This window comes from Ochlerotatus camptorhynchus, unplaced genomic scaffold, assembly GCF_037179485.1.
Source record: "Ochlerotatus camptorhynchus isolate MF236.1 unplaced genomic scaffold, CSIRO-AGI_Acam_v1.1 ptg000256l, whole genome shotgun sequence".
Taxonomy (NCBI): domain Eukaryota; kingdom Metazoa; phylum Arthropoda; class Insecta; order Diptera; family Culicidae; genus Ochlerotatus; species Ochlerotatus camptorhynchus.
This window is the reverse complement of record NW_027040746.1, coordinates 607,798-679,886: the sequence shown is the minus strand read 5'-3', so window position 1 is coordinate 679,886 and position 72,089 is coordinate 607,798. Positions and strand designations below refer to the sequence as shown.

At 42.5% G+C, this 72,089-nt stretch overlaps 2 protein-coding genes across 2 annotated transcripts; one reads left to right on the top strand and one right to left on the bottom strand.

Moving 5' to 3' along the window:
• Positions 1–13,579: 13,579 nt before the first annotated feature.
• On the bottom strand, positions 13,580–64,788 carry LOC135705010 (dopamine D2-like receptor). The gene is made up of 3 exons (XM_065226560.1): positions 63,900–64,788; positions 13,698–13,888; positions 13,580–13,633 (listed from the first exon to the last, which is right to left on the bottom strand). The coding sequence occupies exons 1-3, from the start codon at positions 64,363–64,365 to the stop codon at positions 13,580–13,582; spliced, it is 711 nt and encodes a 236-aa protein (XP_065082632.1). The 5' UTR covers positions 64,366–64,788.
• LOC135705006 (uncharacterized) lies at positions 49,271–49,991 on the top strand. Its single transcript, XM_065226556.1, has 2 exons — positions 49,271–49,515; positions 49,602–49,991. Exons 1-2 carry the CDS (start codon positions 49,315–49,317, stop codon positions 49,989–49,991), a joined length of 591 nt encoding a protein of 196 aa, XP_065082628.1. The 5' UTR covers positions 49,271–49,314.
• Positions 64,789–72,089: the final 7,301 nt, after the last annotated feature.

Here is a 72,089-nt window from a genome sequence, read left to right as displayed (position 1 = left end):
TATTACTTCTGCGTGAAGTCAACGATTTACATAGTTGAAGATGCTAATTTCGAATAACTGACTGAAGTGGTGATTTTTATACGATAGATGAGGAGGAGATGAAAGCATAGAGTTGATAGTTCCGTTAAGATTACGGCAGTGTGAAAATTGGATATAGAAGAGTAGATAGTGAGCTAGGACCACTTTTAAGGAAGGTACAAATCGGTTTTATCATCTCTCTATACCAAACTCCTCCTGGTCTTGCTTTGAAGCTGCGCCTTAACCGACTGAGCTAAGGGAGGCCCCAAAAAAATAAATAGGCAGAATTCTTAAAATCAAAAAAAAACCAACACTAGAAGATGGTGAAGTCGTTGTTATTTGTGACTTTTCTGAAAACTACACATTTGTCCTGCAAGATGAGGTTCAAAGCTATTATTATTGGAATAACTCTCAATGTACAATTCATACATTTGTAATTTATTTTCATGCTAATGGTACATTGAACCATTTAAGTTTTGTGGTTATTTTTTTTTAATTTGTTTTATTAGTCGTATTGTAATAAAAAAAATAGTTATACAGTTATTTTACTTCACAATTCAAATTGAATTCAAGAGCATTTAAATCCATTCTATCGTTAACGTTATTTACAAAACTGACGTAATGAATGAACAATTTCAAAAATTTTATTCGTTGGTTTTTCCCGATTCGGTCTAATTATGGTCCAAGTAGCTCGTTTAAATGTAGCCTTCTCCAGCCACCAACGGTTGACCTTATTTTACGTTGAACAAAGTTCCACGCAGCTTGTACCCGTGGGCATTCGTTGTATTTGTGCTGTATAGTTTCAATCGCTGTGTTGCAATGTAAACATGAAGCATTGTCCGCTCGGCCGATGGTATGCAGTAAATTCCGGTAGTTTCCTTTTTCGTTAACCAGCAAGTATAGGTTGCTTTTTTCAATTGGAGAGAAAGAATTCCATTGAAGAGACAGCCAAACTCTATTCCAGTTAACTTCAGGATGTAGCCGTTCAATCCTCGGTGTTTCGGTTCGCTCTCGATAGTGTCGGTGTATGAGATCAGAAGATGGATGTTGTTGGATTTGCGGGGGAAACTGTCGGTATTGTTGAATAATTATTTTTAGGTCAGGCAAATCAACAGGAATGACAATTCTATCGGTATTGGCGGGGAAAAGCAGAGACCTATAGAATGGTAGGGAAGCTATCTCATTTATGTGGCGACTTATAAGCAGAGCTTTGCATTTTAAAGCCGGTAGCTGAAGTTTGAGGCCTCCGCTTGCACGATCACGAGTCAGCTGATTCATGGATATCCGAGTTGGTATGCCGCTCCAGAGGAATCTCCCCATCTTTGTTGTAATTTTCGCAGTGTGTATGCTGTACGGAGAGAGAATGTATGCCAAATACCATACCTTGGATGTTACGAAAGTGTTGAGGAGAATAACTTTTTGATGTATTGTCAGCGAACGCATCGAGTTAAGCCAGATTCTGTGAGAAAACTTTGCTACCATACTATCCCAGTTCAGTTTTGTCATCAGGCGAACTGAGTTTACGAAGATTATTCCAAGCACTTTAATCGTATTTTCCGTTTGTAACCATGGAACATTCAACGGATTCCCCTCGATATGACCGACGTCTATAGATTTTGTTTTCGTCCAGTTCAACTTCGCACCGGAGACACGTTCGAAGCGAGAGAAAATTTCCCTGATAGATTCTATTTTTCGTACCGAAGAGCACAAAACAGTAATATCGTCGGCATATGCAACGACGAGATCGTCCCCACAGAGTCGTTCGAGTCTGCTTACCAACGGGTGTAGATATAGGACGAACAAATGCATAGTCAGGGGTGAACCCTGACGAACGGAGCGTTGGATCGAAAATGACATCGATAGATGCCCGTTGAAGAGCAGTCGAGACGAGGAGAGATTATCAATCCGAGCGAGCAAATCGACTAGCCCACGATGAATTCCGAGCGAACACATGGTTCTGTGTAGGTATGATTGTCGCACTCGATCAAACGCGTGGTCCAGATCAAAAGAGATCATTTTCGCTCTCTGTTTCCTTTGGATGAACTGTGCCAAACGGTCTTTCAGCGAAAGCGTGGCTTGAAAAATGTTGTGAGGAGAGTTTGCACATTTTTGTGCTGGGTTGAGCAGGCGGTGGACTCTCATCACAGTCTCCAGGCGTAGCTTTAAAATACGGGATAGTATTTTGAAATCAACATTTAACAAAGAGATAGGTCTGTATGAGCGAGCGGTTTCATCTCCACCTTTCTTTTTGACCAGCACTATCACTTCATCGACGAATGCAGAAGGAAATTCTCCTGCCAGCGCCTCGTTTAAGATTAAGTTGAGTTCTCTATGGATGATATCGAAAGTCCGGTAGTAGAATTCATTCGGGATGCCGTCGGATCCCGGAGATTTTCTAGGTGCGCTCGTTCGGATTGCTGTCAGAATTTCAGTGGTGGTAATTTCTCTCATGCAGGCTTCGTTGGTTTCATCGTTTTCGGGAATAATTCTATCGCACCCGAATTGGTCATCGCCGTCCACGTCTGTGATTTCTTCTTCTGCGTAAAGTTCCGTGAAGTACTGCAGCAGGTGTTGTTCGATTTCTTCGGACTGGTTTATTATTTCGTCATCACCATTCCGCAACTCCGTAATTGTTGTTCTTTTCCTCTTTCTCTCACCAAGCTGGAAAGTAGATGTCTCTTCACCTGCGACGAATGTTTCGTTAATCCGCATGAACATGTGTGTGAATTGACGCTGTAGTGAAAGCATTTTTCCTTTGATGTAGTTGATGGTGGTGATTGTATTGGGGTGTCCAGGAAGGTTGTCATAAGCTTGCCGCAGCAGCGTGTAGAGTCGCTGATATTCTCGGTGGAAACTATCAAAAGCGATTTTTGATTTCCATCGAAAAAATGTTTTTATTTTCGTTTTTGCAAATGATATCCACCACATCATCCAGGAAGGATAATATCGTCTTTGCCGAGTCCAGTATTGCCAGCGGTAACGAAACTCCTCGATGTTTTCCAAGGTGAGAAGATGAGGACGAATTGACCAGTAACCACGGCCTGGTGCTCTGCCAAGAAGAGGTAGGCATATCCGCATTGTAACCATTTTGTGATCCGAAAAGGAACAAACTTGGGTGTCTATAGATCGCAACTGATCACAGAGGCTGGAACTGACATAGAAGCGGTCCAACCTGGAGGTGGAATTAGCAGTGATGAATGTATGGCCTGAGGTGGTTGGGCAAAGTTTAATCCAGGCATCAAAGAGTTGTAGTTGCTGGGTAGTTGTTCGAAGAGAAGGGCTATCGTTGTTGCCAGTAGCGTCACACTGCCGTAATACGCAGTTGAAGTCCCCGGCCAGTATGGTATGCGCGGTATCATGTCTCAGGTAGTATGCCAGAGTGTGGTTAAAAAAACGTTCTCTTTCAGCTCTCATCGAATGACCGCTGTGTACCTACATAGATACAAACGAGGGTTGTGTTGTTTACTCGGAGCGCAGTCAAACGACCATCCAAACTTTTTTCCACGTGTGAAAACTTGATATGATCTTTGAGTGCGATCGCTGTTCCTCTTCTTGCGTGATCCACATTAGCGATTACGTTGTATCCGGGCAATGTCAGCTGTTCATTCTCGACTTCTTGTAGAAAAATGATGTCCACTTCCATTATTCGCACTAGCGTGCGGAGAGCTTCGAGTTTAGTTGGGTTGGTGATATTGTTTATATTAATCGTAGCGAGGTTATAGCTGGTGTAATCCATTAGTAAATTATATCTTCATCCTGTGAAATATCTCGAACTTCGTACCGTGGTTTTTTTTTTCGTGTGGACGGCGAGAGCGTCTACTGTTGTTCGAGGATATTGAGTCGTCGGTTTCACCACCATCGTTGTTTTTGCTAGTTTTGGAGTGTCTGAGGCGCTGTTGCTGCTGCTGATCTTGTTGCTGTTGCTGCTCCTGCTGAGGTTGTTCTAGCTGTCAATGATGTTGCTGCTGCTGCTGTTGTTGTTGTTCTTGTTGTTGCTGTTGTTGTTGGTGTTGTTTTTGTTGTTGTATTGAGAGCGGTCCATGTGGTTTTTTGAAAACTGCCGTGTGGTTTTGGGGTTTCGGTGTTTGGTTGGGTTTTTTTGGAGCCAACGTATTTTGTTCGTTTCCAGTGGCAGCTGGAAGTTTGCTTTTATACAATGCACTTGATTTCGGTGGTTGTTTGGTGACATTTGCGTATGTTATAACCGAGTTGTTATCGGCAGACATCTTCTGGATCAGAAGTTTTTTGTTCTGAACACAGGAGGCTCCATTGTGGACAGATTCCCCACAGTGGCGGCATGTTTGGTGCTGGCCGTAGTACGACAAGTATGTCGTCTCGCCATCAATGTTGACAAATGATGGAATGTTATGCTTTACTACCATTCGAGCAATCCAAACCCCTGTCGGTAGTTTCTTGAAGCGGTATTTGTCTTCCCACATCTGCTCTCTTACAGAGAGCACATCTCCGTAGGCACACAGAAAGTCGCTTATTTGTTGCTCAGTGATATCTTCGGAGAGATCATAGAGTTTAACCTCTACAGCTCCATCCTCCATAAGAATTCTCACTGTATACGGCTTTCCGTCGATTTCGAGTATGTGTTTTTCGTCGTGTTCTGCACACACTTTTTGGGCTAGCTCGAGATCAGCAACTTTAACGAACGCACAACCCGAAGTTCTACTGCACTGAATTCTCTTCACTTCATGATATTGAAGACCAAGCTCGTCTGCTACAAATAAGTGTAACTCTTCGTAGCTTGGTTTTTTTGGCGCATTCGCAAAATCAATTCTAAAAGTATTTTGGCGTCGCGCCATCTTGTCTTTTTCGCGCGCGACTACAGGGTTTCGCAACACGGGTAGGCCCGACACTGCCTTCACTTGAATTTTATATAGACGCTAAAAAAAAGGCTCGTGACTTCTATTAACCGGGGACAGTAAATAAATCAACTGTTCGGCATGACACAGTAGCAGTGCAGTTGTTTACAGGGTTGCTTCCACTCACTTGCTATAATAAAATATTTTTCGGAATTATGCAATCATTAGATGTTATAATGATATGTTGTACTAGTAAGTAACAAGAAGAGGGTGTAAAGTTTGTTTTTGACTCATAAAACCTGTCAATTTTGCTTTCAGAACGTCACAATCAGCGATCTTATGATTCGTGAGCGTTCACTCAGAGTGAATCATTTATCTCAGTATATTCAAACAAAAATGTCATTTTGTTTTCTGGATAAGGGGCTGGCAGAACCCTTTGATATTTGGAATGCAGGTCCCAGTCAAGTAGTACATTTCATTCGCAATGTAATACTTGGCTGGGAAAATGCTTTTGGTTAGTCTATGTCGGTCACTTCACAAAATAGTGATACGACATAACTGATAAAGCAATATAAAAACGCGGAATATCACAATTGATCAAAGTAATGGTCCCATTGAAATTATCTCTGGTGCTAAAAGTTGCTTTAGGATTCTAGCCAACATTGTCAATCTTTGAAGTCCCAGACTATTGAAAAACAAGCTTATTATAAGAACTTTGAAAATATTTCAGCATGTCAGATTCTTGGAAAAGTTTTAATGATAATGATTCGGAAACTCAAACAAATGTGAAAGTTATACATTAAAAAATTGACAAAGGCTATTTAAACTTAAAACTTTTCTTTAGATACTTGAACTCTAAACAAATATGTTTTGCGGCTGAGTTAGGGAGGGAGGGGGAGCAGTCGCCCCTCTGCCCATGCCCCCCTTTGGGTACGCCTTTGCGTCTCATTGTAATCATTTTGGTTGCCTAGGGCTACTTTATGTTCTTCCAGAGAACGCCATCTTGCTCTACAACGACGTCAGTAAATGGTTGCACGTTATCTCAAACTGGTTGACTAGCGGTAATTTGAAAGAACCAAAAGTGTTAGAATCATAGACCTTTTTAATTAAAATCGAACGGACAGGATCGCCAATGGGAATTTCTGCTTGAATCGAAGGGAAATCCCCCAGCGCCGTAGCTTGAAGCTAAACTATGGCTTACCTATTGGGGACGAAAGCTATGAGTGCAGGTTTTTCAAATACACGAACCATAGGCTACATTGATCAAGTCGACATAGAGTGTATGTCGACTTGAGTTCCGTATAAATTTATACTGGCGTCAACCACCGATTTCCGGCCTCTACACGTGCATTGCATGCATTCCGGGAGGTGAGCGAACCTGAAGAAGAAGAAGATGGCTATACATTATGGTTGGTACCACAGGGCCCCTTTTCGGAATGAGTGTATTGTTAATGGACCTGGCCTACGATTCAAAGTTGGTTTCTGTGATAATAAGTATCGCATAAAAGGTAAAATAGGTAGCACCATCTTCATCGATATGTAAGTATTATTGACAATAATCATAACAATCAACTCGTATAGACATTTAAATTCATATACAAAAGGGAAGAGACGGTCCAACAGGGCACCCGATTGAAGCGATTTGGACGGGGAGAGTGGGAATGCCAACTCCCTGTTGATAACATTTCGTGGATAATGGGCTCGTGGGCGGGCTCTTGTCCCCACTCATTGGGGCATCTTCCTGTTTGGGGGCTCGCCTTTTTGACCAATTGGCTGATCAAGTTGCTGTTTTTGGCTGATCATTCGTTTTTGGCCCTTCATACAGCGACACGATGAGGACAATCAGAGGTTATTAAGCTTGATCAAGAAAAACAGCCCAAGTAACAATTCTGCAGCTACTTGGTATCTTGGTATCTGGAACTCTGATTTATGATGGTTTTATAACGGAAATAAACAATCCATTTTGTTTAAATACAGCATTTCAAAGTGTAAAACATTCCTGGTAGTAAAAGTTGTTTAAAAAATAAATTTAAAGCAGCTCTTAATACCTTCATAAAACTGTTCTGTAAATCAATCATAAACTTCATTAGCTATTGTTTATTAATGCCTTGATAAAATACTCTTTAAAGCTGTTCTGTCATTATAAGTCAATTTCAGCAACGACTGAGCATCTGGCGTTTGCATAACGTTCTGACCGGTTCTCCTTTAAGAAACAGTCTAAAATCAGACCAGCCTTCTGCAGATCGGACGAACGACATAATTTGCATTTGGACCAACAGCAATCCGTTGGAACTGTCAGCAAGTGGAGATTGGCTGGTTTCCGATTCATAGCAGTAATTTTATTCAGCGAAAGCTTCGAAATTTCATTCAAACGTACTTAATTTCAACTGCATCGTTTGATGGTGCACTTCGGGAGTCAGCCGGAAGAAGGGGATATTTTACGGAAAAGATTATGCTTCCAGTTGTTGCGATATATGCGAAATTTTGCAAAACAGTTCCACACACTTCCTTAGCAACTGCTTCCAATTCAGCGTGAGAAAATCCCCTGGAAGAACGCTGGAGTAAAACCTCGTTTCAATGATCGAACAACGCAACTATCGAAAGATAAAAAAAAACTTTGACGTGTACCTCTTTGCAGGCGACTTTGCCTCCATAAATGCTGCCATAAATCTGAACGGGATAGGATCAAGCAAAATGGCTTTAGATAAATACAATTCAGTCAGGAAGTTTAAATGAATTTGTTAGGGATTTCATTAAAGCAAAACAACTTTTTCACAAATGGCCCATGCCATCCACCTTTTAAGCCACCGCCATATTACAATTATTTAGTTTGATTTTTACAAACTTCGTTTTCAATGTGTACTTCCATGGATATAAATTTATTTTGGTCAATTTAGGAATGAGCAGATATTTGAAATACGATAATCATCAAACATATCTCGGCTGAGCTTAATGATCAATCTGAAGAATAATTAATTTTTCTTCTCGATTAAAAATAATAAGTGCGATCAACGTTTTCCGAGGGCGGACTTATTTTTTCGATGTTTTCAAGTACATTTCACATAAGATTTAATATGGTACCTACAACTTGGCCACTTTATGAGAAATATTCCTAAAATTTTGTAAATTGAATAGCCTTTTTATATGATCAGTTTATATTTCAATTACATTGGTAAGATCGGATGGTGTTTTTTTTCCTTTGGTTTGTTTTTTCCGTCGATCTTGTTTTCCGTGCTGAGCACCAATGCTACCGACGTGCCAGGAAGGCAGCTCCCACACCTGGACCCTACCTATCGACCCATCAACTCATGAACCGGGGACCAACGGCTTTACTTCCCATCCGAAGGAAGGCGTGATCAGAGATGTTATGCCTCAGAACATCCCGGCGGCGCCGACTGAGATTGAACCCAGGCCTGCTGTGGTGAGAGGTAATCACGCTTACCACTACACCACCGGCGCCGTTAAGATCGGATGGTATTTTTGAATCCTTTTCTATCTTGATTGATGATTTTTCTAGTGGATTCAGCAAGTGGCTAGGGAAAATGGTTTTTATTGTTGCCAAATATCAGTCCGCATCGTGCTCTCTTGCCGTTCGGATCTATTTGCTTTTTGGTGAAGGAAGTGTTACTACTACCTAAAGCTACAACAAATTTAAACAGCACTTTTCAGTTCTCAACCTGTAAAAAATTTCTACCTTGTTCAACTCTTATTCCTCTTCGATCCTTGTTTGGACCCTACCCGAGGTAATCCTTCTGGGATATCGATTTGGAAAATTCCTCTTCGATCCTTCAGATTCTTATAGTAATCTGCTTGGAAGTCGATTTGGATAAAAATTTACTGCCGCCATGGCGCCTAAACGCAAAAGAAAGGGGCAAACTCTTGACCCCCCTTCTGATGAAATTAATTTGAGTAATCAATTTGATTTGCTCACGGATGATGAGAATGATCCATCATCCAAGAAAAATTCTAGTAAACTTTCCCGGCTTAATGCCAAGAAGGAAAAGATTCCCCCTATTGTGATAACCACTTCCGATTTCCATTCCTTCGCATGGAACTTTTGAACTTTGTGAAAGTTAAGTTTTCTCTACAAATTGGACGTCGGGGTGAATGCCGTGTATTGGCTGAAACCTTGGACGGATTTAAATGTCTTCTCAAGTATCTTACTGAGAAGCATCACAATTTTTTTACTTACGACACCAAAACTGAACGTGTGTTCAAGGTTGTCATGAAAAGCCTGCCCAGTGGTGAATCCCTGGATCAGATCAAAGATGAACTGGCAAAATTACTTGGAGTTGTGCCACTCCAAGTAATCAAAATGAAAATTAAATCCCGTCCTGGCGATTCGCGTAACGGGATTTCTAATGATTTTTATTTAGTTCACTTCAAGTCTAGTGAACTAAACAACCTTAAGGCCTTGGAAAAAGCTAACCTTATGCTCCATGTCCGACTGAAGTGGGAATACTTCAGGAAGACTGGAGGAAATTTCCAAAACCTCACTCAGTGCCGTAAGTGCCAGGGATGGGGTCACGGAACTAAAAATTGCTACATGCCAGCTAAATGCATGAATTGTGGTGATTCCTCTCGCGCAAAGGACGACTGTCCTGTGAAGGAAGATCCTAAGAAATTTAAATGTTTAAATTGTGGTGAAAACCACAAATCCAATTTTTGGGAATGTAAGACTCGCAAAGCGATCCTACAATCTCGTTCTAGACGACGGTAGGAAACGCTCCACGTTTCCGACCAGGTACAAATTACTCTGCTGTTAACAACGGTCAGCGAGGAACAAATTCTACATTCGTACCCGTAGGTACAAATATTACCCCTGCTTCAAATGTTTCATCTGTACCTACTTCTCTCGCTGCTAACAATGTTCAGCGAGTTAATGGAGGTACCTATGCTGCTATTGCAACGGGTAGAAATCAAAATACTAACCAAAGTAATTCTAACGGAAATTTTGACAATTTTGACTTAGGAAGCATTACTGCCCCTAAAATGGAATTTTACAGAAATCATTAATTGACATGATTTCTGATATGCTTATTTCTAATTCCATGTTTGATGCTATTCAAACTGGAGTAAAATTTGCAAATAATATTGTCATGACTTTAAAATTCAGTAATGGATTTTAAAGCATTAAATATTTTAAATTGGAATCCTCGATCTCTTAAAGAAAATGAAGACGAGCTATTTAACTTTTTGAGAGTTCATAACGTGCATATTGCCGTTATAACTGAAACGTTCCTTAAACCTGACCATAAGGTTAAGAAGGACGCAAATTATTTGATATATAGAAATGATCGTCTTGATGGACCCTGTGGTGGCGTTGCCATCATTGTTTATAGACGAATCAAACATAAAATTCTTTCTTCATTTGAAACCAAAGTTTTTTGAAACTTTGGGAGTTTCTGTTGAAACAAAATTTTGACAACTTACGTTTATAGCTGCCTATTTGCCATTCCAATGCGTACACAGCAAAATAATTTGCTCAAGGGTGACCTTCATAGACCCGTCATAGGTCTAAATTCTTCATTATTTGTGATGTTAATGCAAAACACCGCTCATGGAATAATGCTCAAAGCAATTCCAATGGTAATATTCTGTTTGATGATTGTTCTGCAGGTTATTACACTATTCAATATCGAAACAGCCCAACATGCTTTTCTTCTGCAAGAAATATCTCCATTATTGATTTGGTCTTAACTGATTCATGTCAACTTTGTAGCCAACTGGTTACCCACGCTGACTTCGGCTCTGATCACCTTCCAGTAACTTTTGAAATATCCCAAGAAATAATTTGTAATCCCAACAACTCTACTTTCAATTACCATAGAGCTGATTGGGAGCAGTATCGAACATTTATGGAATATAACTTCGATCCAAACATTCCTTTGCAAACCAAAGATGAAATTAATTATGCTCTTGAATCTCTGACTACTTCTATAGTTGAAGCAAGAGCTGCCTCAATACCAAAATGCGAGGTTAAATTCGATGCAATTATAATAGACGATGATCTTCAGCTCTTGATCCGTCTTAAAAATGTCCGTAGGAGACAATGTCGAAGAACAAGCGATCCTGCCATGAAATTTATATGGCGGGATTTGCAAAAACAAATTAAAAAGCGATTATCTGCCCTGAGGAACAAAACTTTTGAAAATAATGTTTCTCATTTAGACTGGGGTTCCAAACCCTTTTGGAAACTCACAAAAATTTTGAAAAAACCTCAAAAGCCTATTCCAGCGCTTAAAGAAGGTGGTAAAATTTTGATCACAAATTTGGAAAAAGCTCAGAAACTTGCTAAGCAATTCGAGAGTTCCCATAATTTCAGTTTGGGTCTTACTAGTCCTATTGAGAATCAGGTTGCTCGGGATTTTCTGAATATTTTCTCTCGGGAAAATATTTTTGATGATTCCTGGGGGACTGATTTGGACGAAGTAAGGTCTATAACTAAAAAGTTTCAAAATATGAAAGTTCCAGGTGATGATGGAATTTTCTATATCCTCATAAAAAAACTCCCAGAGAGTACCTTGTCTTTCTTGGTAAAATTATTTAACAGATGTTTCCATTCGGCATACTTTCCTGATAAATGGAAAAATGCAAAAGTTGTTCCAATTTTGAAGCCGGATAAAAATCCAGCTGAAGCTTCTAGCTACCGCCCAATAAGTTTGCTTTCTTCAATAAGTAAACTTTTTGAAAAGATAATTTTGAATAGAATGATGCTTCACATCAATACGAACTCAATTTTTGCAGATGAGCAGTTTGGATTTCGCCATGGGCATTCAACTACTCATCAACTCTTGAGAGTTACCAATTTAATTCGTTCAAACAAATCGGAAGGCCACTCAACTGGAGTTGCTCTTCTAGACATAGAAAAAGCATTCGACAGTGTTTGGCATGAAGGTTTGATTGCTAAATTGAAAAAGTTTAATTTTCCACATTATATCATGAAATTAGTTCAGAATTAATTAATTCTGCAGGTAAATTATCAAAATTCCAAATCTGATCGACTACTTGTTAGAGCAGGAGTTCCTCAGGGTAGCATTCTTGGGCCTATATTGTATAACATTTTCATTTCGGACCTCCCTGATTTGCCTCAGGGTTGCCACAAATCTTTGTTCGCTTATGACACAGGCATTTCCGCTGAAGGAAGAAGTCTTCGTGTTATTTGCAGCAGACTGCAGAAAAGTTTAGATATTTTCTCTTCTTATTTACAAAAATGGAAGATTTCTCCCAACGCTCCCAAAACTAAACTTATAATAGAGCTTCATTTTTGAAACCTAGTAGTAGTCACATAGTCACTATGAACGGAGTTCCAATTTCCTGGTCAAACCAAGTGAAATATCTTGACCAAAAATTAACATTTAAAGATCACATTGAGGGCATTCAAGCCAAATATAACAAGCATATAAAATGTTTGTATCCTCTTATAAACAGGAAATCCAAACTTTGCCTGACGAATAAACTTCTAATATTTAAACAAGTTTTTAGACCGGCCATGCTTTACGCTGTGCCAATATGGTCTTGTTGCTGCACTACCAGGAAAAAAGCACTTCAAAGGATTCATAACAAAGTTCTGAAAATGATTTTGAAGTTGCCTTCCTGGTACAGTACTACCGAAGTACATAGAATTTCGAATGTTGAGACTTTAGAACAAATGTCCAACAAAATAATTAATAATTTCATGCAAAAATCGTTGCAATCCTCAATTGCAATGATTAATTCCCTTTATACTTAGATAAGATTTAGTTTTAGTTTTAAGTTTTAAGATATCAATTGTTATACTAACATGCAGGTTAAAAAACCTGTTTAAAATACTGAATTGCCAAGACATGAACAATGTAAAAACACTTAGATATATCATAACAATTAAGGCTGGTACGTTACTGCAGTAACTGGAGCACCTAGGTTAAAATGAAGTGTAATTTATTTTGAATTTGCAACAATTAAAGAGTTAAAAAAAAAATTGTTGCCAAATAGCTTTTAGTGCAGCTTAAATACGGGTTTCAAATGGTTCTCAATACGTTCGTAATACAACCTTTTTGCAGCAATTCAATCTTGAAGAGGTTCGAAAATATACCCTACAGAACCTTCTCCAGGATGGGCCAACTAGACAGATTCTATTCTTAATGAGGTTTTGGTGGATGTATCAATGGCAAAGTAGCCTTGACCAGGGTTTTATGAATGTTGTTATATAGTTGCTTTGTATTACTTCAAAAAACTTAAAATGTTACTTGGGAGAGAAGAGAGCCAACTGTTATCGGACTTAGTTTCCGTACTACAATAGCTGGTAAACCACTATCATCTATCCCTGCAAGGAACTCAGTATCAGCTTGATTTTTAAGTCGCAATTAATGTTGCATACAAGACAAAGAGATAGTAGTATCCGATGGTAGGTAATTTGGGAAAATAATTATATTTAAATTGAACATTAACTTCGAGAACGATGACCCAGAATAAAGTTGAACGTGTTAGAATCATGATTCTAGCTTGTATATTTGTAAGTCATATTTAAAATAAAACTTTCCTCAATAACAAAACCCCATATGACATACGGCTGGTACACTTTCGAACTCAAAATCCCACGCTTAAAACCATACATTCCTAAAATCCATACGGTACCACATTCTTTTTCTACCTCTTTATCCCAACATTTTTTTATTCCATTCCCAGAAAGTCACAATATTTTCAGTGAAGCACCATCCCTTAAGCGGCCACAACTTTTTCGTCAGCGTCTTTTCTAGTTAGGTTACTACCTACAAGAAGCGCTCGTAGCACCATTCTTTCCGGCTGTTTTGCTGCTCTTTTGGCTGTAACGGAAATACCTACATCGGGTTCAGACCCCCCCACCTAGAAACTGGATAAGGTACTTACCAGTACATAGACGGCGAACGGCATCACCACCACCGCCACGAGCAGGTCGGCCAACGCGAGCGACACTATGAAATAGTTGGTCACCGTCTGTAAAGTCCGCTCCCGGCACACGGCCAGTATCACGAGCACATTGCCGAAGAGCGTCAGGATCGGAAACAGCACCAGGATCAGGCCCCAGTAGTTGTAGTGGTCTGCAAAATGAGAATGGGGGGTGGAAAACAGGAAAGAGTAGAATTTAGTGAGGTTATGAATGTTCGTTCGTTGTTTAGGATTTGAACTTATAGCTGCCCTTCGTTAACAATGGCTGGTTTGTGGGGGTTGTTTTTTTCGAGTGAGGATTCTGGGCTGGTGGGCACTAACAATGGAGCAAACATTTGAGCAATAAACCCCTTTTACAGTGATGCTAATCTGGGAGATAAAAACTGCACAAACCGAACCGTGGATTCACTATTTGTTAGCCTTACCCACTGAATAGATGGTCAAACGCAAATTAATGCAAGTCAAATTTTCAATCAATGTTTAGAGCTGAAACAATTCTTAAAACATTTCACTAGTCATACATATTTTCCTCGTGAACCAAAACTTCACATCCATGAATGTGTACTCTTTCGCAGTTAAATATTTGTGCAGCTTTCCGTAGATTTCATCCGCAACAAAACTCCAAACCGAAAAGGCATACCATTTATCCTGTATCATGTTGCTAGACTGTTTACCATCGGTGCCTGATACAGACATTTCTATTCGAAAAAACGTTGCGACTGCTACATCAATTGAGAAACTGTTGAATGTAAAAAATAGTCTATTCTTGGACGGTATCTGAAAAGAGCATGTTTATTAAAATTAATAGGGGGGTCTCAACTTTTTAACGACTATAAACTTCTGTATCTGGCACCGATGCTGTTTACACACCAACCTGCAGCATCAATCTCCACTGACTGTGATGGTGCTTACCACATAGTCCTACGAACGCAACCGGTGAACGAGACGACGGCTGACAACTGAACACAATCAAAAAACCTCATATCTGCGCTGTAATTGCGCCTTCTCCATCCTGACTGACTGACTGAGAGATCCAGCCAGCAGGCAGGTAAATAGCAGCAAAACAAATATCCTGAACTAGGTCTTTCGTCCCGGCAGTTTCAAAAGTGGTACAAAGCCTCTACAGCCTCGCTATATAAAGCATGGAGTGGCACCCGGCAGTAGGTTAGAAACGATACCATTAACAGAGTACAGCAGACCATGGGTATAAATTTGATTTCTTTCTGGATCGTAATATAAAATTATGACATCTCAATATTAATAAATTTTAATTTTGAACCAGACTATGAAATCCCGTGCTGGAAGTTCGCAAACGAAGCAGGGGGTGGCCGGCTGAAAAGGCAGAATTGCTGCAGAAAAGTCGGAAAGCCAGACGACAAGTTTATTGCATGGACCACGAGGATGACAAGGACGACGACGATGAAGTTGGTGTTACTGCCGGCTTTTTCATGGATTTTAGTAGCTCAGTGGAGTAGGTGTAGCCAGCCAGTTTGTGTGTGTGTGTGTCAGATGAGGATCGAGACTTTATACAGGAAGTCATCCGAGGCAAAAGTGTGCAATGGTTGTATGCGTCGGTCTGTATGTACCTACAGAGACTGAGTTCACTGGAATGTATGCAAAGGCAATAAAGTATGGAAACTGTAAGACATTATAATTTGTGGCGAAAGTGACACTCATGATGTCCCCTTCCCTGCGGTAATGGCTGTCGAGAGACGTAGGGCGAAGAGTAAACGAGTGCCTGGTCTGCCGGAAGTGAATTGTGTTTGCGAGGGGTTTAAAGCCGGAAATTTATTGGAAATAAACTGGTTTCGAGCGATAAGCGTCGTCAGAGGGTGAGAGTCAATATTTTACTGGTCGTAAATTTTGCTAATAATTTCGGAACGGAAATGGACTGGGTAGTTTGGTGATTGCAGATATTTGTTAGTTATCCAAAATGCCTGGTGGTGTTATGAGCGAATCGATTTGATGGGAAATATGTACTAAAGGTTGAACACGAAAAAATCCTGACGCTTGAAGAACGCTGCCTTTAAGGGCAAAGGAAGTCGACCACCCGCATAACAACGTCCGATTTGAATTTTTTGGATGAACCGTTCGCAAGAATGAACCAATTACATACACATATCCAAAACAGCAGAATGAACACAAGCGTTTGACTGTTCTTATCCGAAAAAGTATTGTTATCTAAGGACTGATCTCATTCGGTAATAAGTTCCAGAAATAGAGCAAGACCATGTTGGTTCGATTCCCAATGCAGTCTTAGAATTTGATGTATTTCAAAATAGCTTGTCTTTCCTGATCATAAGATATCATTGTAAATGCCATAAAATATGAAACTAGCTGAGTGTGCCCGGCCTTGCTCGGAATTGCATATAAGATTGAGTTGCTTTATTGTAAGTAGCCCCCCCCCTCTTATCTAAGGCGCTACCCCCTATGACCATCTCCTTATACCTTCACATGCCAAATTTGGTTCCATTTGCTTGATTAGTTCTCGAGTTATGCAGAATAGAGAATTATTTTCCATCATATTCTTGTTTTCGTAAGGGGTCATTCAAAAGTTACGTAGTATTTAGAGGCGAGGGGTGGTTTGGTCTTTTTTTCGCGCCTTATCAACCGAGACAATTTTATAGCTTTTTTATAGGGTTTTTCTCCAAGTATAATAAGATATGGGTATTTCCGGAGCCTGCATGACATCTAGAAGCCGGAAATGCATGTTTGGCGTCATTTTGACTTCCAATATGGTGACTTCCAGTTTGCTGAAAAGCTGCGAAAACTCGTCAAATACCATTCAATATGGGAGTTTCCGGAACGGTATGACATATAGAAGCCGGAAATGCATGTTTCGCCCCATGTTGAAATCCAAGATGGCAACTTCCGGTTTGCTTTAAAACTGCAAAAAATCGTAAAGAAATAGGCCTGGATAATATAATTATCCGGATAGACCTATCCAGTGGATAGAAATAAACGGAGTCTATCCCTATCCACATTTATTTCCCTCCGGATAATATCCAAGTTAAAATTATCTGGATAATTTAACTTGGATATTATCCATTATTTTTCCCTCCGGATAGTATCCGGAGTACTCCGAGCAGTTTATGTTTAGAATAGGGATGTTTGATATCAAATATGAACTCCTAAAAATGGGTATTTTTAGAATCGGGATGATGTCCAAAGGCCGGAAAATGACATCCAACGCTTACAGTTTCATAGAAAGTGGGAAATACTGTCAAATACCCACCAATATGGGTATTTTTGGAATTGGGGTGATGTCCAGAGTCCAAAAATTGGTATTTGACGCCATTTTGAAATCCAAAATGGCTGCTTCCGGTTTGATAGAAGATGTAAAATACTGTCAACTACCCATCAATATTGGTATTTTAGGAGTCGGGGTGATGTCCAGAGGCCGGATATTGATATCTGACACCATTGTGATGATGTATGATACTATCTTAGAATCCAAGATGGCGGCCATTAGGTTAAGAAAAAGTGGCAAATACCTTACAATATGGATATTTTCAGAACGGGGATGACGTGTAGATGCCGAAGATCGATACCCGATGCCATTTTGAAATCCAACATGGCGGAACTCGGATTAAGAAAAAGTGTCAAATACCTCACAATATGGATACTTTTATAATCGGGGTGATATCTAGATGCCGGAAATCGATGTCCGATGTCATATTGAAATCTAATATGGTGGCTTCCGGTTACAGAAGAAGTGTCAAATACCTTACAATATGGGTATTTTCGGAACTGGGATGACGTGTAAGTGCCGAAAATTAATGTTCGACGCCTTTTTGGAATCCAATACGGTGGCCAATGGGTTCAGAATAAGTGTCAAATACTCTACAATATCGCTATTTTCAGAACGGGGACGGCCGGTAAAAGCCGAAAATCGATGCCGTACACCATTTTGGAATCCAACGTGGCAACCATCGGGTTCAGAAAAAGTGGCAAATACCCTGCAATATGAGTATTTTTGGAACGGGGACGACATGTAGATGCCGAAAATCAATGTCTGACACCATTTTGAATTCCAAGAAAGCCATTAGTTTCAAACAGAGTTTCAAATACCCTACAATATGGCTACTTTCGGATAGAAGACGACGTGTTGAGGCTGAAAATCAATGTCCGACACCTAACTGGAATCCAAGATGGTGGCCATTGGTTTTAAAAACCAGTGAAATACCTTAAAATATGGGTTTTAGTGGCAATCGGGTAAGGCATGAAGACCTAAAATCGATTTCCAACGCCATTTTGAAATGTAATATGGTGGCCACCTTTTTTATAAAATATGTTAAATATTATACGATATAGTCACCATATTGGATTCCTAAATGACATGAGACATCAGTTTTCGGCAGCTATACGTCATCCTCGTTCCGAAATAACCAATATTTAAGGGAATTGGCTACTTATTTTAAACCCAATGGCCATCATCTTGAATACCAAAACGGCATAGGATATCATTTTCCGGCCTTTGAACATCACCCAGATTCCTAAAATGTCCATATTGATGGGTATTGACAGTATTTTCAATTTTATATAAAACCGGAAGCAGCCATTTTGGATTTCAAAATGGCGTCGGATATCAATTTTGGGCCTCTGGACATAACACCGATTTCAAAAATACCCATATAGATGAGTATTTGACAGTATTATCCACTTTTCATGAAACCAGAAGCCGCCATTTTTTATTTAAAAATGGTGTCGGATATCAATTTTCGGCCTCTGGACATCACCCCGATTTCAAAAATACCCATATTGATGGGATTTGTCAGTATTTCCAACTTTTTATGAAACCGGAAGCCGCCATTTTGGATTTCAAAATGGCGTCGGATATCAATTTTCGGCCTCTGGACATCACCTTGATTCCAAAAATACCCATATTGATGGGTATTTGCAAGTATTTCCCACTTTTTAAATAAACCGGAGGCCACCATTTTGGATTTCAAAATGGCGTCGGATATCAATTTTCGGCCTCTGGACATCACCCCGATTCCAAAAATACCCATATTGATGGGTATTTGACAGAATTTTCCAATTTCTATGAAACCGGAAGCCGCCATTTTGCTCAATTTCTTGAAATTAGTAAAACAGTTCTCCCGGGCGCCCCGCTTCCTTTGCCCTTAAGGCATTTTTTGAGCAACATTTTTCAAAATTTCACTGAATCAAGCTAAGAGTGTATAGAATCACAGAAGGCATAAGTTCATTTAATTACATCATAGCTTAATCGGAGCAATCACGTCGCGATTCGATCCTGCACGATCCTGGTAGTTTTTTTTTTTTATCCAGTTCGATTATTTGAAAGGTTCAATCGCGTTAGCTTTACGGAGCCGATAATTCATTGTTCACTGTTTGCAACAAAATTCACTTATATCTACGTCTAGTAGCCGAATACTCGCGGCTTACTCGAGGTTAGAGAGGTACATTGTCGAAGGATAGGATCAGGGGAGGAGTTTGGGGGTAAGGTTTCGTTGTCTCATCAGAGCGTTGTCGCCAGTATGAATAGTAGTGCGGTTCTAGTTTCGTCTGGAGTTCGACCGGCTATGGTGACCAGTGGGCGACGATGAGACTCATCGAGACGGGGGGACAAGACAAACAAAAACTATTAAAGAGAGACAAAAGACAAAGGAATTAAATTCTTATACTAGACATTTGAAGAAACACATAAACCGACTGCATATAGCAGATATCACGAGTTCCCAACACGTTTCTGATGGGAACGTAGGGTTGTCTTTCTTGGGCCTCGAGGGTATTCAAAAGTCGCTCCCTGGCGGCGTCATTATCCGTACATTGCCAAACTGCGTGATCGATGTCATCGTAACCGTTCCCACACCGACAGATGTTGCTGTCCACGAGGTTTATTCTATTGAGATGAGCATCTAGCGACTAGTGGTTGGACATAAGCCTACTCATCACACGAATGAAGTCACGACTTAAGCCCAAGCCTTTAAACCACGCTCTCGAAGAAACATTAGGAATGATTGAATGTAACCACCGTTAAAGATTTTCAGTGTCCCAATTGGTTTGCCAAATCGGAAGGGTACTCTGAACACAAAGTCACTTTCAATCGAAAATCGTCAAGCGACGATGAAGCTGTCAACCATCACTTTCAATTGAAAGTCATTCTGTCTTCTCTTCGAGCAGATCCCCGTCAACATCAACAGAACCACTTTCGATCAGTTTTCATGCTGCTTGTTTTGGCTTGACTTGAGTTAATTTCTTCTTTCATTGTCATTTTTTGCATTGAAACGAAGCTGTTCGATCCAAATTCATGCAGTTTTTATGACTTGTGTTGCTTGTTCACTCGGTTCATTTTAGCGTATGCGCATAAATCTGTGCACGTGGATGTCAAATGTATCACTGTCGGGTGGTTTGTTTACCCATCAATATGGGTATTTTTTTTTAATCGGGATGACGTCTAGAGATCGAAAATTGATATGCGACGCCATTTTGAAATCTCAGATGGCGGCTTCCAGTTAAAAAAAAGAGGGAAATGCTGTCAAATACTTATCAATAAAGGTATTTTTGGAATCAGGATGATGTCTAGAGGATGAAAATCGATATCCGACGCCTTTTAGAAATCCATGATGGCGGCTTCAGATTTCAGATTAAGTGGAAAAAATACTGTCAAATACCCATAAATATAGGCATTTTTGGAATCGGGATGGCGTCTAGAGGCCGGAAATCAATATCTGACGCCATTTTGAAATCCAATATGATGGCTTCCTATTCCAGAAAAATGGGAAATGCTTATGCCGTCCCATCAATATGGATATTTTTGGAATCGGGGTCACGTCTGGAGATTGAAAATCAATATCCTACGCCATTTTGAAATCCATTCCGGTTTAGGGATATTTTTTTTTAATTCTATCAAATACCAATACAAATCGAAATCCGACGCCATTTTGTAATCCAAGACGGTGGCTTCAGATTTGCGGAAAAGTGTCAAATATCCTAAAATATGGTTATTTTCAGAATGAGGATGAGACGTAGATGCCGAAAATTGATGTCAATCCGTCTTTAAATCTAAGATGGCGGCTTTGGTTCAGAAAAAAAAAACTGTGAAATACTGCCAAATACCGATCAAAGTGGTTTTTTTTTGGAATCGGCCTGACATGTAGAAGAAAGAAATCGATGTCCGACGCCATCTTGAAATTCAAGATGTTGGCTTCCGATTTCAGAAGAAGTATCAAATAGCTTACAAATGGCATCGAATATCGATTTACAGCATCTACGCGTCGTCCTCGTTCCGAAAATATCCAGATCTTATTGGATATTAGATTCCAAAATGGTATCGGATATCGATTTTCGGCATTCACACGTTGTCGCCATTCCGAAAATACTCATATTGTAGGGTATTTGACACTTTCTGAACCCAGATGGCCACCATATTGGATTTCAAAGTGGTATCTGATATCCATTTTTGGCATCTACGCGTTGTCCATGTTCCGAAAATAATAATATTGTAGGGTATTTAACACTTTTTCTGAAACCCTATAGCAGCCATATTGGAGTTCAACATAGCATCGGATATCGATTTTCGGCAGCCACGCGTTGTCTCCGTTCCGAGAATACCCATATCTTAGGGTATTTGACACATTTTATGAAACTTGATGACCACCATCTTGGATTCCAAAATGGCATCGAATATCGATTGTCGGCATCCCCGTTCCGAAAATACCCATATTGTAGGATAGTTGACGCTTTCTGAATCCTGATGACCGCCATATTGGATTCCAACATATGGCGTCGGATATCGATTTTTGGCATCTACGCGTTGTTCCCGTTCCGAAAATAACCATATCTTAGGGCACTTCATAAAACCAATGGCCACTATCTTGAATTCCAAAATGGCGTCGGATATCGATTTTCAGCATCTACGCGGCATCCCCGTTCCGAAAATACCCTATTGTAGGGTATTTGACACTTATTCTGAAACCCGATGGCCGCCATTTTGGATTCCAAAATAACGACGAATATCGATTTTCAGAACGGCGCTGGTGGTGTAGTGGTAAGCGTGATTACCTCTCACCCCAGCAGGCTGGGTTCAATCCCAGTCGACGCCGCCGGGATGTTCTGAGGCATAACATCTCTGATCACGCCTTCCTTCGGATGGGAAGTAAAGCCGTTGGTCCCCGGTTCATGAGTTGATGGGTCGATAGGTAGGGTCCAGGTGTGGGAGCTGCCTTCCTGGCACGTCGATTTTCGGCACCTTCGCGTCGTCCCCGTTCTGAAAATACTCGTACTGTAGGGTATTTGAGACTTTCTCTGAAACGATGGCTGCCATCTTGGACTCCAGAATGGCCACGTTAATTTAATTTTAGTTTAATATAAAATAATATATCATTACTACACACAATCCGGATGCCATCCCTATCGGTAACCGATATTGTGCGGATACTATCCGGATACTATATTTTGATGCCTGCGTCGTCAGGTCGTGACCAGTCGAATGAGCCCCGAATTGAAGTGAAAGTGGAAAAAACTAAGGAAGCAGTTTTCGAGTCATTAATTGCGTCAATTGAAACAAGTCTTTGCTTCAAATGAAATGAACTGAAGCACTTGACGAACAAAACAAGTGATAGTCCAGTCATGTTTGAAAAGAGGAAATATTGCTCGAAATGAAGCCATGAATTTTAATTGTGATGTAAACATTCATTCACGTAAACTTGTATTTCATTTCACGCAACCGAGCAACTTGTAAACAATGTTATTTACAATGATGGGCTTTTGTATACAATATTTGCTACGTTGCATGAAATGTATCAGAACTTAACATGATATATAATGTAAACTTATATGATATGTGACGCTCCATTTATGTGCATCACATTGAACAGAAATTTACACTACTTTATCTAGTACCATTCCTCTTTACTACCACCGCTCGGCATACACATATAAAAAAATACGTCGAGGATGGGCACTTTCCTGTGGAGTGGGATTCCAAGTCGGATTTCACTGAAAATCGTAAATGTAGTGAATAGAGGATTTGCCGAAATTTGCACAGCCTCAGCTCGGCAAACAAATATTACTAATGTCTCAACAAAAGTGACAAGATACCATTTATTTATTTAAAAAATATGTTTATGTAATACTTCTTCAAATTAGTGTTTAAGCATTTTTGCGTTCAATAAACTTTCTGTCAGTTAAAAAATTAAAATTAATAGGACCTAATTTTTTATAATTATCATTGTGAAATGCTTGATCTTAATATGCCCTCCAAAGAATAAAAAATATATTTCAGAACCCTGCGAAGTCATAGAACATAAGTCCTAATGTTAATAAAGGGTGATACGGTCAAAATTTGGTCAAGGGAAAACGCGTGTAAATCGGTGAAATCGTTTATTTAAAAAATCAAATTAAATTTCTTTTTCAAGTTCAATTAGTATAAAATTCAGGAAAAATATTCAGTTAGGCTTCCGCTTTTTCAAATTCGAATTGCCGGGCCTTACGCTTGACCCCTGCCATCAGATTTTGTACAGCCACCTTGTCCACCTTCTTCGCCGCAGAAAGCCAGTTTGCCTTGAACTGCTGCTCGCCCTTAGCAGTTTTTTGGTCTTCTTTAGGTTCCGCTTGACAATAGCCCAGTATTTCTCAATTGGGCGGAGCTCTGGCGTGTTGGGAGGGTTCTTGTCCTTGGGAACCACCTGCACGTTGTTGGCGGCGTACCACTCCATGGCCTTTTTACCGTAATGGCAACATGCCAAATCCGGCCAAAACAGTTCAAAACAACCGTGTTTCTTCAGGAAAGGCAGCAGACGTTTATTCAAACACTCTTTCACGTAAATTTCTTGGTTGACAGTCCCGGAAGCTATGAAAATGCTGCTTTTCAAGCCACAGGTACAGATGGCTTGCCAAACCAGATATTTCTTTGCGAACTTTGACAGTTTCATGTGCTTGAAAGCATCTGCTACCTTTCCCCTTCCTTTTGCCGTATAAAACTCCTGTCCCGGAAGCTGCTTGTAGTCGGCTTTGACGTAGGTTTCGTCGTCCATTACCACGCAGTCAAACTTCATCAGCATCGTCGTGTACAGCCTCCGGGATCGCGCTTTGGCCGTCGTATTTTGTTTATCATCGCGATTTGGAGTCACTACCTTCTTGTAAGTCGATAGTCCGGCTCGTTTTTTGGCTCGATGCACGGTTGTAGACGATACACCCAGCTTATTTGCGGCATCTCGGAGAGAGAGGTTAGGGTTTCGCTTGAAACTACCGGCAACTCTCTTTGTCGTCTCAGCGGCTTCCGGTTTTCGATTTCCCCCCGATCCAGACTTCCTGGCTGTCGACAAACGTTCCCCAAACACTTTAATTACATTTGTAACGGTTGATTTGGCAAATTTTAGCGATTTTGCCAACTTTGCGTGCGAGTAGCTTGGATTTTCGCGATGCGCGAGCAAAATTTTGATACGCTGCTCTTCTTGCTTGGACGGCATTTTGACAACTGAAGAGTGAATTCCAAAATCAAAATAGGAGCAACATTCTACACACACACACCTTCAAAATGAGGGGTGTTCAGGTTTTTTAAATGCAAAATTGAAAGAAATACGTCAAGTTGATATTGACCAAATTTTGACCGTATCACCCTTTATGTAGTCTACGATTTGATTGATTGACGAATAAATAAATAAATAAATATTGGTACTGCATAAAAAACGCTGATTTATTATAAAAAAGCTATTCATTTATTAGCCCTTGATTGATTGTTACTTGTAAAGTATTTATTTTAAATTAACTATGCTGATTAGAATTTAGGTTTGCGGCTACGGGTCGGACACTTCATGAAATAGGGGTCTGGTAGGAGTGTTTTAGTTGCCCACTGATGTGACGGAGTTTGGCATCTACCAGCTTGTCAGAATATCTTGTCGGTGATTGGCTCAGAACAGAACGCTGCCTTGCCTTAGAGAGCCGAAAAAGTACCTGTGTACATTATGTAGAGTAACCACTGACCATCCCATTGATTATTACTTTTTTTAAACATAATTTCGAGTTTTAAGAACTCATCATCATGCTAATTTAATTCGGTTAGAATGAAATCAAAAACTAATCACATTCGCAAACACAACCGCACATACACATAAATATGGTTGTACTGAACATGTTGATCCGCAATGTACACAATTAGAATGCTGTTGGTAAGACTGGCAGCCATATGTAATCCACCAGAAAGAAACATTATAAACTTATTTTTCAATTTATTCATGTTTCACACCCTATTAACATAAAAACATGAAATACTTATTACAGCTGTAATGTTTTCCAATAGTTTGAATATAAACATTTAATTTTAGAGATCAATTTTTTATTTCAACATATTTTTAAGCTGCAAATTTGTGGCATAAATTTGTAAGTTTTTGAAGGCGTATATATTTAATCGAAGCAAAATGTGTAATTTCACCATAAAACTAGATGCGTTTGAAAAAAACAGACTAGTTATCAATATTTTAAAGTAATTAATTTCATACTTTTATTCAAATGACTTTTTCTACGATTGTCACCTCTGATTTTGCAGTGTAAATAAAAACATCAGTATGCTTTTTCCTCATCACCTCACAAAAATATCCAATATGTGATTAACTTGAATGTCATTTACATGTATTCGAAAACATCACAGAACTGTTTTAAATATTTCAGTGAAACATTGCAGTTAAGTCAGTTAAAACCTCATTTACAACTTGTGTCATTCATATATCATGTTACATGCACCATATTTGCAACACCTTATGCCACAAACATAAGTTGCAAAGAGACTCCACCTACTGCGCTTATTAAGGTACAATGAAGTTTTATATACGGTGCGTTGTCCATAATTTAGACCGTGGATCATTAGCTGCTTGAACGTCAAGCAGTACAGTTCGGTCTTTGCTCGCTCTGTCGAGTTGTTCGATTAACCTATAGTTTGTTACAAACGTTCGCAGATATACTGCACGTCGCGTCGTCAGTAGTGTCGGTCGCATAGCGTGATGGGAAGACAGCGCTCTCGGAGCAGACTTCGTGACCAAGCGGAGAAGAAGAACAGTGGTGAGGGTAGCTCGGTACCTACCTCAAATAGGTACGCTACTCTGCCCACCGATGTTGGAAATACCAACCCAGTCCCGGTGAAGCGGACGAAAAAGAGGAAGAAGAACCAAGGTCAGTCCGATGGTACGAGCGGACGCGACGATGTTACCGCGACGAACGCCAGCGACATCGGTGATTTCGGCGACGCCGTCGAAACCGAGAATTCTGCCGGCCCGAGTGCGGTGAAAATCAAGCTTCCTCCACTGGTGGTGAAGCAAGTACCACTCAACACGCTGATTGGCGATCTCTCATCGCTGGGCGTTGCCGCTGAGTTTAAGCTCGGCAGGATCGGCACCAAGGTGATGCTGCGAACAAAAGCGGAGTACGAAGTGGCCGTGAAATATCTGAAGGATTCCAAGGCGGAATTCTTCACGCATGACATCCCCGGTGAGAAGCCCTTCAAGGTAGTCATCAGGGGTCTACCAAATTTCGACCCCAAGATGGTCGAAGCTGAAATCAACCGGTACAAGCTAGCCCCAATCGCTGTCTTCCGAATGACAAGGAGAGACGAAAACGTGAAGACGTACCCGGATTGCCTCTTCCTGGTGCACTTCCAGAAAGGGACGGTGACTCTCAATGCGCTGCAAGCCATCCGATCGATCTACTCCATCATCGTACGATGGGAGCCATACCGTGGCGGCCATCGTGACGTAACGCAGTGCCAGCGGTGCCTCAATTTTGGTCACGGTACCCGCAACTGCAACATCAAGCCACGCTGCAGCAACTGCGCTCAAGAACACGCCACTTCCAACTGCCCTGCGGATGGAGCCGTGGCGTTAAAATGCGCCAACTGTGGTGGTGCACATCAAGGTTCCGACAGACAGTGCTCCAAACGCGAGGACTTCAAACGCATCCGAAAACAGGCGGCAGTTAACAACCAACCAGGACGCAAGAAGGACAAAACCCCAGCATTCAGGACGGAGGACTTTCCGCCTCTTCGTGCTCCCCAGCAAAGGCAAGCGAATTCGCGGGTGCAACCCGCCCCTCCTCAAGAAGCTTCCGGTGATTCTGCTGGCCAAAGCTCTCCATCCCCCCCTGGATTCTGGAGACAACCAACAACGCAAAACAACAACCCCGATCTGTTCTCAGCGGATGAACTGATGGAAATTTTCGTCAACATGTCCGGTGCTCTTCGTAAGTGCCGCAATAAGCCCGAACAGATCCAAGTGCTCGGTAAGTTCATCATCCAGTATGGCGTCTAAACCGCTAACTATCGTCACCTGGAATGCTTGCTCCGTAAGAGCAAAAAGGATTGAGCTTGCCGACTTCCTCCGCAAGCACAGCATCGACGTGGGCCTTCTAACCGAGACCCATCTAAAGTCCGGCGACAGCTTCTGGTTGCCTGACCACAACATTATCCGGCTTGATCGCACCAGCTCCAGGGGGGGTGGTGTTGCGGTCGTCGTCAAGAACGGAATAAAATACCACACTCTGTCCCATATCCGCACCTCTATCATCGAGGCCCTTGGTGTGGAGGTGGAGTCGTCGACTGGATACGTCCAGTTCATCGCCGTCTACTGCCCTCGACAGTGTGCCGCCAGCAGTGGACTAGCGGCTAAATTTAAGAAGGACCTGTCCACCATCACCCGTACCGGTTCCCGCTTCGTAGTTGGAGGAGATCTGAATGCTCGCCATGAGGCCTGGCGGAACTACCAGCAGAACCAGAACGGTCGTCTCCTGTTCGACCACTCACAGCATGGGCTGTACTCCGTTTGGTTTTCGGATGAACCAACATTCATCTCACCGGCGGGCAACCCATCGACGTTAGACCTGTTCCTGACAAATATCGGCTTGTCCAAGCCGGTAGTCTTGAACGAACTCAGCTCCGACCACCAACCGGTGGTGTCTGAGCTGGGCTGCAACGTGGCTCCTGCTTCAAGCCTGCGTAAGGACTATCATCACGTAAACTGGGCCCAGTTTGGACGCGTGGTAGACAGGCACATCATCGACAACCCGCCGCTTGACACCGTGGAGGACATCGACCGAGCGTTGGAGGGACTCCACCAAGCCATAACCGTGGCTGATGAGACGTGCGTCCGACGAGTTCCTGTGAGGGGTAAGTTTATTGCTATTGATTCCCACACCCAACTCTTAATTCGCCTGAGAAATGTTCGTAGACGCCAGTTTCAGAGGACTGGAGATCAAGCGAGGAAACGTGAAATGGCCGATCTGAACAAGGAGATTGCTTCCAGAATGGTCTCACTCCGGAACGAAAGTTTCGGGCGGCTTGTCCAGAATCTGGACGACCGCTCCAGACCATTCTGGAAAGTTGCCAAGGTCTTAAAGACGCACCCTAAACCCATTCCGCCACTAAAAGATGAAAATGATGACGATCGGCTCATAATCACCCCTCAGGAGAAAGCAAATGCGATTGGTGAGCATATTGCCAAATCGCACATGCTTGGCTCCAACATCCAAAGTCCGCTCGAAGTTCAGGTTGAGCAATGCGTACTCAACCTTGATTCCTCCCCTTGTGCCATCCCTCCGGAGGATAGAATCACAGTGGAACAGATTTGCTCAGCGCTGAAATGCACCAAAAACATGAAGGCCCCCGGGTTTGACGGAATATTCAACCTAGTGTTGAAAAATCTCAGCATGAAGGTTCACTCTCTGCTGGCTGCTGTCTTCAACAGATGCTTGGAACTGCACTACTTTCCAAGTATCTGGAAGACAGCGAAAATCATACCTATCCGCAAACCCGGGAAGGACCCAACGCTAGCTTCAAGCTACAGACCAATCAGCCTCCTTTCAGCGCTGAGCAAATTGTTCGAGAAACTCATTCTCAATCGTTTGCTCAAGTTTGTCGAGGAAAATAACATTCTCCTTCCGGAACAGTTTGGGTTCAGAAAGGGGCACTCCACCAATCACCAGCTAGTGCGGGTGATGAATAACATCCGAAGTAACAAAGCTGTATCCAAGTCCACAGCCATGGCCTTGTTAGACGTTGAGAAAGCGTTTGATAATGTCTGGCACAATGGGCTTGTATACAAGCTTTGTAACTTCAACTTTCCATTACATCTGGTTAAAATCACCCGTAGCTACCTCCAGCAAAGGTCGTTTAAGGTATCGTTGAATGGTTGTCTTTCAGACACGTTTTCCATCCCAGCAGGAGTCCCGCAAGGCAGTCTGCTGGGCCCCTTGCTTTACAGCATTTACACTTCCGACATTCCTCCCCTTGGAGACGGTTGCGTGTTTTTCCTGTTCGCAGATGATACCGCAATAGCCGTCAAAGAAAGGATGCCTCGCGAAATAACGAACAAACTTCAACGATGCCTTAACGCCTTTGCTGATTATGCCACCACGTGGAAAATTAAAATCAATCCCTCCAAAACACAAGCGATCATGTTCCTCCATCGGCAATCGCCCAAACTGAAACCGGCTCCATCTTGTACTGTAGTCATGGATGGCACAAGGGTTGAGTGGTCCGCCGAAGTAACCTATCTCGGGATGTTGTTCGATGAAAAGCTCCTCTTCCGTTCGCATGTAGAGAAAACAGTAGTCAAGTGTTCTGCCTTGGTTAGGTGTCTGTTTCCGCTGATTTGCCGCAGATCCCGCCTCTCAAGGGTGAACAAACTGGCCGTCTACAAACAAATCATAGCACCTGCGATCCTCTACGCAGCTCCGGTGTGGGAATCATGTGCACAGACTCACAGGAACAAAATCCAGGTCGCTCAGAATAGAGTGCTGAGGATGGTACTTGATCGTCCTTTTGACACTAGAATAACAAATTTACACGAAGAGGCAGGCATTGTCAAAATAGATTCCAGAATTAACGAAATTAAAACTAAATTTGCACAAAAATGTAATTTATCAGAACATGCTTTGATAAGCAATTTGTATATAGTAGATTAGGTGTATATAGTAGTTGTAGGTTAGTTGTAGTTGTAAATAGTAGTTATAAGTAGTCTTCTTTTTTCAAATTTTCAAGCAAACCAATCCCACCAAGGTGGTCATTCTCTAAAACAGGCCTGATAGGACTAGGAACTGTAATTAATAATAATTGAAATTTCACAGGAACTAAAGTTGAAAAGACGCATCTGTGTCACTTGATAAGTTATACATGTAAACCACACAAATTCAAGAAATATAGATCATTTAAGTCAGTAAGTCAGTAAAAAATTTAGACCGTCTATTAGTGACACTAAGGTTGTTGATACTCGCTGAGAAACAAATGGTGTTGCTTGGGAAGCCCGCTAATTCGCCTTTTTGCAATATAAGGGTAATATGCGGCTAATATAAAGCTTAGCGTGCCCTATGTTAGCCATGTATCAGTCTTATATTGCAAAAAGGCGAATTAGTGGACTTGTTGGTTACTTGGGAAGCTGGGTTTAGACAAGGCAAGTTTCCTTTGGTTTGTTTTTTCCGTCGATCTTGTTTTCCGTGCTGAGCACCAATGCGTGCCAGGAAGGCAGCTCCCACACCTGGACCCTACCTATCGACCCATCAACTCATGAACCGGGGACCAACGGCTTTACTTCCCATCCGAAGGAAGGCGTGATCAGAGATGTTATGCCTCAGAACATCCCGGCGGCGCCGACTGGGATTGAACCCAGGCCTGCTGGGGTGAGAGGTAATGACGCTTACCACTACATCACCGACGCCGTTAACAGGGACTGTCATATGACATTTGATAGATTGATACTGTAATTTGATAGCTTGCTTAGCAAGTGTCGGAAGCAAAGGCAGCCGATTATCACATAAAATGTATCGACTACGGTGACCACTTACAACACTGGTCTCAGCAAAAGGTCCGACTCTGCAAATCATAGAAAAACATTCCCGAGCAAGGGAAAACAGAACCAATAACGAATTCGTTTATTATTCGGTTCCACCGTGGATCGGGTATTGAGATTTGGATTGCTTGTTTTCTGCCATATGTCAGTTTGATTTCAAAACCTACCTCAATTTGAGGTTCACACTAACAAAATGTTCAGTTTCGTGCGAATGTGCCATTTTATTCGAACATATCTACATTTAGAAGCTCTTCCCAGTTATGAATCGTAAATGTTAAAGAATGACAGTTATCTTCAACCAAAGGATCAAATGATTCTCTTAACTCATTATCTAATAATTTCTAACCTAGTTTCCCAGAAGTTATTCAGTGCTGAAGTGATTCTCGAAACTTTTCCTTTTGCCAAGAATCATGCCTAATTGCATTAAACACGAAACCGGATTTGCATTTCACGCGCTCAGCAAATCACCGCCGTCTCCCCCCGCAGACCAACGCTGCGTTGTTTTCCAGTCTCGGAGACTATCGCTGTCAGAAGCCTAAAAATGAATTAACCTTCTCATCGAGCAAACGATGAACGAACGGACGACCGGTTAAATATTGTTAGAATCAACAACTTTCATCAAACTGGGCCGCCCAACAATGAAACCTTACCCCGTCCGGTGTCATCGGCGGTGGTGGTGATGGTGGTGGTGGTGGTGGTGGTGCACGGTAAACATTAGGTATCCCTCCGGTGCTTCCATCAACCAGCCGTCCATCCATCCGACACGCAAGATTTGCTTTCGCTTCAAGGTGGAAAACTGACTCGACAAAAATGGTGTGTCAGACGCCGACGACCGCCCACCCACTCACTCACTCACTCAGCCGGTCGATGGGGACAACACGGAGTTGATAAACGAGAAAGCCGCTTACGGACGTTAAACTTGGCTGAGTGCGCTTACTCACTGTGAGCGGGAGCCAGCTTAATTCAATTATTAATTAGCCAGACGATGCGATGGAACGAAAGGATGGTGCTCGCTGTTCGAATCACGATCCTGAGTTGGAGAGTCCGTGTCAGTTTTTGGTCGTTTTCTTCCATGAAAATATAATCCGACTTTGATGGTCATTCGCTTATTTTTGGGGAGCTAGTGTTGAACGTTACTTTGCTTCGAGTGCTATCAAACTCACCGCCAAGCGTTTGGTCTTGTTGGAACAGACGAGAGAGTGAGAGAGAAAGAGGTCCTTTCGTGGTTCTATCGTGAAACCGAACAAGTGTTGATTTGACATTTAAATTCTTTCGAGAGGAATTTGCTTAACGTGGGACGCTTCCACTTGGGTGTTACGATTCAGCGGGCTGGAGTGAAGGACTAGAGCTGGGACTTCTATCCGGATACTTCAGGTTTTTCAATGAAATCATTTTCAGGCATAAGAATTATCGTTGAATTCATATTCAGTTACAGAAAATCATGCGTTCCCGTGCGCAATATTGAATGAATAAAAATTGAGAAATTTGAATTGTTTTCCCTCTAACAGTTTTATTTCTACTGCTCCAAATATTTTTCAAATAGTTGGATTTTAGGTGTCCATGTGACCTGATACGGAATGGCTGATCTGTTAATGGCTAAAATTTAATAAAATTAAGCAATCAAAATATGCGGACAATCCTAGTCCTAGATAACCACGCTTTAATTCATTACTTGAAGGATACAACCACTCGTGAACTGTTCTCAATCAACGAGATTGATGTTTCATTATATTGCTTCTAGAATGTTGGTACATCACAATCAAAGCATGAAGATTGTCAGCTCATTTTATCCCAGCCACCATCCAAACATCGTCGCTCCAAATAAAGTGAGGGGAAAATTTTCCAGGACTCGTGTAAACTGCCTTGTTTCACAACGGTAAACAATCTCCCGAAATGGAACACGCAAAAAGTCTGCAAACTTTGCAGGTGTTACACCTGCCCGGCACCGATTGTCGTCGTCGTCCGTTCACAGCCAAGTAGGTGTTCACACAGTCTTTCTTCACTCACTTTGAAGAATCACCCACCTGGGTCTCGTAAAATGTACTGTTTTCCTTCGGCTTTGCCTCCCAGATCCCGTCTTTTCCGTGTTTAGATGACGTGTCTATGGAGCACTGGCGGGCGCCGCACACAGAGTCATAAATAAAGGTAAATTGTCTCATCGTGTAAGCACGTCAAGCTCTATGGGAAACTGTACCTCTCTATCTCTACATTCGCTTTCTTGGGCTTGTGAGATGCGATAAATTTTAATTACGACATATATCTTCATTGGTTGGTGGGAAGGGGCGAGTGGAACGACTGAAAGACGAGTCATTTTCGGGGCTGGATTCGAGCAAGTGATAATCAGGCAGCTTTGAATGGATTCACTGAAATCGGAAGAAACCGTGTCATATATGCTTTTCTCAGTTTAAGGAATGTTTTGGTAAGGGAAATCTATAGCAGGACTTGGAGGGGAAAGCCTGTAAACGAAGGTGCAGAGAGGTCGTCAAACGTTAAGTAAACAAGCAATTTGTTCTCGAGTGGCCATGGTTGAAATGAGATCGATACAAATTGGTCGATAATTTTACCATGTAGGCAGAACACCTGTATACATTTATCGATTAGGAGGAGAAAGGCCAAGCGAGTTTGTGTAGTTGCCAAAAGATTTTTATGAATTTTACTAATTATCGAATGGCTGAATTTCACTAAGTAACGGATTTACATATTTTTTCAATATCCTCTGAAAACCGGCTGAATAAAGGCTGACTAAAAGTAAATTGGTACGCCTCTCGCACACCGCTAGCACGCCTCTAGTGTTGGGAATCGAAAATCTTTGACAGTGGTTTGTTTACACTTCTATAGAGAACAACTGCTGCAAGTTTGATAAAGTAGTCGATCGCGTTCAGAAATAACGTCAAATGGAACTCGAAAGAAGAAAAGATACTGTGCACAAACACCTGGAAAATCCGGAGCGGTCCGGTTCCAAGCTGGCTAAAGTGCTGAAGATGCCAAACACAACAATTTGTCGAGTGCTCAAAACCTACAAGGAAACCCTGAGTGTGGAAAGTAATCAGCGGACCTACGAAATAACCAGGGTGTTGAGGTGCGTTAAAGCCAACCCCGGTCTTTCGATCCGAGATGTGGCCAGAAGGTACAACGCCCACTTTCAAACGGTGCGAAACGTTCTTGCCAGGAAGGATAAAAGTCGTACAAAGCCAGTAAACATCTGAACCGGCACATGAAGCAGAAGAAGCGTGCAAAGCTCTTGTACGACCGTGCTTTGACGAAACACAAGGGCTGTACTTTGATCGATGACGAAACATACGTCAAACTCGATTTCAAGCAGCTTCCCGGTCAGAAGTTTTACATCGCGACTGGACGTGGGGATGTGTCGGGAAGATTCATGTTCGTGTTTGCCGACGCCATGTTCGCGAAGAAGGCCATGATTTTGCAAGCGATTGTGGCCTGAAAACGGAACCATTTGTCACATCCTCGACGATGACATTCCAAGTTTACATCGAAGCATGCATAGGGGCAAAGTCACCTTTTGGTTCGATTTGGCCAGCTGCCACTACTCCAAGGTCGTTCTGGAGTGGTATTCCGGCAACAAGATCGATTTTGTCCCCAAGCTAATGAATCCTCCGAATTGCCCGGAATTTCGGCCATTCGAAAAATACTGGACAATTTCAAAGCAGCGACATTCAGCAAATGTGGGCAAAATGGAAGAAATGCGCTGATTCCGTGTCCGTTTCCACTGTGCGCGCGTTGCTGGGCTCCACCAAGAGGAAGTTTCTAGATTTCGTTCGAACTGGAGAAATGTAATCATCTAATGCTGTAACTTTGAAGTTATAATAAAAGTACTGTAAAGCAAACATTCTAATCTTTTTAAACTTATTGAATCACGAATTACTGGTCTTTTTGTGCGTACCAATTTACTTTTAATCAGCCTATAAACAGAGACTGGCAGCAGCAATTGTATCTCTCGATACTGATCTCGCGATCGTGTGCATATTTGTTTATTGTTTATTGTTTATCAGTCAACAGGTAAAATGTTTACCCCAATGACACTTGTTTAAAACTACGCTTGTTTGTTTCTCGTAACACGTTGAAATCGTACACATTATAACACCGGTTGAATACACGGGACATGCTTCGCAAAGGTTCGTGAAAGCCATAATTAGTTCTTCCCGGAGGGATGGTGATAAACGAGTGCGACCGAAGATTGCGACGACGTGTGTTGATGTCCAAGAAACTAAGAAGCGTAGGACTGTCAATGTTGCCTTGCAAAAGATCCCCAACAAAGCACGCTTTTGCCACGTTGCGTCTTGCTTCTAGTAATTCCAGATTTATAAGTAGACAACGGCTTTCATAACTGGGCAGGTTGAATGGATCTCTCCACCTAAGATGACGTAGAGCGAACCGGACGAATTTTCGCTGAACAGCTTCGATGCGTTGAGTTTCATTCTGGTAATAAGGAGACCAGACGATAGACGAATACTCCAAGATAGGGCGCACAATTGAGCAGTATTAAGCTTTTAGGCAGTAAACGTCCTTGAACTTTTTTGCAAAGCGAAATAAAAATCCTAGTTGGGATGAGGCTTTAGACACAACGTACGCGACGTGATCCTTGAAGGTTAATTTTGTATCAACCAGAATCCCCAGGTCCTTGACTGTCGAATCACGTTGTAGATTCACGCCTCCCAAAGCATAGCTAAAATGGAAGAGTGATTGCTTGCGGCCAAATGAAATAACCGAACATTTGGACACGTTCAGCGACATTCGACTAATATGACACCATTCAGCGAAGTCTTCCAGTTGTTGTTGCAGAAAAAACGCGTCTTGTGGTTGCTTAATCATGTAGTAAAGCTTCAGGTCATCGGCATACGAGAGTTTTAGGCATTTCAAGATGAAATTGACATCGTTCATATACAGCAAGAATAGAAACGGCCCCAAGTGACTTCCTTGGGGAACACCGGACCAAACCGGAAAGGAGGGCGAAACGTGGTCTCCAATTTTGACGGACATACTTCGACCGGTTAGGTAGGATCGAAGCCAGGAAAGCAAGTTACTGTTCATTCCCAGCTTGTCGAATTTAGCAACTGCGATTTGATGATTCATTTTATCAAACGCCGCGGATAAGTCTGTGTAAATAGCGTCTACTTGTTGACCATTTTCTATTTGGCGGATCACGAACGAAGTGAAACAAGTCAAATTAGTTGTCGTCGAACGGTTAGGCATAAATCCGTGCTGATCAATCGAAATGTAGTGTGCGTATTTCTGAACCAGCTTATGCAGAACGATCACCTCAAACAGCTTAGAAGTGGCGCTCAACGCAGCTATGCCCCGATAGTTCGAAACAATCCGCTTGCAGCCTTTCTTGAAAACTGGGAAAACATACGACTGCTTCCAGCAGTTTGGGAATACACCAGTAGCCAAAGATAGGTTGAATACTCTTGCTAGTGGTGTTGCAAGTGTATCCGCGCAGCATTTGAGGACAAGCAATGGAATCCCATCAGGACCACATCCCATGGAGGTTTTTAAATCCTTTCCGGCTGATATAACCATATCGTTCGTGATCACGAACTGTAGCCCAGAGGCCGAAAGTCGAGGAACATTTCTGGTGGCGACGGCTACATCCTGCGGGTCGATGTGTTCATTAGTGAAAACATTGCTGAATTGAGAACGGAACAGGTCGGCGATGTCAGTGGTGGAATCAGCTTCGAACAATCCGTTGGTCATCGTAGAGGGCAGTCCGGATTCCATCCGTTGGTCATGGACGTAACGCCAAAAACTTCTGGGATTTGTCTTGAAGCGCCTTTGCAAATGGTCCTGATATGCGTTGTACAAACGATTATTAAGTTGGTTGTATTCAGTGCTCGCCGCCATATATCTCATTCTCGTGGAGTCCGTGCGATACTTGCTATGTCGTCTGAGAGCTGCCCGCTTCACAGTCCTAAGATGCTTGAGGTCAGCATATGACCAGGCTGGCTTAGCGGGTTCGTGTCTAGACTTCACGGGAACGAACTGATCGATGGCATACCACAGGATACCAAATATGGTCGACGCAGCGAGGTTGGCATCACAATTTTGAAGCACCTCGTCCCAATCGACATGTGCGAGGGACTCGTTCATGCTGTTGAAGTCAGCCTTTCTGAAATCATAGGCGATGCTTTCAGAGGTATCTTGGAAGCGTTGCTGTGGACTTATCTTAAATTCCATCAGTACAGGAGGATGATGCCTGCAGATTTTAACGAGCGGTGATGGAGCTTGCATAACTGTGCTGTGCTCTCAAAGTTCCTCACTGACGAAGCATAGATCAAGCGTACGATTGTTTTCATTTGCAATTCCACTCATTTGTCTGAGTCCAGCGGTGCTATACGCATCAAGCAGCTTCCGTGATGCCAGGCTAATCGAGGATCGTGATGTAATCGGGTACAGGGAACCATGTGGACTACGCTGCCAAGAGATCGAGCTCAAGTTGAAATCGCCTAGGATGATAACGTTGTCTCTTGGTCCTAACTGCGAAACCACCCAGTTAAGCGAATCGATATGCTTTTCGATCAGCTAGCAGCTATTTGTATTTAATATTATAAATTCATCTGACATCGTGGTCTTAATGAATTAAAAATTTACTTAAAAACTATTACACACTGCACAAAATACAATCATCGCAAGTAACATTGCATGTATTATCAAGGTTTCAAAGCATTCTTCAAGCCTAAATCATGATCTACAGAACCCTCATAAAACCTAAATTGTTGCTTGGGATTCTTGTTGACTCCGTAGTCGGTTTCGAAAAGCGTCAGGAGAAATGTTGAAGTCAAAAAAGCTATGATAATCTTGGAGTCTTCCACTTATCGCATCGCTAGGATTGTTGGATCCATACACTGTTCGTCTCGGTGGTTAGCGCAACAGCTGTCTAGATCGCAGCACACGTTGAAGGGCGTAGATGTTGAGCTGACTCAGCAATGCAGGGCTGTCTACTTCGGAGCGTACAGTCAGGAATCCTTATTGCTGGGGTAACGGGGCCGTAAATAAGGAACCGCCAATAAGGATACCCACAGCTTATGGGATCAGAGTTGCAAAATCTCACGATTGTCACGAGAGCGTACGTAGCCAAAGGAAAAGACCAAAGCATAATTAAACGAATCTCACCGATGACACTCACCACACCAACCCCGACTGACTTGTTGAACTATCTGACAATCCTTCGAAAGAGTGACGTTCATATCTGACATTCGGGACCTGAGTGTCGACTGAGTGACTAGATGATGAGACGTCAAGAGTAAAATTTGTCCGGATTATTTTAACTAGGATATTATCCATTATTTTTCAATTCGGTTAGTATCCGGAGTACTCCGAACAGTTTATGTTCAGAATAGGAATGTTTGATCCAAATATGTATTTAAATCCAGGATGGCGGCTTCCAGGTTCTTGAAATGTGGGAAATACTATCAAATACTCATCATCATGGAGTGATGTCTAGAGACCGGAAATTGATATCCGACGCCATTTTTAAATCCAATATGTTGGCCATTGGGTTCAGAAAAAGTGGCAAATACCCTACAATATGGGAATTTTCAGAGCGAGGACGACGTTAAGATGTCGAAAGTTAATATCCGACGCCACTTTGGAATCCAATATGGCAGCGATTGGGTTCAGAAAAACTTGCAAATACCTTACAATACGGGTATCTTCGGAACGGGACGAAGTGTAGATGCCGAAATTTGATGCCTAATGCCCTTTTCAAATCCAATATGTCGGCCATTGGGTTCTGAAAAAGTGGTATATTGATATATTGTAGGGTATTTGCCAAAATGGCGTCGGATATCAATTTCCGGTTTCTACACATCGGCCCTGTTCCGAAAAAAAAACACATATTGTAGCGTATTAGCCACCTTTTTTACGAAATGGCCGCCATATTGGATTTCAAAATGGCGTCGGATATCAATTTCCAGACTCTTGACATTACCCCGATTCCAAAAATTCCTATATTTATGGGTACATATTTAATATCAAACATCCCTATTCTAAACATAAGCTGTTCGGAGTACTCCGGATACTATGCGGATAGAAAAATAATGAATATTATCCCTGTACACATTTTTTTATATCCGGATAATTTTACAACTTTTCTATCCGGATAATTTTACTCGAATATTATCCATTTTCAAATTTTCCGGATAGGGATAGGGATAATATCCAATGATAGATTGGGTAATGGATAATGCATTGATGCCTGAGCAGCTCAGTGCTGCACGACCTGATCAAAGTCTCCCTGCGATCAAAGACACCCCGTTTTACGGTAACTTTTTCTAACTACCATTGAAAAAGCAGATTCCTTCAGGTGTATATTAGTTCAGAACTCTCTCACTACGCAGCGCTAGTGTGCACATGAGCTTCCTATATAAGCTGTATCTCAAAATCCTGGCCATATAGAAGGTTATTGTCATGAGCAAAGTTGTTCAGGCGACCAAGTCCTTTCGGATGATGGGCATAATAGTTCAGAACTCTCTCACTACGCAGCGCTAGTGTGCAAGTGAACTTCCTATATAAACTGTATCTCGAGAACCTGGCCATATATAACGTTGCTGTCTTCAGCAAAGTTGTTCAGGTGACCAAGTCCTCTCGGATGGTAGTAATTTTATTTAAGAACTCTCTCACTACGCGGCGCTAGTGTGCTCATGAACTTCCTTAATATGTTATTTCTGGAAAGCTTGTCCATATAAGATGTTACTGTGCAATGCGAGGACACTACAATATGGGTATTTTCGGAAAGGGGATGAAGTGTAGAGACTGAAAATCGATTCCAGACGTCATTTTAGAATCCAAGATGGCGGCCATCGGTTCAAGAAAAACTGTCAAATACCCTACAATATGGGTATTTCCGAAACGGGGACGACGTGTAGAGGCCGGAAATCACATCCAAAGGCAGTTTTGTAAAGTCTGTGTCACAAATGTTGTGCTGTTAATTCTAAAGCTGCCTGATAATTTATTTATGACTAAACATCAACAGACGTTATTGACCCCAATGATGAAACATTAAAAAAGTACTAAAAGTAAACATCAATAAGTTAATAGTCATCTCCTTAAAAAAAAAAGAACATTGCTAAACAAACTAAACTGATATAGGAAAAAAAACCAACTTAACCTCCGGCGAAGCAGCTGGCGAGTCAGGTCAAAGTCAAATAGTGCGAAGACCCTATTGAAGAGTCTCTGTAAACCACCGATTTGGGCAGACGCAGCATTGAATTATTCCGTAGGGCTCTTGGTTGAACAATGTCTTGCAGCAAATTGCGTCTTTGCAAAATATCTGCAATAAGCAATGCCCTTGCTCTATCTCTTTGGACCGACAGGGGCTCCAGATGGATCTTTTGCAAACGACTTTCGTAGCTAGGCATTCGGAAGAGATCCGTCCACGGCAGTTTACGTAGTGCATATCTGAGAAACCGTTGCTGAACAGACTCAACTCTTTCGACACCGTTGTTGTAGTGAGGAACCCAGATAACCGAGCAGTATTCTAATACGGAGCGAGACAAGGAGCAGTACAACGATTTAAGGCAGTAGATATCCGTGAATTCTTTGGCTTTGTAGATAAACCTTAGAATTCTGGAAGCTTTGTCGATGGCATACGAGATGTGCTGCTTGAAAGAAAGTTGTGTATCCAGAATCACACCTAGGTCCTTAATTTGGCTGACGCGCATAATAGTCTCTTGCGTGAAAAAGAGATAACCGAGCATTTGGACGGGATAACCTCCATGCGATTCAGAATACACCAATCACCAAAAGCATTCAACTGACGTTGAAGGAAGCAACAGTCTTAATTGAGTGAATTCGGAGGTAGAGTTTAGGTCATCTGCGTAAGTAAATCGTGGTCCCTCAATTACCAGATTCACGTCGTTGAAATAAATCAGGAAAATCAGCGCTCCCAGGTGACTACCCTGGGGTGTGCCGGACGTGGAAGCGAACATTCGGGACTGGAGATCACCAATGACAGAAGTAAGATAGCGATCGATGAAGTACGACTGAAACCATAGCAAAAGGCAGCCGTGGATACCAATCCTTTCCAGTTTTGCGATTGATATGCGGTGATTAGATTTATCGAAGGCTGCAGATAAGTCAGTATAAATGACATCCGTCTGAGCACGATGCAACATACTGTTAGATATGTAGGAAGTAAGGCACAGCAAGTTAGTGGCAGTGAAGCGACCAGCTGGTCGATACTAATTTACGGCTTACAGTGAGCGAGTAACGGTCAAAAAAAAATTTTTATTTTGAATTTCTGTGTGGCAAAATAGTGAATAGTGAACATTAACGGCAAAGAACTCACCAACACAGGGAGACCGTGCCAAAGTAGCATTTCTTGTTTTATTGCACTATATTAGTGGTTTTTGAGATCAATTTTATAAAACCGTCAATAAAATTAATAGCTCCAGCACAACCTTTTGGTAACCGCTATAAGATCGTCTTACAGCTTAGTGGACAACTCTTGATAAGGTTTATAAAGCATGTTTGAGCAATAAAGCTGTCTTAAAACCTTTTGTCAGAAAGCCTCATACTCTACAAAAGGTTCTCATTGCCTCTTTAAGAGTAATATTGTATTCAAGCAGTCTTATTAAGCTTTTGTTAAAATCAGCTATAAATCCAATTTAATTTATATTTGCTTCAAAGCAACCGCCATAAATAAGCTTGTTGTTGTTCGTTCTGCTGAAACTTTTTTTCTCCATATGGAAATCTTTAGCGGTAAAAATAGGTTTGAATGTTGGTGTCAAGATCACCACGTAATCAATTTTGTTTTATAGCGACATTAGTGAAAATCTTAAAGAAAGTATGTGACTTTTTAGAAGTTCCAAACATATGCGCTTGAAATTTTATCGTGTATATTTGGAGCGCCTCCAAAATAATTCAAGTAAACAAAAAATATTGTTTCAGAAATCAAATTAATTTGATGGAATCATCTTAATTTTACAGAAAATAGATCTCAATAAATAAATTCATACCAATGCACACAGGAAATCATTTCGGATATCTAATTTAGCCATTATTTGATTGAAATTTCTTGGATTTTTTTTATTTTAAATGGCATTTTCATAATGACAATATGGTGACAGAGGACAGCAGGCAAGAAAAACACCAAGCGCAATTTCTTAAAATGTCTAATGCTGACATTGCACACAGGGTCAGGAATTCAACCTAGCGGAGCAGAATTAATAACTCCGAAACGAAGCATTTTCGCGACTTAGTGCCTTGGGCAAAGTTTCTTATCATAATAAGGACCATCTATTGAAATAAACAAATAGTTCAAAACTCTTCCGCAAAGATGGCACCACAATCTAACATCTTTTTCTGTCGCTTTGGAGACTTGATGTCTTCGGCAAAGTTGTTTATCTTGACAAAATGAACAGCTCTTTCAAAGACGTGAAATTTCCACAGCCTACTGGTTCCAAGTTATATGAAGTTAAAAAAAAATGTCGAAAATTTCTTTCTGTTTCGGTGTTTTGCTTACAACCATATAATGTTGTATTTTTCTCTTATGCAAATGCATTAAATAAATAACTTTTGTCAAGAAACGTACTGGATTAAGCTTCAAATTTCAAAGATATTATTGAAAAAACGAAAAAAAACACACAATTTTTGAACTTTAATATCTCCCAAAGCGCAAAAAATCGTAACCTGACATTTTCAGCAAAAATTAAGCAATACTCGAGAAACAAAATATCAAAATTTGAGAGAGGTATATTCTGATGTTTTTTAGATTTCTTCATTTTAGTGGAACATGATTTTGTTCAATAACTTTTTAATGCATTTTAGAGATTTTAAAGTTCAAAAATTGTTGTTTTTTTTTCGTTTTTTCAACAATATCTTTAAGATTTGAAGCCTAATCCAGTATATTTCTTAACAAAAGTTATGTATTTAATGCATTTGCATAAGAGAAAAATACAACATTATATGGTTGAAAGCAAAAAAACCGACACAGAATGAAAAAACCATATTTTCGACATTTTTTTTAACTCCTTATAACTTGGAACCAGTAGGCTGTGGAAATTTCACGTCCTTGAAAGAGCTGTTCATTTTGTCATGAAAACAACTTTGCCGAAGACATCAAGTCTCCAAAACGTCAGAGAAAGAAGTTTGATTGTGGCGCCATCTTTGCGGAAGAGTTTTGAACTATTTGTTTATGTCAATAGATGGTCCTTATTATGATGAGAAACTTTGCCCAAGACACCAAGTCGCGGAAATGCTTCGTTTCGGAGTTATTAATTTTGCTCCGCTAGGTTGCACTCCTGGCCCAGTGCCAGTGTGCATTGAATGAAAGCAGATTAGAAAAGCATAATGCATGATTTTATTACGAGCACTATTTTCTTTTTACAAGAGCAATTCATTTTTTTTATTTGAGGGCAAATGTATATTCCTATTCTACGGATGCAACCGATGAATTTTACAAACATTTGGAAAAGTTTTGAATGGTACATTGAACTTTATGAAAAGTTATGCGTGATTTCAATTTTTTTGTCCTAGAACTGTCACCATTCCATTTATTTCGACCAATGGAATGGTGAGGAAGCACATTCTTTAACAGCTTGTGACATCCGCAGAAATGCAGCGGCATTTTTTTTTCTTGGCTGGAGTTATTCACGAAGGTTTGCGGCTGACTGTAGCAAATAAACGGGCTCATGCTAACAATCTTGTTGATTTTCTTTGCGCTCCTCTTGGAAATACCGGAAAGTTTTGATTATTTTCTATGTTGTAGAAATAAACCGCACATTTACACTTCTCACAAGTTGCAACTGAATGTTTATAATCGTTTTAAAATAACTGTTTCATGGCCAACTAGCTTTATTGCGCTTGCGTATATAGCAATATAAGGATTTATTTTTAGGTTTTATAAGGGTATTGCTTTTTTTATACTTCAAGGCAATCATAAAACCTTTAATAAGTGGAAATAGCATAAGCATCAATTGGTTTTTTTATAAGCTTTATAGGGGTTTTGTAGATAGCTATAAAATGTTCGATGACTAGCATTGTATATGACCGTTGCAGCTGCAATAAAACCTTTATATATTTTGAATATAGCCAAGCAGCTCTAGATTTGTTACTTGGGTGAGTTCCTGCCCACCTGTGATATTTCCTGCCTAGGATCGAACCCACAGTCACTCATGAGTGATGTTCATTCATTAGACACCAGAACCACGATGGAAAATGAACAGGTGGGCAGGAACTCACAGTCTCCCAGTGTTGGTGAGTTCTTTGCCGTTAATGTTCACGAAAAGTTCACTATTTTGCTATACAGAAATTCAAAACAAAAATTTTATCTGCGGATTTGAACAGTTTTTGACCTGTTTCATACTACCGGAAGGTGTATGCTGGTCACAAATGCCGTGCCAAACTGATTTCCTACTCAATTAATCAATCTTTGATGTGAAATTCGCTAATAAACACGAGGCGCATTTCGTATAGCAAACATACCATAACAAAATGGGCATGGTTCATTTAAGTAAACAAACTAACACTTCTTCCGACTGTTACACCTATGTATTAGCCGTCTCGCACCAGAACGAGGGGTACGACGCACAGAGGAGTAACTGGAACAAAAACCTGGCCAAAATTATATTCACTGGTTTTGAGCAATTTTCTGCGAATATATATTAAAATATTTAATAATAATAGGTTTTTAGACTTCTGTTAGCTTTAAATTTTATAATCCATCTACTTAGCAGTGCATATCTGGCCTTTCATCTTCCATACGAATAAAAAAGTAATGGGTTTTGAAAGCAGGATTTTTTTATTCTTCTGCTTAATATAAGGATTATTTAACAAAAAAATAAAGAATTTATCCAAGAATCATTGCCCTGAAATAAAAAAATAATAATAAATAACGAAAGTTTTAATAGCATAAATTGCGATTTATTACGTTCGATTAGTTAGAATCTTCGTCTGAGTCGCTGCGAACTTCGTCCTCTGCAGTATTTTGTCCACCTACGATGGCATCCACTTTGAGCATTTCCTGGGTTTCAATGCTGAACGGCTTGCTTTTTCTGATAGGATTCTTACGACTTGAACTCGAAAAGGGATCCGAACTTATAGCGAATTCGTTTATTATCGGGGTTGGAACCAGTTCCAACCCAGTGCGAAACCGAACTTTTTGTCAGTGCGAACCTCAACCTGAGCTGGGTTTTAAAAACAAACGATCAAACTGACGTTTGTCAGAAAACAAGCAGACCCAATCTTGATACCCGATCCAGGTTGGAACTGAATAATAAACGAATTCGCTATTAGTAACAACCTATTCAGAATGTCTCGGTTGCATGTTGTTCTCGAGAACTTTATTGAGAAGTGTTGTCGGCAGGCTATACATTTTCGAGGGAAACTTTACAAATTTGACCCATTTTTGATTAATTATGACTCAAAATAGAATGACTTTTACTCATATTTGTAGTAATAATAACTCATTTATGAGTAACATTTTACTCATTTATTGGGTAGTCCCACTTTGCCTCGAAAAATCGTACTTTGTATTAAATATTTAGTAGTTTGCGGTAGTTTTCCCTCGAAAATGCGTACTTTGTATTCAATATTGAGTAGTTTGCGGTTATCGTGCAAAGATTCTGCTTTATTTTCATTCGTTATCGCCAGCTATGACGCTCTGCTAGTTTAGCTTGAACGAACCTACGCACCAAATTTTGCTGATTTTAGACTTGATGAAAGATCAGCAAACGTTTCAGCAAAATAATGCAGCTGAATTTTTCAGTAATTCCAACTTCTGTCAAAATGACAACCTTTTACTGAAAATCAGCAATATTTCTTTACTGATCTTTCAGCAATTCAAAATTCTGACATTTGGCAGCATTGTGCTGATTAAACTATTAAATTCAGTAAATTTAATTTTTTTTTTCACTATATGAGCTTCCAGCTTCTGTAAAAGATCGTTGATACAAATATACGAATAATAAAAATAAAATCGCCAGACTCTTTTCCAAGTATCATTTATTAAATATAACCAGTGTCCGAGCCAGTGCCCTTACCTACATAATTTTATTTATTTGTAGTTTTTTTTTTCCTCTTCCTCCTCCTGCGGTTTGAACGGTGGTGTACGAATGCAAAAATACTTGCGACTGTGATACTTACAGTTTGACAGCTCTTTGACTAGCTGTTAGTTTATGTTAGTTGATTTTATCGGTAAAAATATCGTTTGCTGTTTTTCAGTAAAGCATTGGATTGCTGATCATGATCCAGTAATTCGTTTTACTGATAATAAAAACTTAAATTTGGTGTGTATGTGTATGTAAAATGGAATGGGTAAATGTGTGTGCGTGTATGAGAGAGTATTACAACCAAATGGCACTCGTAAATATTCAAAATTTACAGTATCTACCTGAAAAGTGAAATACTTTATGGGGTAAACGGTCATTGAATTACAAGGCAAAGAAACCTTACTCTTGCTACACACACAAATTATAAAAATAAACTAATGACACATGGTTTTTCTAGCGTTACACTCCTTTATGCTAGTACATCAATTGAGGTACTAGATTTAAACAACTTAGCAACATTAGTAAAATGATGCTGGCCATGAGTATCAAACCGGGAGTAGTTTACTGAAGTGTAATTTTAATCTAGTACCACAATTGATGTAATAGATTAAAGAAGGACAGAAGTAGTACTCGGTAGGTTTGTTATAGGTATCTGCAGAAAACCGTTGTGTTACGGAAGTTTTCTGGAAGTATGACCTTATAAAGGGATAAAATTTTGCTACGAAATGATGCAAAACATGCCATTTTCAAATGGCTCGCAATCGCCAATCCGGACGACTCCGGACGAGATTCCAATGCCAATGTGTTCATAATAACGTGAACTTTCATTCGGCCATAGATTATATGATCTGATCGCGCAAGATTCTACAACTTTTTCAAGTCTGAAACAACACAAAAAAACATTTTTTTTACATTTTTTCCATATTGTTGAAAAAATATGACACTATTTAAATTTAAAGGTTTTTATCTCATAACTTGTTAGAAAAGAGTCCAAAGTACCCATTTTATTATAACACTTGTCTCTTGATCAAATTGTTTATATCTGGTAGGCGTAATTATTTCATGGCTACTTTTTGGAAAACAAGAAGCTTCGAATTTCTTCAGTTTTTGAACACGTCTCAAAATTTGTAAACAAAATGTAACGTTTTTATTCCGTTGCCACTTTATGCTGCATATATTGAAATATATAAAAAAAATATAGAAGCATGAAAAATCAAGAAAATCTTGTTTTCTTATTTTGGCCAGGTTTTTGTACCAGTTACTCCTCTGTGCGACGCAGTGAGTTATCATCTAAGCTCGAGATGTTTTTATGACAGGTGGGCAGGAACTCACGGTCTGCCAGTGGTGGTGAGTTCTTTGCGTTAATGTTCACGAAAAGTTCACTATTTTGCCATACAGAAGTTCAAAACGAAAATTTTTATGGGCGGATTTGAACAGTTTTTGACCTGTTTCATACGATCGGAAGGTGTATGCTGATCACAAATGCCGCGCCAAACTGATTTCCTACGCAATTAATCAATCTTTGATGTGAATTTCGCTAATAAACACGGGGAGCATTTCTTATAGCAAAACTTGCCATAACAAAATGGGCATAGTTCATTTTAGTAAACAAACTAACACTTCTTCCTACTCTGTCACCTATGTATTAGGCGCCTAGATCTAAGCTATGGTGTACCCCATACATATCAGGATAGAGGAAGCCGTTGTGAATTTTTTTTCCAAGAGATCCCCGGGAGAATAACTTCATCGGTAACTTTAGCGGTATCCAGAACAGAGAAAACCGATTTACAATGGGTTTCGTTGAGGTCACGCTCGCGTATACGGTCAGGTGGAAAGTACACCGCACAGAGGACCAAGGTACGATCGCCCAGTTTGATCGAATTCCACACCTGCTCTAAGCATATCTCAGCTTTTTTTTCGTTTAACCTCGCTTTAAACCTAGAATTTACAGCCACTAAAATACCTCCACCTTTAGCTTTCCGGCTATTAGCAGCAAAACTTCGTAATCGTCGCCGAACACCTGACGAGAGAGCGTGCGTGAATCCAACCATGTCTCCGTGAGAACACTGATGTCGTAGCAAAGATCCGAGGTAGCTACGCGAAAATCGTCGACATCACAGTTGACACCACCGACGTTCTGGTAGTAGACGGATATCTCATGCTGGCAGTTGGCAGGATGGATACATGAACATGATGTGGCTAGTGCGGGGGCCGCAGAACCGGAAACACAGCTAGAAGTTGAAGTGGTATCAGGCAAAGGAGAAGCTGAATCGTCAATTTACTTGCCAGTAATAGCTGGTTGGAAGACCCTGATAATAAATGTATAAAGAACGTTCTTTAACTGGAACAAACTCACCCAATCCAACCATGATCGTTGTCCAATGGTGCGGATTTATACATTATGCACTTGATTTAGAAATGGCAGAAAACGTACTTAGCATTAGCATTGACCAAGTTGTACAAATTCGTTGGGTGGTATAAGTGTTGCATGCGTTCTTTCGTAGCAGCACAGGGAGCAACCTTGGTTTTAGGTGGAAGAGATGCAACCTCTTACGAAGGAGAACAGTTCTCACCATTATTTAGTTACGGCTCCGCAAAGCTAGCGCAATTGAGCCTTGACAAATAAAAGAATATAAAAAAACAGTTCTGTCTTCGTCCCTAAAACTGCTCCCTTACTTATGAGTGATTCAAAGAAATATACGACCCCTCATAAGTGTCCCTGGAAGGGTGGCAAATGTTACGCTTTTATACGTGCTACATGTTACTGGCTAAGAGCACCGCCACGGGAGGCGCTATCTCTATCCCTATAATAAGGCTCCATCTAGGTAGCTATTTTAGCTTAGCACCCATTCTTCCACCGGTAATGCATATTTTGAGTTTAGTGACTTGAGTAATGTCTTTTCATCGTGTATTGCTAAAACTCAAAATAATATACATACCCACGAAGAACATCGTCATATTGATGTAATATTTCATTTTTATCAGTCGATCGATGTGCAATAGTTGTGTAGTTATATCATGAATATTCCAAATGCATTGACGGCAGATTGTTTCCCGGGAGCAGCTGATTCCATCGTTTTAAGTGACGAGGAAGACATTGAAGTTGTAAATCATTATGTTTACCAGTCACATGAACTGTTGTTAAGGGCTTTGGAAGAAGACGAGAAAAATCGAGCTGGAGGATCTCGGCCTGGAAAAAAACCGAATATCAACAGAGGTGCTCATCTAGGAGCTGAGCGACTGTTTCATGCTTACTTCTCCGAGAATCCCACGTATAGTGATTCACAGTTTCGGCGGCGGTTTCGAATGTCCCGAAACTTGTTTACAAAGATTGTTGCAGAAATAGAAGCCGCGAATCCTTACTTCGTGCAAAAGCGAGATGCGGCTGGTAAACTAGGATTAACTGGCCTTCAAAAATGCACCACCGCAATCCGTCAGCTTGCATATGGCATGCCAGCGGATGCTGTAGATGAATACATCAGGATGGCAGAGACAACAGCGCTGAAATCTCTTGTGGAGTTTTGTGAAACCACTGTTCGTATTTACGGCCCCGAGTACCTACGCTACCCAAAACCTGACGATGTGGAGAGGTTGTTGCGTGTTGGAAAGAGTCGTGGATTTCCTGGAATGCTAGGATCCTTAGACTGCTGCCATTGGACATGGAAGAATTACCCTACAGCATGGGCCGGCCAGTTTCGCGGAAAAGAGAAAAAACCAACAATCGTCCTGGAAGCAGTAGCAAGTTACGATCTTTGGATCTGGCATGCCTTTTTTGGGATGCCAGGTTCAAATAATGACATTAATGTTCTTGACCGCTCTCCATTATTCTCGGAGATATACAATGGCAGAGCTCCACTTGCTAAATACACAGTAAACGGGCGACAATACAGCGTTGGCTACTATCTTGCAGATGGTATTTACCCACCACTAGCAACATTGGTACAGACAATTTCTTCTCCAGTTGGACTAAAAAAGAAGGTAACAAGGATTTTTTAAATATAATTTTATCAAAGAAAAATTAGACTCTGATACATCTGATACATGTTATTTTCTCATATTCTCAGCACTACGCACAAATGCAGGAGTCTGCCCGGAAGGATGTCGAGCGAGCGTTTGGTGTATTGATGTCGCGGTTCGCAATCATTAAAACACCGGCTAGGCTCTGGCAAAAATATGTCTTGGAATCAATAATTACAGCTTGCATTATTATCCATAACATGATCATTGAAAATGAAAAAGATGATCCAACGATCTGTGAAGCGAACCCTGAAAGCAACATCGATGAAATTACAGCTGACATCCATCGGATAGGTCCAGAAAATCAGGAGAAATTTGAGACATTTTTGTCGCGGTACAAAGCTGTTCATGATACTAACCAGCACTTTCAATTGAGGAATGACCTAATAGAGCATCTATGGGCAACGAAAGGAGAAGAAGATGAGGAAGAAGATTAAAGTGATGAATTTTCAGGTTTCAAATATGTTCCAGTAATCTACACTACAGCTTCAATAAAAACTAGAGTATAAATTCTGGTAAAAATAAAGCAATGTGGATTGATAAATACCACTACAGTCTGGTCTCCCAAACTCGATAATGAATATGGGGTTATTAAACTTGGCAAAGTATGAGCATGTACTCTTGAAGATGGTATCGTCCCTGCCAGGTTCAAGTTCATTTTCTATAACATTACATCTTCCGTAAAGCTGGGTTTAGATAGGGCAAGTCAGTTGAATTCAACTGACTTGAATGCGAATTGAACGTGTAAACCATGCCATTCAACTGACTTGATCAACTCACTTGAATTGAAAAAAGTTGAACCAGGCTCAACTTTTCAAGCCAATTGAATTCAACTGAGTTGATCAATTGACTTGCCTTGTCTCAACTCAGCTTAACTCGATATCCTCCCTAATTGAATTGTGGCTTCAGTATTAAAGTGTCGAATGTATTGAGGAGCATCCATTAATTGCGTCATGCGAGATTGAGGTAAAATTAATCCCCCTCTGCCATTCGTTACGTTTTTGTTATATTTTATGCATTGCTTGTCATATATTTCTAAGCCCTCTTCTTCCCTTAGAGTGAGATGTAATCAATGGATGCCCCCTTGGGTTCGTTCTGTATTCTGGGAACCAGAATGATCAAGTAGGGACACAATGAGACTGGTGATGTTCGTAATGCTTCGTTACGTAAAATGATAAAGTTAGATAGGGGATATCCCCCAGCCCAGACATCTCTCAATACCGTACATTGCTGATTTCCATGATTTCAAAGGTAAATTTGTATCACTAATATGGTGGAAGCATAAAACAAGAAGTAAGAAGAAGCATACATTCCAAAACACATGATTAACACGCTTGAAAGCATGGACATCAGCAATGTCCGGCACTGGGGAATCTCCCTCTATGCATTGTGCCATGGAGTTGTTTAAGAAGCTGCAGTTTTTGAATGTCACACTGTTCCGGCTATGTTGATTCCTTCATGGTTGGCCTTTATTGAAGGACCATCTAAATATTTGATCGTTTGGAAATCAGATGCAAAGAGTCACAGGAAAAGTTCATATTGTTTATTGCTGTAGTAAGTAGAATTCAATATCAACATCGAACTTGCAAAAAAAAAACGAAACGAGCTTATTGAATAATAATACTGTGATAACCATCACATTGAAACAAAGAAAAAAAATCATTCGGAATCTGACGGCAAAATGGAACTATCTTCGGAGCAAGACTCATTCTCTGAATTGGATGGCGCCTCGGCACACGCCTCGGGAACCGAGATGCTCTCATCAGTGTTGGAATCTGCGTTTGATCTCGCATCCAGGATATGAATAGAGCCTGCGTAATATTCATCCTCAGAATCAGCAGGTGGGGTTGGAACGGTTTTGGTGGCATCGTTGCTGTTTGAATCGGCATTTACTTGCGGACCCGGAGGCATTGCTGTGTCGTCTTCATTGATGGGTACTTCCAAAATAATCTCTTCATAAGACTGGCCGCAACCAAATTGTCCCACATTATCCATAGCAGCTTTTCGTGTTTCGTTGAGGATACGTGTTTGTTCCAGAATATAGAATTCTCTGGCCATACCAGTCATTTTATCCAAGTCGATTGACATTATAGCATGGTTCACCATTTGCTTGTAAGCCACAGTTCTCTGGATGCTGTCTTCGAGTTTTTTTTTGGTCAAAGCAGCTAAAATTCTCCCATTATCTGCCATTGCCATACTAGCATCCGCCAAGCTTTTCCTTGACGCTTCCGCTGTTTTGCTTGCTTTCTGTCCCATTGGCCGAGAGCATCCAGCTCCGGCAGTATTCTCCGCTTCGTCACATGGTAATCCAACTGCTTGCTCCTCTTCCGCTTCTTGAGGAGTGGCTGAGCGTTTACGCCTCCCAGTTACTGTTGATTTCTGAACAAAAATATGAAAGAAATCATTTTGTACATACATATTCAAGCTGGAAAAACCTACCTGTTTTGCTGTGGCTTGTTGGATCCATTTTGGAGCACCCTCCAAAATCTTGAAGCAGTGCATCAGACTGAATGATGTTCCTTCCTTGGTGTTATACAGCATAAGCGCTTGCTGCAACACGTCCTCCGGAGAAGCACCGCTTTGTTGCCGGGATTGAACCTGTGCCAGGCAGCCAGCAATCTTATTCACGCTTCTGTTTATGGTTGACCACCTGGACTTTATCCCTTTCATTCCCCGCCGCTCGGGGTCAACAGCAAAGTTTTTCTCCCGGCAGATTTCTGCAAACATTTGCTGGATTCTGCCATACAATGTTTCTGCCTTCTGATTTGTTCCTGTGATGGGTCCGTATCTTCTTCGGATGTCCAGCTTTTTCCTCTTGCTTTGGTATTCATCCTCAAAAAAAATGAAATTTAATGCACTGCGAAACAAATCGAAACGTAAACTTAACCACGAAACGTAAACAGAAAAAGTGCGAAGCAGAGCAGCATTGTCACAAGCAAACAAAATAGCGACCCAGTGCAGAGTTTTAGTGGGGCGCCAAATATGAAAACTCATAACTTGATTTTTGTTGCGTTCTCATTTCCCAACCCCGTTTAGCTACTACCGGTGCGGGCATAAGTTGCTATATGGGGCTCGAAAATAGAGATAGGGACCCGTATGGGGACTCCCGTGGCGGTGCTCTAACAAGCAAGCTACAACATTTTCGAATGAGCCACCACAAGTGATCGATGTTGGAATTCAGTCCAAATTTTGTTCAGTTGCTAAATTATGCACGATACAATTTATGATCTCAGCATGTTCAGTTCAAACACAAAGGCCCGCACAAGTTTGTTTGTTATTTTCTGTCAAAACCCGGACAAATTCGTAGCCATCTATCAAGCTATCTGCCATTACCTAATTGACGAAAACGACGATCATCACCAAAGAGGACCGCACCTCTGAAGAACAACCCCCACAAACAGCACAGATTCATCACCCAACCATCAACTCTTGCTGTCGATTGAAACTTTGAAGAGTGGGCGTTTTGACTGCTCCGCCTGCCACTTCCCTTCGGCGTTGCTCGTTTCGCAAAAGTTTTTACGTAACTCTTTTTCCAGTTGACTGGTGGTAAAATGATTATTCTTTCAACCTTTTTTTCTCTCTCCCTTGTTTGCTACTGAGTTCGTTTGTTTCAGTGTTTTCTAAGCTTTTCTTTGCTGCTGTGATTATTTTTTTAGAGGTTAATTTTCGTGCCATGACTTTCATTGTTTAATATTACTTCTTTTTTATATTTACTTTATTTGTACAGGCTCAATCGAATAAACTTTAGAGAGCCAAGTTATCATTTTCTTTATACATTATAAATAATAATGTCTTAAATCTTAAATTAGAGGATATGACCGATTACTCGCGGTCTTCTCGAGGTTAGTGTCACATCTATGACACAAACGTCATTCCCATATACTTTGCGTGAAGCCGAAAAATCCTGGTTCTCTGGTTCGATCGAACCAGAGAACCAGGATTTTTCGGCTTCACGCAAAGTATATGGGAATGACGTTTGTGTCATAGATGTGGTTAGTGTATGACAATTGTTTGGATCGGGAGAGAATATTACTTCTTTGAACTCTGATGATTTTGTAGGTTTTCATGCATTGGGGCCTCCTAAAGTAAAGGCGAACCGAAACTGGTTGGAGTAATTCCCGATCTGATTAAACCATTCTTCAGATTGGAAAATTTCTCGACTTCCCTGTCAATGTGCTGGCCAACCTATATTCAAACGCAAATATAGAGGCGACCCTGGCGTCGTCGTCAACATCCATACTTCTCACACCAAAGTCACGAGTTCAAATCTCACCTCCGTACATGTCACGAATGACCCAAAAGTGTTAAAACGACTTAAAAAAAATACAAATATGGTTTAATTAGCTCTACATTAATTAAACTGCAGAAGTGTTCTAAAGACAATAAATCGTGTTGCGATTTAGCAGTAATTGAAGAAGACGAACTGGTTGAGAATCCCTGCTTGCTGCTGTCGATGCTGGTGGTGATGATGGTGGTCGGAAGCAATCCATTCCAATCATCCGTACGTCCGTCATCCAACAAGGGTCCAAAGTTAATTCACTTTTCATTACACGCCAGAGCGTCGAAATACGGCATCAAATTTCATGGGATCGAAGAAAAACACAATCCTCTTCCGCCGGCCGCTGCCCTGCACATTCCTCCCCTCTTTTCGTTCGCTCGGAAGGTCTGTAATTAGGATTCCGATACATAGCACCGAAAGACCGGGGCTGATGATGGCAGGGGCCGAATACATCTGTAGGCGTAGGCATTCGGACTCTGGAGCCTAGATCTCCTGGGAGAGATTACGAAAGAAATTACACGTATAATCCTTATTAGGAAATTGGTTTATGCGCTCAAAACGCGCGGAAAAGATGTTAGGGGCCTGTGTAAGAAATGAGCAAAACAACCTAACAAAAATCGTTAAATTTAATGCCCAAATAAACCAACCAGCAGCCGTCGGATGCGCAAAAAGGAGCCCGGACCGGACATTTCCCCAGCTGGACGCGAGAAAAGAACTTTGGGAAAGAAACGAACCGAAAAATGTGGTAAATCATTTCCCTAGCTGCCCGCCGTGTTGTTACAGTGATGGTGGTGGTGGTAGTGGCGGTGAATAGAGTCCTAACTTGGCATCGTTTGCTTGTGCCAAATGAGCTCCAGAAGCAGGTCGGTTGTTGATGAGCAGAATAGAGGCATGTTCTCTTCTTTTTTTGCATTCAAAAGGTACTGTACGCAATTCCCAAATCTAATTTCAATTTGAGATTTAATTTGAAAAGTTGCAGCTTCTGAGCAACGGACAGTGACTCATCCGTTGCCTCCGCTATTTTCTGAGCCCATCTTGGTGCAACTTAGCGTCTCGAGAGATTTCCTTGGTTTGTGTGAAATTACTTTACAAGCTTAATTACACGACGTTGGCATAGCGATGGGCATTTTACTTTGTTGATTGTAAAAGTTGCGAACCTTTGCACTATCAGTTTACCGTAAATTTGTAAGATTTTTTTTTGACTTCAAATGATCTTTATTTCTTGTGTTTGTGTGGTTTACATGTTTGAATTTTCAAGTGACACAGATGCGTCTTTTCAACTTTAGTACATTTGAGATTTTAATTATTAATTACAGTTCCTAGTCCTATCAGGCCTTTTTTAAGAATGACCACCTTGGTGGGATTGGTTTGTTTTAAATTGAAAAAGGAGACTACTTATAACTACTATTTACAACTACAACTAACCTACAACTACTATATACAAATTGCTTATCAAAGCATGTTCTGATAAATTACATTTTTGTGCAAATTTAGTCTTAATTTCGTTAATTCTGGAATCTATTTTGACAATGCCTGCCTCTTCGTGTAAATTTGTTATTCTAGTGTCGAAAGGACGATCAAGTACCATCCTCAGCACTCTATTCTGAGTAACCTGGATTTTGTTCCTGTGAGTCATGATTCCCACACCGGAGCTGCGTAGAGGATCGCAGGTGCTATGATTTGTTTGTAGACGGCCAGTTTGTTCACCCTTGAGAGGCGGGATCTGCGGCAAATCAGCGGATACAGACACCTAACCAAGGGGTGTGAAGTTGTTCGCCTCCTCGTGGTGCATGGACCACCAGTGCTTCGGTACTGATCCAGTCGGCTATTCGAACAACAAACGAGGGGACGCGCCGGACGGCGCCTTGCGATCGATGTCAGTAAGATCGCAAGTATGTATACTGACACACTGGCATTATGTAGGATACAGAGTGGAAACTTATCATAAACCACGCTACGGGCTGGCGCTCAAAGTATTTCATTCTCTTAGTAGAGTCGGGTGGAACCGACCGAAACGACGTTTGAGCTAATGCCTTGTTCGTCTCCGTCCCATAAAACCCTGGCAGGCCTTAGAATACGTTCCTTCCGTGCAGCCCAGTTGGGGCTGCGGTGGGAATAGGTTCGGTTGAGTTATTCCCGTCTTACGCGATCCGGCTCTGAACATAACGCCCCATGAAGGCCTATGTCAACCCTCGTCATGGACCTCACTGCTCGCATAGGCACCCATGGGGATCAATCAGCGACTATTCCATTTGCACGATAGGATAGCGGTCTAAGGGGGACCCAACAGTCGGGATGATTTCAAAAAATCATCAAAAAAGTCAAAAACCCCAAACCCCAGGTGAACAAGTCGCGAATCCGTTCGCGAAGGGTGGTCTACCCAGATGTCCCAAACACAGTGAGCCGAACAAACGGCCGAAATCTCCGCGCGATGCAGAGACAACGGCCGAGATCGGTGGACAGCCGGAGGAGCAGAAGAAGGACTGGCCCGGGCTAATCAGAACCATGAATAGCTTTGGCCCCCTCCCTAGGCTGCTTGCAATCGCGGGACAGCTCGACGCCATCATAGAGTTCACGATCACGAAGAGCAACATCACGAAGGACCTAAAGCAGGCCTTGCGACAGCTCCGTGCAACCGTGAACGAGGCCCAGGACGACCACGAGCGGCTTAGGAAGCGACTAGAGGTCGCAGAGAGGGCGGAACAGAAGGAGCCGAAGTCTACCCAGACGGACGCCTTCAACTTCGCGGGCAACAATACGATGTCCAGCGAGGCCCTCCACTTTGCCGTTACGCAGGGACAGAAGCGCGATCGGCCCTCACCTTCGCCAGTAAAGGGCGCAGCACGCCCTAAGAGACGGAAAGTCTCTGGGCAGGTGGAGTGTGTGTGGCGGTGGCCCATCAGTCCACTGCATCAGTGGACGTACCGAAAAAGAGGGTTGGAATAGCCAGTAGAACAGTTGAGAACAATAGCCCCCGAAACCCCCGGACAAAACTGCCCCCAAGAGCAGTGCTGCCCGGACCAGGAACAAGGGCGAAGCTCTCATCTTCAAGACGGACGCGTCGAAATACGCGGAAATCTTGAAGAAAATGAGAACGGACGAGCGCCTTGTGGAGATGGGCAGTAACGTGAGGAGCATCAGGCGCACTCGTACAGGCGAGATGCTCCTGGTGCTCAAACGTGGTGCTAAGGACCAGGGACCAACCTACCAGAAACTGGCAAAGGAGGTTGTTGGTTCTGGGGTGCAGGTGAAGTCGCTAGGCTCGACTATCACCATCCAGGTTAAGGACCTGGACGAAGTGACGGAGGCGACCGAGATAGTCACGGCGCTCCGGGAACAGTGTCAAGTCGAGGTACCGCAATCAGCGATTACCTTGAGGAAGGGACTGTTCTCCACCCAAGTGGCTACCATCAGGCTCTCTGCAGCTGAGGCCAGAAAGGCGGTAGCCGCAGGGAGGGTGTGAGTGGGCTGGTCGGTCTGCCCCGTCAGTATTCCCCGACCGGTGACGGCTTGCTTTAGGTGCTTCGGTCAGGGCCATGTGGCCCGTGACTGTAAGAACACCGACAGGAGCAAGCTTTGCAGATGGTGCGGCTCGGAGGGCCATAAGGCGCGAGGTTGCCAAAAGCCGCCGAGGTGCACTATATGCGCGGAGAAGGGGAATACCCCTACCAACCACATGGCAGGTGGCCCCCGCTGCCCGGGGTCCAAGAGCAATGCTGCTAAGGTAAAGAGCAATGCTCAGCCATGTTCGAGGTAGCGCAGTTGAACCTGAACCACTGTTCGGCTGCCCAGCAACTGCTGTGGCAATCGGCAGTGGAATGGGGAGCGGATGTCGCAATCATCTCTGACCCGTACCGCGTCCCAACCGGCAACGGGAATTGGGTCACGGACGCGTCGGGGATGGCGGCGATATGCACGATGGGGAGCTTCCCCATTCAGGAGGTAGTCGTGTCCAACTCGAGCGAGGGATTCGTGATCGCCAGGGTTAACGGAGTATACTTAAGTAGCTGCTATGCTCCGCCCAGGTGGTCTATCGAGCAATTCTCGCAGATGGTGGACAGACTGACTGCGGTACTTGTCGGCCTAAGACCGGTGGTCATTGCGGGCGACTTTAACGCATGGGCGGTAGAGTGGGGTAGCCACCACACCAACCAGAGAGGATGCATCCTACTGGAGGCAATGGCCAAGCTGGACGTTGTACTATCCAACACCGGCTCGGTCAGTACCTACAGAAGGAATGGTGCAGAATCCGTCATCGACGTGACATACTGCAGCCCGAGTTTGGAGGGCAACCTACACTGGAGGGTCGATGAGGGTTACACTCATAGTGACCATCAGGCGATTCGGTACAGTGTGGGGCCAGGTGAGAGGCGAGTGGCAGGAGGAAATTCTTCCTGCGCTCGAGGCTGGCGGACGTCGTTCTTCGAGGAGGAGGTCTTCGGCGAAGCACTGAGGCGGGAGCGAATAACCCCGGATCTGACGGGGGAAGAACTGGTAGCAGCACTTACAAGGGCGTGCGATACAACCATGCCTAGGAGAGCATGTGGTGTGCTATGACGCGAGGACCGTTCGAGGGGTGCGCAATAACGCGCGAGCTGTGTCGACCGCGAGATGGCAATCGGAGTGGGAAAACTCCACAAAGGGGAGGAGGACTTACCGCTTGATACCTTCCGTATCAAGCTGGGTCAACAGGCGCCATGGGGAAGTAAACTTCTACCTGACACAGTTCTTGTCAGGCCATGGCTGCTTTAGGAGCTACCTGCATAGGTTCGGACATGCAAATACACGTTTCGTCCACGTTTCGAGCCAGTATCGAGCGCTATGCTAGCGATATGCGGAGCGGATACCAGTCCGGATAACATCGTTCATAGGATGTGTGGTACCACCGAGAGCTGGAGCGCGGTGGTGACTGCGGTCACCCTCATAGTTTCGGTATTACAACGACAGTGGCGAACCGAGCAGCAGTTACCTACTGCCCGACCAGATCGTTAGAGTATTGCTAGAGAGGCGCCATAGCGCTACAGCGGCCCCTCGCACGAAGTAATGCCTTCGGGCGGTTCCGGGGAGGTCAAGGGCCAAGCGCACAGGGTAAGGTTTAGTGGGTCGAGAGTGAAATTCTCCCATCCCCACACCCTGAGTTTCTTCTCAGGTGTCTGTGAGCAGATTCCCCCCTGTATAAAAAAAAAAAAAAAAAGACACCTAACCAAGGTAGAACACTTGACTACAGTTTTCTCTACATGCGAACGGAAGAGGAGCTTTTCTTCGAACAACATCCCGAGATAGGTTACTTCGACAGACCACTCAACCCTTGTGCCATCCATGATTACAGTACAAGATGGAGCCGGTTTCAGTTTGGGCGATTGTCGATGGAGGAACATGATCGCTTGTGTTTTGGAGGGATTGATTTTAATTTTCCACGTGGTGGCATAATCAGCAAAGGCGTTAAGGCATCGTTGAAGTTTGTTCGTTATTTCGCGAGGCATCCTTCCTTTGACGGCTATTGCGGTATCATCTGCGAACAGGAAAAACACGCAACCTTCTGCAAGGGGAGGAATGTCGGAAGTGTAAATGCTGTAAAGCAAGGGGCCCAGCAGACTGCCTTGCGGGACTCCTGCTGGGATGGAAAACGTGTCGGAAAGACAACCATCCAACGATACCTTAAACAACCTTTGCTGGAGGTAGTTACGAGTGATTTTAACCAGATGTAATGGAAAGTCGAAGTTACAAAGCTTGTATACAAGCCCATTGTGCCAGACATTATCAAACGCTTTCTCAACGTCTAACAAGGCCATGGCTGTGGACTTGGATACAGCTTTGTTACTTCGGATGTTATTCATCACCCGTACTAGCTGGTGATTGGTGGAGTGCCCCTTTCTGAACCCAAACTGTTCCGGAAGGAGAATGTTATTTTCCTCGACAAACTTGAGCAAACGATTGAGAATGAGTTTCTCGAACAATTTGCTCAGCGCTGAAAGGAGGCTGATGGGTCTGTAGCTTGAAGCTAGCGTTGGGTCCTTCCCGGGTTTGCGGATTGGTATGATTTTTGCTACTTTCCAGATGCTTGGAAAGTAGTGCAGTTCCAAACATCTGTTGAAGATAGCGGTTAGAAGAGAATGCACTTTCATGCTGAGTCTCTTCAAGATCAAGTTGAATATACCGTCAAACCCGGGAGCCTTCATGTTTTTGGTGCATTTCAGCGCTGAGCAAATCTGTTGTTCTGTAATCATATCTGCCGGAGGCACAACACAAGGGGAGGTATCTAGGTTTTGAACGCATTGCGCAACCTGATCATCGAGCGGACTTTGGATAGTCGAGCCAAGTAAATGCGATGAACCGACATGCTTAACGATCGCATTTGCTTTCTCCTGTGGGGTGATTAAAAGTCGATCGTCATCATTTTTGACTCTGAGAGGTGGAACGGGTTTGGGATGAGTTTTCAGGACCTTGGCTACCTTCCAGAATGGTCTGGAGCGGTCGTCCAGATTCTGGACTACACGCCCAAAACTTTCATTTCGGAGCGAGTCCATTCTGGAAGCAATCTGCCTGTTCAGATCGGCCATTTCACGTTTTTTGCCCAGATCTCCAGTCCTCTGAAACTGGCGTCTACGAACATTTCGGCGCCGCCGGGATGATCTGAGGCATAACATCTCTGATCACGCCTTCCTTCGGAAGGGAAGTAAAGCCGTTGGTCCCCGGTTCATGAGTTGATGGGTCGATAGGTAGGGTCCAGGTATGGGAGCTGCCTTCCTGGCGTCGGTAGCATTGGCGTTCAGCACGGAAAACAAGATCGACGGAAAAACAAATCCAAGGAATAAAAAAAAATCCTTTTTGGACATGGTGTTGTAACTAATCTTATATGTGCTTCATTTTGATTTGGGATAAGTGTTTGAACTATGGCTCGGGATTTCCACTGTGGCGTGCTTCTATTGTGACATACCCATACGTATTTTTGTGATGCGTCATAGTGGAAGCGTGTGAGCATAGTTGGAGCAAATACCGTATATAATTTAAAAATCAGATAAAACGATAGGTGGCTGCCAGGTGGAAGGAGTACTTCGAGACGTTGCTGAACGGAGAGAACGAGATAGCATCTACAAACAGAACACACAGCGACGACGATGGTCAACCTGTGGAACCACCAACGCTAGAAGAGGTGAAAAAGTCGATACGAGAGCTGAAAAACAGTAAGGCTGTGGGGAATGACGAGCTCCCGACCGAACTTCTCAAACACGGAAGTGAGCAGCTGCACCAGATGATCCACCGTATACTGCTCAAGATATGGGAGGAGGAAGAATTGCCCGCTAGTTGGTTGGATGGTCTCGTTTGTCCCCTCTACAAAAAAGGACACAGACTGGAGTGTGCCAATTTTAGAGGAAACACGCTTCTGAATTCGGCGTACAAAATATTATCACGTGCTCTGTTCAACAGATTGAGACCGCTTGAGGAATCCTTCGTCGGCGAATACCAGGCTGGTTTTCGTGAGGGTCGCTCAAAGATGGATCAAATGTTTACCCTGCGTCAAACCCTTGAGAAGTTCCGGAAATACAACTTGCAGACTCATCATTCATAGATTTCAAGGCAGCGTACGATTCAGTAAAGAGAAACGAGCTATGGCAGATAATGCAAGAAAACGGTTTTCCGACGAAACTAATTAGGCTGATTCGTGCAACGCTGGATGGTTCGAAATCATGTGTACGGGTTGCAGACGAGATTTCGGCCTCGTTCGTGACTTTATATGGGTTGAAGCAAGGAGATGCTCTTTCGAACTTGCTATTCAACATCGCCCTCGAAGGAGCGATTAGGAGAGCTGGCGTGCAGAGGAACGGTACCATCATCACAAAGTCGCACATGCTCCTTGGTTTTGCGGACGACATCGACATCATCGGAATCGACCGTAGAGCAGTGGAAGAGGCGTTTGCGCCTTTTAAGAGGGAGACAGCGAGGATTGGTCTCACGATAAATTCTACCAAAACGAAGTACATGGTCGCCTCTAGAAAACGTAGGAGCAATAGTGGTGTTGGTAGTAAAGTGGTGCTAGATGGCGAAAAATTTGAAGTTGTGGACGAATTTGTTTATCTTGGTACTTTAGTGACGTGCGATAATGATGTTACCCGCGAGGTGAAAAGGCGTATTGCAGCCGCGAACAGGGCTTTCTACGGGTTGCGTAGCCAGCTGAAGTCCCGCAGCTTGCGTACGAAAACGAAATTCACGCTGTACAAGACGTTGATTCTGCCGGTAGCCCTTTATGGCCACGAATCGTGGGCATTGAAAGAGGCCGATCGGAGAGCTTTCGGTGTCTTCGAGCGTAAAGTGCTGCGAACAATACTCTGCGGTAAACTGGAAAATGGCATCTGGCGGCGTCGCGTGAATCACGAGTTGTACCAAGTATATAACGGCATGGATATTGTGAAGCTTATAAACCACGGCAGGCTACAGTGGGCTGGGCATGTGGCATGAATGCTGGAAGAGCGTCAAGCGAAGTCAATATATAGAAGAGAACCCGGAAGAGGCCGTCGGCTTCGGGGTAGGATACGCACGCGTTGGCTTTGTGCAGTTGAGGAGGACATTAGGTCCTTGAACGTCCAAGGCGACTGGAAGCGATTGGCTCAGGACCGAGACCAATGGAGACGGTTACTTCGTTCGGCGCAGATTTGAATTCAACGAGTCGTCGCCCATCAGGTACTCATATAGGTTCGTCTACGGAGCTTACGCAGAAGTGATACGCAATTCGGTAGAGCTTGTCAAACGCTTTTGAGCTTATGTAGTATAGAATTTGTTCGGTGCGGTCGCGAAATCTTGAAATGATTTATACGTTCTTTCAATTACATTTTGATACAAAGCTCAGTAGTAAATAAGTAGAATATCTTGGGAGAAAACCAAAATGAATCAACTTGCCAACATAGGCTATCACATTTATTTTGGCGGCACTCTTTAAATAATTATAAGCCTTTTTTTCTCGCTTCGCTTGTCTCGCACGGCTTTCGGAATTCGCGCGGTTCGTTCATAATTTAGATATTTCGTTCAAAACGGATTTACTTATTCAATCGGTTTACTACGCGCACACGTCACAGCATTTTTTCCATAACTATCTTAAAACAATACACACGGAATCCAGTGTTCACGCGGCCAACATAGGCTAGTCCTTTTGCTGTATTGTCAAAGATAGAAGCAAAATTTATTCAAATGGGTCAAGTCGTGAAAACTAAGCTGTCACTCAGCTCCAGCTTGAAAAAAAAAAAAAACAGCAACAATCGTATCTTTACACTTCAAGTTATTTTTCCACTTTGCTAATACCAAATTCAACGCGGTTTCACAAGAATGACCTTCCCGATATCCTGATTGTTCTGGTATCAACAAAGAGTTGCTATTCAAATATAAAAGCAGACAACCTATGAATAATCTGATAAATTTTGAAATCATGAGCCACCATTTGCAGCACACAGTACCGATATCTATTTAATTGAAATAAGGGGTGATTCAAATATGACGTCCACTCTCGATGAGGAGGTCTAAGAATTTGTGACAATACGTGCAATAGGTAACGAAAAAAGCGCAACACAGGGGGGCAGTGGATTATCAAATCAAACAATTTGTGGATGTCATATTTGAATTGCCCATAACCAAAACAATTCCAATTTACCTATACAAAAAGCCTTCCAATGGAACCTGTCGACACGCATTCAATAAACGACCAAAATCACAGATAGAAACCCAGCCAACTTCCCCCACCCATCTTTTCATAATGGGCGATGGTCACCTGCTAAGTGCACTTCATTTAGTTCACAAAGCACCTTTAACTCCCTTTCACCTTTATTATTATCGCCAGCGTTGGGACCTTCTGCAGCTCGACGATAATGGCTCTCGCCAGTTCATGGAAAACCCCCAAAGTCCATTAATTTTAGTTTTAATTCACCGATCAGCTCCACGTGGCCCACTTGTTGTGATGCCGTGTTTGTAACGTAACGTAGCCAAACAGTTCCCCCGAAAATGGCACTCGTTTCAAGCTAAATATTTGCACGCACGGTAGGTACCTATACAACTACATGTCAGCGAGGAATCTACTCACCTTCACTCGGCACGTCGCAGGTGGAGTTGGCGACCGTGCAGTTGATCGGGAATCCCGCGCTGGTGCCGCCGAGCCCGAGAGTATCGTTCGGTGGTCCAGTTCCATTATAGTTGTAAAAATATTCACCGAAATCCTCCAGGAGCAGCATGAAATTGCTTCCCCCGGGTTCGCCTCGTCCGACGCGCGTGTCGTTCCGGCTGCCCTCTGAATCACCCGGGTAGTACACCTGGTAGGCACCGTTGGCAGCCGCAGCAGCCACCGTCGCACTATTGTTACCACTACCGACACTACCACCAGCAGCACTACCGCCACCGGTGCCATTGGACCCACCGTGATTCCCAGGCAAACCAAACGCGGCGGAGCGCCCCGGACGGGTGCTTTCGTTGGAGGGGGAGCCTTCGCTAAACAACCGAAAATAGTCCGGCGAGTCCCATCCGGGGACGAGCGAATCGTTCACCGCCACCATCGCAGGACCGATGAGCAGAGCGCGCGTGGCACCCAAACTCTACTACCACTGGGATCCTTCTTCCGTGTTCTTTTTCTGACGCTTGTTTGTTTACTTGTTTGTTTGGTTTGGACAAATGAATCACTACTGGCGTGGTTGATGTTTGCGGCAGGGGTGACCCATCAGTAGCAACAGCACCTGGCCGCCTCGTTGGTGGAAGGGCTTCCAATATTTTTTTTTGCTTTCCCTCAATGGTCGCCGGACATCGTCGTCGGTCATGAAAATTTGGTCAGGGAATGATGTGTTATTTTTTTTTTTGTTCTATAGTGGGCACTTTTAACCTTACTGTTGTTGTGCGTTTTGGTGCGAATAAATTCAATTTTCGTCTCTTCTTTTCCAATTGTGTTGCATATGCATTCAGGATGGTTGCAGCGGCGAATGCATTTTTTTCTGGTTCAGCAACTGTAAAGAAATGGAATATTGGTTGATAAATTTGTTTTAAATTTAATCAGCAACTGGTTGCCGACGATACTGAATAATAATTAACACTTCGGGGATGATTTTTTTTTCGGACATCATTAAACGTATATTAAGAGACGTTTTAAAAATGTCATGAACAGACATTAAATAATAACTTAGCTTTTTATTTATTAAATCAGATCATGTGAAGGTGGTGTGAATTTATTTTGATAGTTGTTTAAATGTTTCTATACAGTCAGGAATCCTTATTGCCGGGGTAACGGGGGCGTGAATAAGGAACCGCGAATAAGGATACCCACAGCTTATGGGATTTTCTCTAATGGGGGCTGTGGTGGATTATCTCATTTGTTACAATATATAGAGCAATACTGTCTTCGACAAAATTGTTGCACTGAGATAGACCAACAAGCTGACGTCATTGGATTTAGGTTTAATTTGGAACTACACCGCTAGAGGCGCTTCACTTTTATGTTACTTATGACGGGCATGGATCTTAGGTCCAACATAGAATAGTTCGTGATCCTGGCCATATAGAAAAATACTATCTTGAGCAAAGTTGTTCAAGTGACCAAGTCCTTTCGGATGGTTCCATATTAGTTCAGAAATCTCTCACTACGCAGCGCTAGTGTGCACATGAGCTTCCTATATAAGCTGTACTTCAAAATCCTGGCCATATAGAAGGTTACTGTCTTCAGCAAAGTTGTTGAGCCGACCAAGTCATTTCGGATTGTGGGCATAATAGTTCAGAACTCTCTCACTACGCAGCGCTAGTGTGCATGTGAACTTCGAACATAAACTTTATCTCAAGAACCTGGCCATATAGAATGTTGCTGTCTTGAGCAAAGATGTTCTGGTGACCAAGTCCTTTCGGATCGTGGTCATATTATTTAAGAACTCTCTCACTACGCGGTGCTAGTATGCACATGAACTTCCTTAATATGTTATTTCTGGAAAGCTTGTCCAAAGCGGTAATAAGCAGAGGCACCTTTTTTATTTTTTTACTTTAAATAATCTATATTTCATGAATTTGTGTGGTTTACATGTATTACTTATCAAGTGACACAGACGCGTCTTTTCAACTTTAGTTCCTTTGAAATTTCAATTATTATTAATTACAGTTCCTAGTCCTATCAGTCCTGTTTTAAGAATGACCACCTTGGCGGGATTGGTTTGCTTTAAATTTGAAAAAGGAGACTACTTAAAACCAGGGTTGCTTCCACTCACTTGCTATAAAAAAATGATTTTCTGAATCACTCTGAGTGAACGCTCACGAATCATAAAATCGCTTATTGTAACACTCTGGTAGCAAAATTGACAGGTTTTATGAGTCAAACACTTGCCTTTCATCCTCTTCTTGTATCTAACAAGCACAAAATATCATTATAACATCTAATGATTTCAAAATTCAGAAAATCATGTTTTTATAGCAAGTGAGTGGAAGCAAGCCTGCTTATAACTACTATTTACAACTATAACTAACCTACAACTACTATATACACCTAATCTACTATATACTACTAAATTGCTTATCAAAGCATGTTCAGATAAAATACATTTTTGTGCAAATTTAGTCTTAATTTCGTTAATTCTGGAATCTATTTTGGCAATGCCTGCCTCTTCGTGTAAATTTGTTATTCTAGTGTCGAAAGGACGATCAAGTACCATCCTCAGCACTCTATTCTGAGTAACCTGGATTTTGTTCCTGTGAGTCATGATTCCCACACCGGAGCTGCGTAGAGGATCGCAGGTGCTATGATTTGTTTGTAGACGGCCAGTTTGTTCACCCTTGAGAGGCGGGATCTACGGCAAATCAGCGGATACAGACACCTAACCAAGGCAGAACACTTGACTACAGTTTTCTCTACATGCGAACGGAAGAGGAGCTTTTCATCGAACAACATCCCGAGATAGATTACTTCGGCGGACCACTCAACCCTTGTGCCATCCATGATTACAGTACAAGATGGAGCCGGTTTCAGTTTGGGCGATTGCCGATGGAGGAACATGATCGCTTGTGTTTTGGTGGCATTGATTTTGATTTTCCACGTGGTGGCATAATCAGCAAAGGCGTTAAGGCATCGTTGAAGTTTGTTCGTTATTTCGCGAGGCATCCTTCCTTTGACTGCTATTGCGATATCATCTGCGAACAGGAAAAACACGCAACCTTCTCCAAGGGGAGGAATGTCGGAAGTATAAATGCTGTAAAGCAAGGGGCCCAGCAGACTGCCTTGCGGGACTCCTGCTGGGATGGAAAACGTGTCTGAAAGACAACCATTCAACGATGGAGGTAGTTACGGGTGATTTTAACCAGATGTAATGGGAAGTTGAAGTTACAAAGCTTGTACACAAGTCCATCATGCCAAACACTGTCAAACGCCTTTTCAACGTCTAACAAGGCCATGGCTGTGGACTTGGATACAGCTTTGTTACTTCGGATGTTATTCATCACCCGTACTAGCTGATGATTGGTGGAGTGCCCCTTTCTGAATCCAAACTGTTCCGGAAGGAGAGTGTTATTTTCCTCGACAAACTTGAGCAAACGATTGAGAATGAGTTTCTCGAACAATTTGCTCAGCGCTGAAAGGAGGCTGATGGGTCTGTAGCTTGAAGCTAGCGTTGGGTCCTTCCCGGGTTTGCGGATTGGTATGATTTTTGCTACTTTCCAGATGCTTGTAAAGTAGTGCAGTTCCAACCATCTGTTGAAGATAGCGGTTAGAAGAGAATGCACTTTCATGCTGAGTCTCTTCAAGATCAAGTTGAATATACCGTCAAACCCGGGAGCCTTCATGTTTTTGGTGCATTTCAGCGCTGAGCAAATCTGTTGTTCTGTAATCATATCTGCCGGAGGCACAACACAAGGGGAGGTATCTAGGTTTTGAACGCATTGCGCAACCTGATCATCGAGCGGACTTTGGATAGTTGAGCCAAGTAAATGCGATGAAGCGACATGCTTGCCGATCGCATTTGCTTTCTCCTGTGGGTGATTAAAAACCTATCGTCATCATTTCCGACTCTGAGAGGTGGAACGGGTTTGGGATGAGTTTTCAGGATCTTGGCTACCTTCCAGAATGGTCTGGAGCGGTGATCCAGATTCTGGACAACACGTCCGATACTTTCATTTCGGAGTGAGTCCATTCTGGAAGCAATCTGCCTATTCATATCAACCATTTCACGTTTTTTGCCCAGATCTCCAGTCCTCTGAAACTGGCGTCTACGCACATTTCTCAATCGAATCAATAATTGGGTGTGGGAATCAATAGCAACAAACTTACCCCTCACAGGAACTTGTCGAACGCATGTCTCGTCAGCCTCGGATATGGCCTGTTGGAGTCCTTCCAACGCCCGGTCGATGTCATCTACGGTGTCGAGTAGTGGATTTTCATCGATGTTGCTGTCTACCATTCGACCGTACTGCACCCAGTTGACATGGTGGTAGTCTTTACGCAGGCAGCCTCTAGCAGGAACCACGTTGACACCGACTTCAGTCACCACCGGTTGGTGGTCGGAGCTGAGATCGTTGTGCGCCTCCGGCTTGGATAGTCCGATGTTTGACAGGAAAAAATCTAGCGTGGAGGGATTTCCCGCCGGAGAGATGAAAGTTGGTTCGTCCGGAAATTGCACTGTGTACAGTCCATGTTGTGCGTGGTCGAACAATAGACATCCGTTTCGGTTCCTCTGGTAGTTCCGCCAAGCTTCATGGCGGGCGTTCAGGTCGCCCCCAACGATGAATCGGGAGCTAGTACGGGTGATGGCGGTCAGGTCCTTCTTGAATTGGATTCCTAATCCGTTGCTTGCGGTACACTGGCGTGGGCAGTAAACAGCGATGAACCGGACGTTTCCAGTTGGTGATTCCACCTCCACACTAATGGCCTCGATAATAGAAGTGCGGATGTGGGGCAGAGTGCAAAACTTGATTTCCTTTCTGACGATGACCGCTACACCACCCCCCCTGGAGCTGGTGCGATCAAGCCGGATAATGTTGTGGTCAGGCAACCAGAAGCTGTCACCGAACTTTAGGTGGGTTTCGGTTAGAAGACCCACGTCGATGCTATGCTTGCGAAGGAAGTCGGCAAGCTCAATCTGTTTAGCTCTTACAGAGCAAGCGTTCCAGGTAGCGATGGTTAGCGGTTTAGACACCATATTGGATGATGAACTTACCGAGCACTTGGATCTGTTCGGGCTTATTGCGGCACTTACGTAGAGCACCGGTCATGTTGATAAAAATCTCCATCAGTTCGTCTGCTGAGAACAGATCGGGATTGTTTGTTTGAGCTGTTGGTTGCCTCCAGAATCCAGGGGGGGATGGAGAGCTTTGTCCAGCAGAAGATCCAGACGTTTCTTGAGGGGGCGTGGATCGCACCCTGGGATTCGCTTGTCCACGAAGAGGTGGAAAGTCCTCTGTCCTGAAAGCCGGGGCCTTGTCCTGAAAGCCGGGGCCTTATCCTTCCTTCGTGCTGGTTGATTGTTGGTGGACGCTTGATTTCGGATGCGCTTGAAATCCTCGCGTTTAGGGCACTGCTTGTTGGATCCTTGGTGAGCACCACCACAGTTGGCGCATTTGGACGCCACAGCTTCATCCGCAGCACATTCGGAGGTGGCATGGTCTTGAGCGCAATTTCCGCAGCGTGGCTTAATGTTGCAGTTGCGGGTACCGTGTCCGAAGTTCAGACACCGCTGGCACTGAGTCACATCGCGATGGCTGCCACGGTATGGCTCCCAGCGAACGATGATGGAATTGATGGACCGGATGGCTTTCAGTGCGTTGAGCGTCACCGTTCCCTTCTGGAAGTGTACCAGGAAAAGGCTATCCGGATACGCCTTCACATTCTCGTCTCTTCTTGTCATTCATGAGCAGAGGCAGGAAAGCAGCGCTGTTTTATATCTTTTCACGTTCAAGCAGAATGATGTGCAACCAAGTAGTATTTGTTTATGATGACTGGATTTGGGGAAAACGTTTAGTTCATGAAAACAGTGATAAAATTATCAATTGCGCATTTTTCAAAAGTTTTGTGATTAAGAAAAAGTATTTATTTCAGCAGATTTGTTAAGTAATATACTGTCGATTGGCTTATTTTGATTTTAATTTCATCTATAAATGACAAACTTACAAGTGTTCAAAACCTAACACTATTTCACCACACATATTTTTTGATTTGTACCCCAGTATAGTCGACAAAGACGTAGTTCTACGTCAAAAAACGTGCTGAAGAATGTTTCACTGCGGATGTTTGCATTATAAAATTCATTGCATTCTTAGAAATACTAACTTAGCAAGAGGATTTTAAAATTCTCCGTAAAATGATGAGGTTCCTTGGAAATTTTAGACATTATCAGGAAAAATTAAAGTCCCTGTGAATTCTCGGTTTACCAGGATTTTTTATGTAGTAAAAAAAGGTCATGTCACCTTGTACCAGTTGACGATTATGAAGAATTATGAACTATTGAGACTAATGGTAAAACGAATGAAAATAAATGATCGAATGTTTCCTGCAACCAAATGAAAAAAAATGTGACTGCCGGGGTCAAATTTAACGACAACAGCACTGCTACATGCCGAGGACGTCATCTATTCTATATTGTAAGCCAATTTATTACACTGTGACTGTGGGAAAAATGGGTAGGGTAGAAAATAAAAACAATAGGTCGTTTGGAAAAAAAAATCCCTAGATGATATTTGAGAATTTTCATCCCAGAAGCGAGCCACGACTCGTTCCAAAATCATTCCCGAAATGTCCATTCAAAGCAATATTCCTCATTGCTAACTAATTTACCTGGCACCGCACAATACGTGCATCCAATGTTGCACTAATTTGTATTCGACCGGCAGTCGACAACCTCTCCCGGGCGTTGCAAATTGCCACTAATTATATTCCGAACGTAAACTCACCGATACGGGCACCCGCAAGGCAGACCCCCTTCGCTTCAATGAAATATCATGTCACGATTTATGCGCTCACTTCACCCGAGAACTGAACCGTAAGCTCCACCACCCCCGCACACTAGGGCGTGACCCACCCCGCTCAGGCACAAACACTCGCGCACAAACACAAAATGAATGACCCGCAAAATGAAAATTAACCGAATACCACTGTTTTCCACTCCACTGACTGCACCAGGACTGGAACTTCGTGTCTTGGTGCGTGCGTGTATGTATTGTACCAATTGGTCGAGGGTAATTACGGACCCAACCAGCGGATTTAATAAGCGATCAATTCTTCACTACTGCCAGCGGTGTTGAGATTCCTCACGTTCGCTACTTGCAGCTTATCCCAATCCTCGAAATCCACTGCGGGAAATGACACTGCCGTTGCTCCAGGGAGTCCCATCGCCACCCACCAGCCGATAATTAATTATTGATTGTGTTGAATTTTTCATTTTCGGAACACACGATGCTGCACGTTTTCAACCGCCCTCTTCTTCCTTCTACGGGGATTTTGATGGGGGGCGGGGGAGGGAATTCAAGGATGAGCACCGAATGTTTCACATTCTTCTTCGCTGGGCTGCGGCAGCATAGAGCCTGGCATTAATTATATTGCCCGTATATTAATTCACTGCAAACCAACGAATTCGCACGTTGCATACATTTGGGGGCGCACGGAAAAAAACTGGTCGGGAAAATTCCGCACGCAACGAGAATGGCGGACCGGGGGGAGGGGTGTTATGCCGGAAACCACCACTCGAGTGGCATACTTAATCTCATTATTTCGGCAAATTATTTCTGCTATTTTTGCTATGCACACTCCGATAATGATAATGGTGCCGAGTTTCGGAGATTGTTTTCGTTTATTTTCGAACCAGTCATGCGAGTGTTTGCGCTTGCGGGGGCGTAGTTTTGGAATTAAATTAATTATTCCTGAAGTGAAATCCTGGGAACCATGTCACCGTCCAACGAAGAGCGGTTCGCTTTTTGATCAGGAATCCGGATCAATTTCATGGTGGAATGCCTGGAAAGATTGGAGAAAAAAAGGTGATCAATGATGAGTAAGGCAAGTGGGTAATCAAAGTGATAAGTAATTAAAATGTGAACTGTCGTTTTTGAAATATCAACTCCCGTTAAATGGATTCATTTCGAACGAATCACGCAATCATACGGGTGAAAGATTATTCTCATCACATCTACCTGGCGGATGAAACGAAAATCCAACTTTGCCCATTTATCAGGAATACAAAAAAAATCAACCCTCAAGGAAAAAAATCTTGAGACACGTTCCGTTTCGATACGACAAGCAGCAGTTCACCACCCCGAACCGCAGAGAGCCAGTTCA

Bases quoted from the DNA above. Each gene is read 5' to 3' on its own strand.
- LOC135705006 (XM_065226556.1), top strand. From the start codon at position 49,315: ATGCCAGGTTCAAATAATGACATTAATGTTCTTGACCGCTCTCCATTA. The intron at 49,516-49,601 runs GTAACAAGGATT...TCATATTCTCAG, and splicing joins CAGTTGGACTAAAAAAGAAG to CACTACGCACAAATGCAGGA.
- LOC135705010 (XM_065226560.1), bottom strand. From the start codon at position 64,365: ATGGTGGCGGTGAACGATTCGCTCGTCCCCGGATGGGACTCGCCGGAC. The intron at 13,889-63,899 runs GTGAGTAGATTC...CTCATTTTGCAG, and splicing joins CTGCGACGTGCCGAGTGAAG to ACCACTACAACTACTGGGGC. The intron at 13,634-13,697 runs GTAAGTACCTTA...TTTCCGTTACAG, and splicing joins CGTTCGCCGTCTATGTACTG to CCAAAAGAGCAGCAAAACAG.